General features: G+C 31.7%; 1 protein-coding gene across 3 annotated transcripts; it reads right to left on the bottom strand.

The window, feature by feature from the left end:
• Positions 1-2,766: 2,766 nt before the first annotated feature.
• LOC129805320 (sarcoplasmic calcium-binding protein, alpha chain) lies at positions 2,767-51,499 on the bottom strand. 3 transcript variants are annotated; one of them, XR_008752085.1, is made up of 7 exons: positions 51,016-51,499; positions 50,382-50,499; positions 35,215-35,381; positions 35,048-35,128; positions 26,313-26,465; positions 11,523-11,735; positions 2,767-4,004 (listed from the first exon to the last, which is right to left on the bottom strand). XR_008752085.1 is itself a non-coding variant. In XM_055853156.1 (6 exons), the coding sequence occupies exons 2-6, from the start codon at positions 50,431-50,433 to the stop codon at positions 11,613-11,615; spliced, it is 576 nt and encodes a 191-aa protein (XP_055709131.1). In that variant the 5' UTR covers positions 50,434-50,494; positions 51,016-51,256; the 3' UTR covers positions 10,912-11,612. The 3 variants fall into 3 exon arrangements, 1 of the variants encoding a protein (XP_055709131.1); XR_008752084.1 differs by having other exon boundaries at positions 50,382-50,494; positions 51,016-51,340; XM_055853156.1 differs by lacking the exon at positions 2,767-4,004 and having other exon boundaries at positions 10,912-11,735; positions 50,382-50,494; positions 51,016-51,256.
• Positions 51,500-60,948: the final 9,449 nt, after the last annotated feature.

The raw sequence follows: 60,948 nt of genomic DNA, 5'->3' as shown, positions 1-60,948 counted from the left end.
CAATAAGATTCCAATTTAACTGCTTCTACTCCACCAAGACACTTAAAATAGGGTTTTAAATGGAAAGTCCCACAAAATACAACAATTCTTTGATATAGTTGAAGTTCATCAAATGAACACTTGGGGCGCTCTGGTCGAAAAGACAAGTTCAGAAACAAACAACCTCGATTATCTCGGCTTCTGATTAATCGATGAGATCAAGTTCTACGGGAAAATTATAGAGAACATTCTGGTCTACATTTCACCCATACATCACTTTTCTGCCAGTCCATCCAAATCCTTGATATTTTTCAGGATAACTGAATGGCGTCCCACAACTTCAGCTTTAAATCGAATTTGCATGCATTCCGAGTTAGCTCACATTAAGAATCTCACCTACATAAGCCGGTTAGGATTATCTGTCCCTTTTACACCATGTTTCGTCTTGTAGAATAAGTTGTGAGTTAAACTAGCAGGAAATATTTGCATTTGTGATATCATGCAAATGAACCAGTTCCGATAAATTTTGTCCACCGAAATGTAAGTCTTAAAAAAAACTTCAAAAATCAAATTTCAATTTCTGAGTTTTGTAAAATTTTTAAATGAAAATTTCAGAAAATATGATTTGAAAGTGGTATTGATACATATGCCAAAGATCTTGAATTAAATAATTTTTTTTTATTATGCTAAAAAGATTGAGAGAATATTTAGTTTTTGTTTTTTAATTCTTTTTGGTCCACAACCCCTTAATTCACTTTATTCTCCGTGATTTTGTTAAATTTATTTCTTAAATTTATGCTTTAACATATATTTCTTGGAATTCTTATATATGCCAATTGAAACTCTTGAAATTCTAGTATTTCACTTATAGTATCATCTGTACATTTGAGTTCTTTATTTATTTAGATTAGATGAAATACTCTTCACTGACCGAAAATCAACAATAAAAATTTTTACAAAATTTCTATACGTCTTGTTGCAGCATTTAATATTGAATAGCTAACATATTGCTGTGTGCTTTAAAATTGATAATTATTTCTGGACGAAAAAGTTAAAATGAGTGTTTAATCATAATATCAAAACAGAAAAAATTGAGTTACAAAAAATTAAATTTGAAAAAACATAAATCCTTCTAATATAGGGGAGACTGGGGCAAAACTTGTCAAAAAGCATTTTTAATTCTTTCACGAGCTCTGAGAAAACTTAAACGTTTTATAATGAGCATATTCTTATAGGAAATTTACTGCTCTACAACATTGCACAAGACTATTTTCCTCTATCTCGAAAGAAGTGTGATTTTCGAATCATTTTCTAAAAGTCGATTTTGTGGAGATTCTGAAAATTGCTGGGGCAAATTCTGTCAGTCTTCGGATAATTTGTGACGTTTTAGCCTCGCAAACGTTAAAATTATCAAATAGGCATATTTTATAGGAAATTTATTCCTCTACAACTTTGTCGAAGATAATTTTTCTCTATCTTAATGAAAAATGTGCTTAAATTGAGCTAATCAGTATTGATATTTTCTGTAAGCCAATTATTCCAAAAATTGGGCTCAAAATTTCATTATTTTTTATTTCACATAATTCTTCCTCGAATCCCTTGAAACTTTGTAAGTTTAAGAAGGTTCATGAAGGCTAGGGTGGAATAACCGGCTATCGCCATGTTTAGGAAAAAATTAAATTCATTTAATCATAACTTTTGAATCCTTGTTACAAGATAAGTCAAATTTGACACAAAGTTACTTAGATGTATTGGCTCTAGATACGTGAAAACAATAATCCTAGAACATAACGCTGGACTACTTAAAAAACTGATTTTTATTAATAATGCAAAAATAACCATTTCGTCGCCACTTTTTACCACTTTTCGCCAGTTTTGTAAAATTTGTAACCACTTCTCGCCACCCACTTGAAAAGAACCACACTCGGTTATTTTAGGCAATGCTATGAAAAGAATACATTCACCATTTCTCTTTCCTTGTGATCACTTTATTATTACTCTCTTTAAATGATTTTTCTTCACTTTTATTTGAGAAATCAAATTATGGGGCTTTTGCAGAAAGTAAACAATGCAGAATTGACAACTGAGAATGTACGAAGTGAAGTTAGCGTCACCTATTGAAAAGATATGGCGACAGGTGGTAAAATCAATTCCAGAATATTACCACTTCTCGTCATGCCTCATTTTTATACAAAAATAATATAAAATTAAATAATAATTGACTAAATACAAATTTTATGTATTCCACAAGTGCAATTAAATATTCAATAGACAAATTATTTACCCAAATAGGTATTTTTGGCCTGATGAAAATTTGACGACACTTAGTACATTTGGTAAGAGATGTTGGATTCGATGCACTTGCTTAAAATATTGCTCTAAAAAGTGATCAAAATCGTGAATCCAAAACGAATAATTATTATTTTTCGATTCTATGCGTAGAAGCAGAAACAATACAAAAAAATTGCGACTCATTTATTTCATAAATTGCGAAAAATAGCGATTTCAATGTAAGTGGCGAGAAGTGGGGCACTGGCGAGAACTGGTGATTCAACCCTACCTTAATCTTAATTCAAATGTCCTGAAGATTTTATTTACCGTACACTTGTTGGAACTGCCTGCACCTTGACTTCAAAGGGTTGAAGGGATTATTCTGCGGAAGCGACTTATCGAGGACTAAGGAGTGTTCCAGGGATAAGGGTCACGCCACACGCTGCAATGGAAGGAAAAGGGACGCTTGTTTGTGCTGGGTCTCCCTCAAGGGGAGCATAAATAAAAGCCCACATATTTCTCAACCCATTTTATACAATTAATTTATTTCTTTTTTCTTGTTTCATATTAAAGAGACACATCATCATAAGTTTTTTTTTCTCTAATTTTTTTTTATTTTGGAGTTTGGTACGAAACATCTTATTTTTGCGAACAATGCCTCATATTCATATGAATTTTGGTAAGATTTATCTTTCTTAATTTTTTCTTGTCCTTAACAGTAATCCTTTTACATTTTTTTTCAGATATTATCTGTCTCTAAATTACACTTACTTTCCCATCATAATTTGGATTGTAACTTTAAATTAAAGGAATTGACATATTCGACAATGGAATCTTTTGGAGTTGTGCAGGAAGGGTCTCTTTCTTCGGGGACACTCAGCGGAGGAATTTTCGTTGTTCACTTAAATGGCTAAAAAAAAATAAAAGAAGAATTTCTCTATTTTCTGTTTCTTTTCTTCATTTTCTACTACTTCATTGGAAAATAAAACAAGATAAAACCCAGAAACGTAATATGGGGAAATATATGGGGATGTCGTCTGCTGGAAAGACGAAGAAGAAGCCTAAAATGTCCGTTGAAGAGGGGAAAAACGACAAAAAGCATTAAACTCCATCTTAACATTTACAATAATTGATACGTTTTTCATTATCTTAGTCCTTAAATTCTCATCTTTGCTGTTGTTGTAGCTTCTATCAGTTGTTCCATTAACCATTTAGTAGCACATTTATTAATTTCTTTAAATTTATTCCATCTATAATTTGTTCTTCACATAAATTTTTATTTCTTCTCTGTGATGTTAAAGTGTGGTGTGTGGTAATATTGCAAAAAAATGATCTTTCAGAGTTAATTGTTTTGCGTATTTTCTTCAATTACATTTATATTTTTTTCTGTTTCATCTAAAAAGTAATAATAATGCAATAAAATAACTCGACAATAACAGAACATCAAACATAGAACATAATATATATTTTTTATCTATTTTTTTTTCTTCATCTCTTTACAATTAACGTCAACATGTCAAGTAGTTTTTTTTTTAAATCTTGTTTCGGTTCTGGGAATCACATTTACCATTATACAATTAACATTTAATGTTATATTTATTGTAATTTTTTAATCATTATCTCTTTTTTCTTCACTTTAGTATTTAAACTTAATTAATTCTAACGACGTCGCCCCGATTCGATGGATGGTGTTCTTTTTTACGCTTTTTTTTAAATCTTTTATTTTTAGCTCAACATGACAAGGAATACCATATCTGCAAAAAAAAAAAGAAAAAAGCTATTAATACTCCAATGAAGTATTTGCTATTTTACTTCAAATTTCAAATTATTAAAATAGAGTTTATGTCTTTAAAATTTTGACGTATTAACTAAGTTTGATATTTAAAACCTTTTAAAGTCATATAACTAGTCGTAGCGAGAACTTCCGCAATGCGCAACAATTTTATTCGGAATGTTGGTGTAACGTTTCAAAAACTTTAAAAAATAAAACACAAAAGCATGTTCTCGTGATATGGCAAAATGTCTCAGCTCTGCGGAATGCTTGAACTCACAAAAACTCTCCGTAAATAATATCTAAGCAGTGTTTCAGGGCCATTGGCTTACTATCTATTTAAACTGATTATAATATTAAAGAAACCCATGACAAAATTGTAAACTGATAAGATAGTGACAATTTTTAAGTGATTTAACATTGAAAATCTCGATATTGAAAATTTTTATACCATAAGTATCTGGGCAAGTGATCCATTAAATTTTGAAAAAGCAATAAAATTGATTGTTATTTTGAATTTTGAGATCATCAGGAACTGGGCTAAACCTTAGGTCTGAAGCCGGTAGACTTATGGGAGGGGTCACCGAAGATCGAAAATCTGTACCTTTAAACTTTTAGCTTCCACACTGATCAAATATTATAGGACTCATAAATGTGGAGCTCAGAATGAAAATTGAACATATCTTACACAGAAAAAAATATTTTGTAAAATTGTTCGTAAATGTTTGTGAAATCCTGTTGCAGACTTACGAAATGCTCGTGAATCGTATAACCCACAAACAAGTTCGTAAAATTTTGTACTTTTTTCACAAACATTGTTCGTAAAATGATAATTTTACGAACATTTTTTGTAATTTTACAAACATTTGTTTGTAACATTTTGCCAGACAAACAAAAATTTACAAACAAATACGAACAAATGACAAAATTTTACGAACATTTTTTTGTGTGTTTACGAACATTTACGAACAAATGTTTGTAAGAGTACAAAAAAGTTCGTCAAATGATCATTTTACGAACAATGTTTGTGAAAAAAGTACAAAATTTTACGAACTTGTTCGTGGGTTATATGATTCACGAACATTTCGTAAGTCCTCCATAGGATTTCATAAAAATTTACGAACAATTTTACAAAATATTTTTTTCTGTGTAGGAGAAAGTGCCCATGCTTGATACTATAAAATGATTTCCAAGGTTTTTGATTTTTTTCTGATTACCACGCAAACCGAAGCGATTCTTCCACTATGACAAAAAAATGTTTCACTTATTAGGTTTATAATCCCACCTCAAATAGTTTCTGGAAATCCTTAGATTTTCCTCAAGAAGAAAATGGAAATTCAGTGGCGATTTTTATACAAGTTGGGTCCGGGGCCTTCCTGTATAATAATTGATTCGACAATTCGGAGGCCAATTTTCACTGCAAAAATTTCACCGGATACAAAAAATTGCACATCACTATTTAGACGGAACTCTAATGTATCTGCTTAAATCGTTTGTAAGACTGGCTATTAGTTTTAAAATCACTCTTATGCAATTTTTCTAAGCCATGTTTTTATGACATTAGGGCGCTAGCGAAACCATTTTTTCACTTTGAGTCCATGAAAATGTCACTCTGCAACCTTAAAATTCAGACAACAGGGTTGAAGGCTATGTCAATTGTCGATAAAATTGGAGGATTACAATAGGTGTAATTATGAAAGAATCACATCTAATGATAGAGTTGCCACATTTAAATTATCATTCATGGACCCTTCTTAAAATATAGGATGGACACAGGTAGAATTTATGAATTTGTCACCACCGACAAAAACAGTGTCCCAAGTAAAAATATTTATTACATAAATATTAATACTGATGAACCCTCTATGTGCCTATGATAGTAGTTTTCCTGAACAACGACATTAATTAAGAAATACTTATGAAATATCATGTATCGAAATTACAGTTTCGGACCCATTTTTGATTTTTGCTTCCTGAAACTAGGAGAAAAGAGCTGGGATCCTATTTTTTTTTTAGGAAATGTGAGGCTTAGGACCAGCTATTAAAATATATTGCTATCAGTCATAATTATTGATTAACACAGGAAAAAAATAGTTATTATCAAGCTTAGATCGTATCAAGCTTGGGCACTTTCCCCTATGGTTAAAGCATATGATTTCATTCTGAGGTATACAAATAAGAATATTCAAGCAAAATAAATCATTTTGGGGTACTTTATTTATGCACTATCGATTAGAACAAATGCAGCTGGGTTGGAAATTTCAAGATACAGTAAACTCTCTCTCAGTCGGGCACATGGGGCAAAATGTCATCCAAATTATCGAGAGATTTGGGCATCAAAATTATTATAAATTCCACAAAAAGCGCTGAAATTTAAAGAATCACGATAAAACAAAGAGAAATACAGCAAATTTGAACAAATTTGCTTTAAAATCAAACGTGAAAATCGTCAAAATTTGGCGCTCGATTGAAAAAGAGCCGATTAAGTGAGAGTCTACTGTATTTATACAAGAACTTTAAATTCGACGAAATCGATTTAGAAATAAGATCCCTAAAATTCGACTTCGGTCTCGAAAAATTAATATCGAAAAGCATTTATGTCATAGGTAGGTATTTATGGACAAAGAGTTTGCATGGACTATCTCCAAAAATACAAGAAAATAAAAAAAAGATGTAGCAAAGCATCTCATGCTTTGCGAAGTGCTTGAACACGTGACTGTATGAATGCGATGCTGTCTCTCAAAAGTACTTCCGCATCATTTAAGTATCATTTACCGTATTGAATTAATTTTCAGACAAAAAGTACTTATCGGCTCATAACCGGTTGACTACCGGTCTGGTACACAATTGATTTGAACAGATTTACAGTAGACTCTCTATCAATCGGGAATATGGGGCAAAATGTCATCCGGTTTAGCGATAGAATTGAGCGTCAAAGCCTTTGTAAATTCCACAAAAAGCGCTCAATTATAAAGAATCACGATAAAATAGGAAGAACTACAGCGAATTTGGGCATATTAGCTTCATAATTAAACGTGAAAATTGTTAACAAAATTTGTCGCCCGATTGAGAAAGAGCCGATTGAGCGAGAGTCTACTGTATAAATTACTCAAAATATTAGGACGAAATGTCCGGCAGGACAATCTCTAAAAATGCACCGAAGAAAAGAGGAGAATGGAAAAAAATGGATGAAAAAACATCTCTAGATAATGTTTTTAAAAAGGTCGTCGAATACCAAGTGTTAGTATTCTTACAGTTTGACATATTATAATATAATAATAATGCTGGCACAACATTCCATGAAGGAACAAGGCCTTCCCGCAAGGGGATTTCTAGACATGCATTATTATTTTTTCTTGAACGGGATGAGGTTGTCAGTCCCATGCCCGTGGAATCAAGTGCAGTGAAGCTCACTGTATGCAATCCGAACACCTTTAGGGAAAACTGGGGCACCACCAAACACGGGGTTCCACTAAACACTGCCATTTTTTAATCGGATATTCGACTTCAGAGGATAAGACCTATAGGAATTTATAGTCACTATAGGGATGCTTGTCCACTGAAGGAATGGTCGAGATAGTCCAAGTAGTTTAGAAATAAAAATTAGTGTTTGGTGGTACCCCGTGTTTGGTGGTGCCCCAGTTTCCCCTAACGCCAGAAAAATTCCTGGTAACCTAAAGTGGATTCAAACCCGGAACACTTGCATCATAGAGCGAGTGCTCTACCACTTGACCCATTGAGTGCCCTGTTCTATATTTTAGATTAATTAAATAAAGAGTTTGATCTATACAGAGAGAAAATAATCGAAAACAGTTTGACATCTAGCCTTGTGAAAAGTTCAACAAAAGCAGATTAAATATACTGATCTTTCTTTTTGTTCAAGCAGTAAAATATATACTTAAATAAAAACTATTTTTCTATGTAAACTGACAGCAAAGTAATAGTCAAAGTTTGATCCATGATTTTGATAGACGTAAAGCACCTAATAATAAGTTACCGACAGTTTGACACTGAATTCACATCAATTTTAATTGCTTTCAAAGTAGTAAAACTTTAATCATTCGACTAACATGGTAATAAAAACGTTCTAATGACGTCTTTATGGCATATCATGCTTATAGTCATTTGATTGTACTTGTTGTGTGATGTATTGCAATGCTGCACGTACCGAAATTGTTAAATTTTATTAGAAGTTTTAACCACACTTAACTAAACTAATGTCATGTAAACTCATTTTATTCTTGAAAAAAAAACATGATACGCGTTGAAATGTTCTGTAGTATTGGTCCGAGGTCGTAGCATTTAAAACGTTATTGCTAATAAAAGTTCGATTTTTTTTTTAAATTTTAAACCTTTTATAAAAACAAGCTACAACACCTTCCAAACCTCCAAATGGAACTTTTGTAGAATATTTTCAAAGCATTGCAATATTTTCCAGCGAATTCATCAATTTTGAATTTTTTTTAAAGGTCTTGAAATTTTCAACCCGCTGAATCTATCTAAATTGATATTAGCTCGGTAAATACCTGTAATTGGTCTATGTTATTACGATGTTTCTTCTTTAGTTGTCTGAAATTTTGTTCGCGCGCAAACGGCCAATCGATATAAGATATCGAGTTCTGGTCTTCAATGACCCCTTATAGATTGATGTATTATCTAGAAATGTGTTTTCTCATTTTTCTCCCCATGCCGCTTTTTAACATCCATAACATTGCATTTTTATTTATTTCGAAAATGAATCGTAGGCTCGAAGGAACACGTTTTCGACAGGGAACCCCTATTGACACTTTTGTCATATTGTTGAAATTTATTAAGTGTATCTAATAAAATTTAAGTAATAGGGTAAGTGTGCCAAATTCCAGCCAGCTTGCAATTCCGGCCACCTTTTTTGTTCCTCGAATTTCCATGAATTTTTAATTTTTACTTACTCTAAAGATTATACAATACAAAAGAATAACAAAAATTGTAGCTTTGACAAACCAGATGATATGAAAAAGACATTAGAAGAATTCCCGAAGTGCAAGGAACTATGAGAATGAAGGTGGCCGAAATAGGACACCAATGCAATGTCTATATTTTTATTCATTTTAAAATGTATTAAGAATGATTTTAGAGTAGATAAAGACGATAAACAGTCTACAAGGTTCCAAGCAACACGCCTTAAAAAGAAGGAATAAAAAAATCAATTTGTATTAAAAATGTTACATTTCAAACTTGAGACTTTGCCGTTTGCATGCTACTATGCCGAAATTTGGCACACTTACCCTATGACGTTTTTTCATTAATCTACGTTTTCCGATTAGAATATACGTTCAAATTTCGTATTCCAAATAGTACAAAGTAGGGTGTCAATAGGTCCTGACACGAGTTCTTAAAGTGTCAATAGGTGTTCCTTTCACCCTACAGTTTTTTTTTTAAATTTCTGTAATAATTTAAAAGGTTTAATAAGTGCTTAGCCGAGCTTTTCGCTCACGTTTTTAAGGAACAGTTTGATTGGGCCTTAAAGTTGCTTGAAAGTAGAAAATCAAAACATTAACAATTGCATCCTTTCAATTTTGGAATGGTTTTATGAAAATTTATGAACCGATTTAACGAATTAAGAACGATTGGAACACCGGTGTCACAAAAAAGATTTTCCTACTGACTTCTAAAGTTAAGGGGTTACATGGGTCTCTTAGGTAAAAAAAAATGATTTTTTTTATTTTATAGTAGAACATTTGAAAAATATTTTCTGAAATTTTCAAGTCAATCGGAGTAAAACTCTCGGAGCATTCCACCCGTGCGCGCATATTGTTATAAAACTTTAAACGCGTTTTTCTCAAAACACCGTTTTACAATGCGGTAGTCAAGATTACTCAGAGTCTACTGAACCGATCTTTCTGAAATTTTGCATAATTGTTTTGAGAAGTATTGTCTACTGTTTAAACGAAGGATTTGCACTTTCCTTAATCAGAATAATTTTTACAATACCAAATGTGTTGAAAAATAGGGTAAAATTGATCAAAAACTTTTGCCAAAAATCCAAATTTTGTTTTTTTTTTCAAAAATCCTTCGTTCATCCAGGGGTCCAACTAATCCTCTAACAGAGTATATTTGGTTTTTTGATATTTGTTGGACCTACTGGGAGAAATCCTGCCTACCGCAAGGTTTTGTTTTTGAGGAATGGTTCCGAAAGTCAGCTACCAACGGTCGAATTTTCAAAATTTTTCAATTCTTTTTTAAATTTTGTTCTAAAGTTGCTCTTTGATATCCCAAAAGTTGGAATTTCTAAAATATTTTCCACACAATAAATTATTATCAGAAAAAAGGCTTATTTTTTAACCTGAGAGACCCATGTAACCCCTTAAGTTTTGCTCTAAGAAGTTGGAAGAAGGGATTTTTTCTGATCACCAATTTTTGATCCTTTTATCCTAAAAGAGTTAAATCTTTAATTACTCAATGTAAATTCAAAAACAGTACGAAATGTTAATTCATCTAGAGCTTTCGTTCGTGATTCCGAGAATTCCGCCAAGCTGGGAAGTTTCGCCATCTCTTTATATTCAGCAGTCCATAAAATTAGGAGAAAATGGGGCACCGCCGAGCATGGGGTAGCACTGAACACTTATTTTTATTTATAAACGTTTTGGACTATGACGATTATTTTTTCAGTGGGTAAACATCCGTTTAGTAACTATGAATTCATACAAGTCTGTAAAAATTTATTTCTAATTGAAATTTTTGGATGGGGCGTAGCTTATTTTATCAAATGGAGATCACACTGAACACGAGTAAATTTACGAAAGTAGACTGGCTTTATTTGATCATGGTTCTACTCAGGGACTGAACTACATTTACTTTTCGATCAGAAAATTTCAAGACAACCTTCTAATTAATATTTCAGGAAGAACATATTTTATTATGTTTTTTTTTTATTTGTACACTTATACTCCTTTTATTTCTTTTCAATGCAATACGGACATGATACAGAAAAATTCAAAATAACCAACATAAAATTTGTTTTCTACAATTAAACAAATTATAGTTAAATTTAATTTTATTCTCAGTGAAGTAAGAAAAAGCACCTTTTTGCATATTTCTGTAATTGCTCCTGTCATGTTTAATTAAGACTCTTGTTAAAATATTGCATAGAATGCGCATTATTCAATGTACTATAAAAAGATATGCATTAAATTGCAAACTAATGTTGCTAAATGGATGCAGAAATAATCTCTTGCAGTGTCACAACTTTTCACACATCGTTAAAAGTTCGCAACAAAAACATATAAAACTTTTGATTGTTGGAGAACAAAAAGAAGGATTGAACTAAGAGAGGATTTTTTTTTCAATTAAAAAAAAATACATGAATAAATTTCCGTAAAAATATTTTGCACGGAAGTTTCAATTGAAATGTTGAACACAATTTGTTTGGCGGAAATTTGCATAACTGTGGTTATCTGATATTCCATACTAAGCCTTTTTCTTGACGCCTAGAAGGATATTTTTTTCATAATGTATAACTTACTTTTTTTTTGGGTGATTTTCTTTGTCGTCATTCATGAAGGTGAAACGCAAAGCTGATGAGGGAAAGACGTGGTGCCGGAGGTGTTCCTTCTTAGTTATTGAGTGGGCCAAACAGGGTGACTCCGGGGTTCTTCTCGTCCAAATTGCCGAGGTAGTGGCTGTAGAGTTCCTGATATCTGGACAACGTGAGTCCACCTCGTTTCCTATCATCATCCTATAGCAGAGAAACATTGTAGGAAAAGATGAAAATATTAAAATTTAATAGTCATAAAATGTTTGCCTGCCAGTGAAGGAGGTGTGATTTAATTAATGGGACAGGTGTCACAATATCAAATGCGGAATTTCATATTGCACTTTCTGACCTCTTTCTTATGTAAATAGTATTTAAAACATGGTACAACTTCCACCCAGAAAATCCTCTGCTATGCACAAAATTGAGTGCCAAAAATATATTATTTATATGAATATTTACAGTTTTCGCACCAGTATCAAGATATTCTAATGTTCCGCCAAAGCATCACATTCACTTGTGGCAGATTTACAAAAAGTTTACTTAACTCTTGTGCGACTTTTCTCAGGCCATATATATATATATATATATATGTATATCTTGTAGAAAATGGCATTTAATTGAGTTGACGATATATTTTCACATGATGTTGAACATGATCTTACTCTCGACATGTTCTTCATGAGTACCTAGAAAAAGCATGGGATAATTTTGATGAAATGTGTGATATTAAACGATACTGAAAGTTATTTATTTGAGCTTGCAATGTTTCATGAGAATTTATTAAATTTAAAGAGCATTAAAATTATGTTGAATATATTAAAAATTTATTACAAATCCGATTAAAATTATTTGACTGTTCAGGATATTTTTAAAATTGTCAAAAGATTGCAAAATCACATCTTGTCTATAAAAAATCTTTATTAAGCTGTCTACACATATGAGCATTTTTTAAAAAAATTCTTTAAAAAAAATTTTAAAAAATAAAAATGGGTCGGTTTTTTTTACAAAATTGCTTACATACTAGGCAAATTTCTGTAAAAAATCCATTTTTTTACAAAAGTTTTCACTAGTGTAGAGCCGATTCTTTTTAAAAACCTTTTTAGGGTTATTTTTTAAAGAATTTTTTTAAAAAATGCTCATAGTGTGTAGACAGCCTTAGTTTTTTTTTTTTTTGAGAGTTTTTGAGTCAAAAACTATTTTTTTTTATATGTCATGAAAATCTAACTGCTCATTGAGAATTAAGTTCCAGGTTTCAAAACTTATTAAACTTATAAAAAAATCGTGACTTTACTGACTCAAATACATCGGAGGATTATATAACTGCTTTTAAAACTCGAACATCAAAGAGAGAGTAACATTCTCTAGATTTTTAAGTTCTCAAAATTATATTTTCCACCATCTGGCATCCAATATTTCGACATTTATCTTCTTAAATCAGAAAGTTTTTGATAAGTATAATAAAATATTATTGCTTCACTTATTTTTTTGCGGTGTTCTTCGTTGTGATAGGAGCTAGAGTTCAAACGAATGTAGATAGCGACCTGGGTAAGGATTGTGTAAGTGAAGAGACCAATTCACTTGAATTTTAAATTGATTAAATGTGAGATTTTGACTGTGAATCCGTAATAATAAATAATAGGTATTTTAATTAGAAGAAAACGTGGAGTGTCAAGGAAGAGAAGCAGTTTAAAAAAAAATGATTTTTTAAGAGAACTTTAGGCTCAGACCCTAAACGGTGCAATTGTAAAATCTTGTCTGACCAGCTGAAATACTGGTCATCCAGTGACATACATGGTATGAAACTTCAATTTCTTAGTATTTAAATTAATTTTGGCAACTTAAACTTTCCTTGTTTTCTCTCTGAGATTATGCTTTGTGATGTTTGTGATACTGCCACTCTCAAATAGTAGACAGTCTTTGTCAGTATTACAGAAACATCTCAGAGAGTAAACAAGAAAAGTTTGAAGTTGCCAATATTTATTTTATTTATTTTATTTTATATAAATATTTATTTTATTTTAGACATCCAGAAAATGAAGTTCAGTGCTTCATATTCCATGTCCTGTGTATCAACATATTATAATGACAAAGCGTAAGGAGACAAGATCTGAGATCATTGAGGAAGACTTCAAATATGAGCCGAAAGCTCTGGAAAAATAAGAATTTTCTAAGCTGTCTCATTTCCCTGATGTTCAACAGTTTTACCATTGAAGTAAAAAAAATGAAAAAGTTAAGAACTACATAACAGAATGGATAATTTTTTGAGTTATTTTTGAGGTTGTTAATCATGAATTGAATCAAAAAGAAACTATATCGCTCCTTGGAAATTACAAGGGGCCAACTCATTTTCAGCCATTTTTCAGGATACAGCATGAAAGGTTCAACTTTGTGTATAAATAATTATCTCAATTCAATTACTGGCCAAAAACAATTTATTTCTTTTTCATTTGTATGAACATTAATATAAACATCAAAACTTTCATATATTTTTACTTTTCAAAATATGTTTTTTTATGAGCCAGTTCCTTGTCATTATGAATGATGCTCAAATTTTCATAAAATTAGAATGACAAGGGATCAACTTGCTTGAGTTAGTCCCTTTTGTCTCAAAAAAATTTGAACGATAAATCTATTTTGTGCCTCTTGACTTCAAACAAAATTGCTCAAGCGATCAAACAGTTTAAAATTCCGGTAAACTTTTCTAACAACGAAAATAAATTAAGGCGTCTACACATTGGGAGCAATTTTCGTCAAAAATTGCGTTTTTGACAGAAATTTGACGTTTCCCCCTACAACGCAGCTGGGAATTTCCTTCAAAAAAGCAATTTTTGACAAAAATTTCTCCCAATGTGTAGAGGTCACATCTGAAAATTTATTAAACTTTCTTTCTAAGTGCATTGAAATCTCAAAATCGCAAAGAAAATGAGTTGATCCCTTGTAACTTCCATATATTAATAAATACTGCGAAACTAATTATAGGGTGTAAGTAACATCTAAATCACGAGTCCAAGAATTCTTAAAATATCAGTACATTTTTCCTTCCATTTGGTCTTAAATTACATAATTTTCTAAGAAAAAAACTTCTTTTTGAAAATTTTGAATAAAATTGGAATTTCGAGTAAGTCAATTTGGAAGTTCTAACCTTAATCTAATAGTAATTTAGTAATAATGTAATTCTAGAGTACTTTGAAGACTATTTACTTTACTTTTTTGAGGTTAAAAAGAATTTTCCAAGCCCTTGAATTGGTTTTTCAAAAATTCCTTTTTCGAAGTTTACCCTAATTTATTTGAAAACATATAAAGGTTTTTTTTTCAAAATCACAGCTTTAATTTTTATAACTATATAATCGATATAACCTGATTCATAGATCATCTTAAAATTTTTCCTAATTTGCTTTAAAAGAATGACAAGACAATGTTATTTCGGTTAAAAGTCTATTATGAGTGCATAATTGGCTCTAATCAATTACGCATCAATTCTGACCACGACGAAAATTCTAAATCCGTATTAAATTAGAAATATTTTTTTCAAAGAGTTCGAATCAGCCCGCGAGCAGCTATTGATTACTGCCTCATTTTGACTTAATCTTTGTATTATCTTTTAACTTTGAAAAATGAAGGCCATGTTCCGTTATGGGTGGTGAACTAAAGGCAGTATAGTGATCTCTAGTCGTTTAGACTCTTGGTCTGATGATTACCGCATGGATAGACGAATTGTTTAATTTTAAAAATCAATTAGAAAACAGATAGTGAAATTATGAGGTATCAAACATTTAAAAAAAAAATTTGTAGAGTTTAAGCTATTAAATTATAAATGATTATGGTTGAATGACATTCCCTAAACAAAAAATTATCCTAAAAAAAACTACGATGGCTAATATAAATCTTAAACTCTTTTAATATTTTGGAATTTTGATATTAAAGCTAACAAATATAGAACAGTAAGGTTAAGAACATCCTATCAAAAAGTTGAAATTTAAATCCCCCCCCCCTAAACTTTCAGCCAGAAAACATACTGAGCATCACATATCAATTTCCTTTAGAAACGTGTAAATTTATTTACAATGGCAATCAATAAAGGAAATACACATCCTATTCCTATACCTCCTCAAAAATACATCCCTGCCATTTTGAGAGATCCGTCTTGGGCTAAAGCTCTCAATAAAGTTGTATCTCTGTGATATTTTGTACTCTGAAAATATTAAGTAAAATTTTGCTCAAACTTTTACCCCTCAAAAAAAAGGGAGAAAGGAAAGCAAAAACTCTTGGGATTGTTTGTCATGGGAAATTTCTTGGAAAAATTTCCCATTCTCTAGTCTTTTAGCACCACAATCCCTCAAACTTTTCACGCCACCCGATTTTAGAGATGCTGAAAATTTTATTGCTCGAATTCAAAGGATGAACAATTAATATAATTCTTTAGTTTTTTTTAATAAAAGCATTTAGTTCTGTACCAACCTGCCAGGTGGTTGTATTTCAAAATATTGAATTTTAATTTCTAAAGACATTTGTTTCCGTATTAGGGCGTTTGTATCATTTAGAAGTTAAATTACTAAACATTATTAAATATACTGATTTCTCTGTTGAGTTCGAGCAGTAAAATATTGACTTTGGTCTTTGATGATGCTCTTTACACCTACTAGAGGAACTTCATTAGGTCCATTGTACAACAGATTTTAATAATAGATCTTTTAAATTTTAATAAAGTCCCCAAGAGTACAACTACAGTCACCCTTTATGCTAGCAGGTATAGATGTCGGTACTTCAGGTGTGACATCTTGAGATATTATCGTCAATCTTTTGCTAATCATCACACTCAAAGTGTATTTAGGTCGCGCAGAAGTTAGCCCTCCAATGCCTAAAGTCAATTAAGCTGCGTGTTTTAGAATAAACAAGTTAACAGGACAGTCGAGGAGGATCAGTCGCGGGTTAATCAAAAAATAAACCCTCTGATTAAGTTAATTACCTTCAATATAACATTTATTGGTATGTATCTCTTTAAGTTTACAGTTTCCGTATCATCTAAAAATATGACTTTCAGGTTATAATGAAAAAAATCTCTCTTTTTTCTCAAATTTAGCTATATGTCACCGATTCGATCAGCAATTGCCGCAAAGAAATCGGTCAGTAACTGAGAAATTCTCATAATTAACGAGGAACTATATAGTTTAAGCGAGTTAATTTAGATAATAAGTAAGTTACGACAATTGAATCCAAGCGACGCTATTTTATTGACTTTTGTTATTTATTTTATTACTTTTTCAAGGTCAAAAAGTGTACACAGTAGGGCCACCGGTGATCTAATTAAATAGTCAAAAAACGAAATTTTTTTAAGTCACCGGTGACCCTACTCGTCCTAAAATGCTTAAGATATGTAGGATTGGAAGAATAAAGAATTTAAAATTTTTATTTGAAATGCTAACATGCTAATACTTTAATGAAAGATCGGTACATGAAGCTTTTCAATACAAAATGGCAAAACCGTTTCCGAACCGTTTCTTTTTTTTTTCTTCAAAATTCAAATTCAATAAAGGCAATATGATGTTTAAGAAGAAATACTAAGATACAGTCGGTTAAATCATAAACTGTCTTATTTAATAATCATCTGTAAATGCCGTGTATTGAATTACCAAATAATAACAAAAAATCTATTAAATAATGCAAAAAGAATGCCAAAAATTTCATGTACCTTATCAAAAGAAAAATATTTCTCAAAAGAACACAATAAGAATTTATAACACGATTGCTAACGCAAACGACGAGCTTTCATTTCAAATCAGATTTGTTGCACAATCACATTCAAAATATATTCTTTGATATAAATATAATGAGATGATTGATATGTATAATAGCTGTGATTCTCGTAATATCAAGGAGTAATTGAATTCCTTTTATTTCGAGCATTCTGCGAATTTCCCTTTGCCATTGTTAATGTATACAGTGAGTTTATAAAAGTTGAACTCTATTACAATTCCCCAACCACCATGAACCTCTATAAATATGCATCAAGAGCATTAAATTGAAATTGTCTTCAGCTGTTGCCACTTGGCCGAGAAGAGCACTTGCTGCAAGTGCAGTAATCAACACTCAAGGGTAAAGCTCTCTTGTACTCCCCGAAAATTTGCTGAGAGACAAGAGAAATGCGCCCACGAGACAATGGGATCAGGGACAAATTCCCTGCTTTGTGTCACCAAAGAACTTCACAAATGAACAGGCAACAAGTGAGACTGAAATCTCCCTTTACAATTTGTACCATTCAACATTTATTCCCACGCATAGGTAATAGAAAAGATGTATTTTCTTCTGAAAAGTCTACAAAATCACATTGATCTTCCTTTAAGGGTAGAACTCCAGAGATTTAACCTTAAAAGATTTTTTTTTCGCCAAGATTTCTTCAAATCTTTAGCAACAAATAAAATCCCACCGAAAAGTTCGTCATACAATTTTCCCAAACAATTTACAGGGGAGACAATCTGCAAAGTTATGCAAATTTTCACTGGATATAATAATTTCAAATATAGCTCAAAACTCATCCACTTTTTAATGCTCCATTGGGAATGTTGAGGAATTATTATACACATATTTTCAAGATGCCACAAGAAAATTGAAAACTATGAGTTCAATTTTCGCTCTAAATAGAATTTTATTAAATTAAAAAACTTTTTTTTTCTTTCAAATGAATAGCCACAAATAATATAGAACAGATATGGAAAATACTTTCTGTAGTTTGTTTGAAAGGTTTGCTTTCAAGAGCAGATGTCTTCATCTCTGGCAAGTCTAGCAAGATTAATTAAATTTCTCAGGACGCTGCATATCATAAATATTATCATCTAGCATGTATTACAATTTAACTGTAATATTGTACGTTGTTTACCTCAAATTAATATTTAAAGTTAAATTTTGTTAGACATTAAAAAATTAGTTAAAGATTCTTTCTAAATGCTAAATATTTAATTGAATTTTGTCTTTAAAGAAAGAAAAGAATAATGCTCCTTTGTGAAATAATGAGGTTTAGGACCTAATAAGCAAGGCTTAGACATAGGCTTTTATTTTCTTTTCTTATTCTTTATTAAATTTAATGTAAAATTGATAATTTATTTTTAAAAGAAAACCTAGTAAAATATCTATCGATTAATTTATTATTGAAAATTTTCCAATGGAGGTCCATATCAAATTTAGAATAACTTAAAATACATAACAGAAAACGAAAAATTATTACATGTCCAATTTTGAAATTTTTGGGTTGAATTGATTTTTAGTTATTTAAAATGTTGTAAAGTACCGTCGTTGCGGGTGACTGCACTCGGGGGGTGACTTTGCACTCTGCTGTTTGTGAGACTTTGAACAATTCTAGCACTTATTGATAGTGTTCGCCGATCCGGTCTACCATGTCAAAGCATATAGGGATATGTTAAGTACCAAGTGAGGTACAATGATCCTCAAAAGGATTCTTGTAGTTTAAGTAATAGTCAATGAAATCCTAGTATAGGTATTTTGTCAAAAAACGACTCCGCGAAAAAGTTATCTGAAGATGCAATTCCAAAATCGATTTCAGAGAAGTAAATTGCCCAAATCTATTCTAAATTTATCTGGCTAGAATAATCCACTTCGATTTTATTCATTATTTTTAGTAAATTCCTTTTTTTCACTATAGTCTTCCTAAGAACGCATAATTTATATTATAAAATTGCATATAATGGACTTTCTTAAGCTTTATTATAGAAGTATTTGGCCAAAAATTATCCAATTTTTTATAACTTAATATAAAATGACCGAGATCTACAAGATGGTGTGGTCGCCATCTTGATTTGACGATTCTGTCCGCCATTTTGAATAACTGTCAAAACAAAAAACTTATCCGATTGAGCTGAAATTTTAGTATGTTCTGGCTGATGTGAAGACCTTTTCAGAACATATATAAAATCCGACCTAGGTCAAGCGATTGTCTGGATACTGGGGCTCTAAGTTCAAAATTTTGACATTTTCATTAATACAGAACTACGGAGAGCTTCTTTTATCGAAACCATCACAAAAAAGGCAGTATTATCGTTAGGCGATGAGATCTAAATAACAAACAAAAAGAAAAGTAATGTTTTTCTTTATAACAGCATATTATTTGAGGATCTGAAAAAATTTTGCAAAGATAAAAAACTACAAAAAAATAAATAAACGCACTTTTCATTTTTTTTTTAATTATGTAAGAGTAAATAAATATTTAAAATAAAAGCCTCAACCATTTCTAATGGTTACTGAGTCATTTCGTTTAGGTTTTAAAATTCAGGATTAGAAAATAAAGATCGCCAAAATATGAATATTTCAAATTTTTAAACTTTGAGCCTCTGTATCAAGGTAAATACTTGACGTAGACCGGAACATAGATACGTTCTGAAAAGGTCTTGATATCAGCTACAACATACTAAAATTTCAACCCAATCGAACCTGTTTTAGATTTTGACAGTTATTCAAAATGGCGGACAGAAACGTGAAATCAAGATGGCGATCATGTCATCTTGTAGATCTCGTGCATCTTACCCTTAGAACAGAAGAATTTCATAGTCGTATATTATCAGACATTGTTGATTTCTTAGTATTTATTAAAAAGTGCAAAGTCACCCGCACCTTATCCCAAGTGCAAGCCTTTTTTCTTGATTTTTTTAAACATAGTAAAATTTTATAAAATTTATGCTAGTGGCACAAAATCCATTCATTAACAACTGAATACAAACAATTTTACTCAAATACCCCCCTCCCTTCACTTTAACTATCCACTTTTAGAGGGCAAAGTTGAAAAACAGCGTAAAAACGTGCAAAGTCACCCGCAACGACGGTACAGCGAGTATTGTCCATCGCATCATTTACACTAATTTGACCTGAAAATGTGTCAACAACTATTATTTCCCAATAAGCAATTTATATTACACCTTGTGAGTAATTAATCATTTAACGTAATGCAGTTTATTTGCCAATTTATCAACTTCATTGAATTTCCATCAAGCATCATAACGAGTAAAATTCGAGCGTGACAATATTTAATAGTAGTAATCACTTAATAACCTTATGGTCAAAATCAATTCAAAAACCATTCTATCCAAATATAAAAAGTAGCTCTACGAAAAATTACTTTTTATATATTTTTTGTTAGAGAAAAAGTGTCACACGAAAAGGATTTAATTTAGGCGTGAGGCCACGTAATAGAATTTTGAAGATTATAGTATATGTGTAAAACGACCATTTGTATGGAAATTACTACCTAAACTTTTCGCTACATCCTCTAACCTTAATAATTACTTCTAACTCTGGAGTATAAAAAACCATTTATTTTTCTCCTACTTGTATTTTCAAAAACGGTGACAAAATAACCCATGCTTTGCAGACTGCTCGTATATGTGATTTAGATACTATTCCTCAAAAGTAAAATTTCACGTTACAGGGAGTTCCGGCTTGAGAGAAAACGGACTGAAAGAATTTGACAAGAATTGCCTACTATTGGGAGCTCATTTATAAAATAATTTTTGAAATGCCCCTAAATGTATGCCAATTTTTTTCACGCGGTAAATTTGAAATACATTTCTTATGAACCGTTAATGCTGAAAATTTGGCGCCGAAAATTTCTTGCATACATCATGGCGTTTCCAGAACTTATCCCAAAGATATCTCCTGCAGATATGCAATTTTACTGTGTCACTGAAGTTAATTCACGGGCTTTTTGTTGCTCTACGAGTTGGATCTCTTACTATCGTTTTGTCTATCAACTCGTAAAGCAACAAGTAATATCAAAAATAAGAGTTAAAAATTACTAAAATAGTTAATACCCCCGGGAATTTAGAGCAAATGTGGCGATGTGTAGTTTTTAATCAGACGTTAGACGTTTTTCAAATATTTAAAAGTTTTTACATTGATATACTGAAGAAGACCTACGCCAAGAGTCGAAAGCTCTGGAAAAAAAACCAATGCTTTTAATTTGAAAGAGAAATATTTATCGCACGACTACTGGAAGCATTGCGGAGAGCTAAAAAGTTTCCGTCAGACTCCAGAAGAATTTTAAAAAAAAATTAATTAAATTCCTCTCAGTTTCCTTCTAACTAAGGTGTTTCTCGGCTTAAGTCGAGAAACGGATTAGTCAGAAATTAATGGAAATTTAATCTGATTATTATTTTGATTATAATTACGTTAAGCCGTCTCTCGGCTTAAGTCTAGTCTTAAGTAAGTGTGTCTAAGGTATAAGAATGATGAAATTAAATTTTAAGTATAAGTTTATAACTCTTCATAATCGATTTGTATTGATTTATTTGGGATTCCCAAACTTTTTGAATGAGTATATACTTGCCGAAAGTATCCGAAAGTGAAAATAACATCTCTCGACGTGTTTTGAAATATTCCAAAATACATGATAATTGAAGAAAAATTATGTTCACTCGAAGACCCCAAGTCGATATTTCTAACTGCTTAGCCTTCAGGTTTCCCTTTCAGCTGAACGGATTGATAAAACGAACAAACCCTTGACATTGTTTCTCAGAAATCGTTTGATTTAGATATGTGAATATTTTCGGTTCCCGGGAGATGTAAGATGGAAATTTTGTGGGAACAAAAAAAAACCAATGGATTATATATATTGCTCTCCCTGTGGAATTCGAGCAATAAAAAATTGTAATTTATTTGCCTGCGGCACAATGATTCGAAGTCCTTCAACATAAAGGCTACGAAGGTGTTTTGGAGCAGTTTTTATATTTTTTTTCTATTCACCTCTTCTTTTTTTTTGCTTAAATTGACCTGGGCAGTGGTTCCTTTTTCCGGTTCTTTTATATATTTGGTCCACGTGTTTTCCTGAGGAAAATCACTTATATACTCATTTCTCTAACAATTTTATATATTTTATGTACAAAGCACCTGAAGGAGTTTATTTTCCATGTAAATCAGATGTGAATTATTTATAGTTGAAATTGAAGAAGACGGCAGGTAAATATGCGACTCGTTATGTTTCACGTAAGTTTATTGATTCGACTGGGGGAGTATGAAGAAAAAAAAGTAGGAAATTGCTCTCGAACGTGAACAGAGTTTAGTGAATTCCAGGTGAAAAAAAGAATTCGCCACAAAGCGGAAGGGAGTGGAGTAATCTCTTCGTTTGCTCGCATCAGAAAACTTTTACGTGCTTATTCCTCACGTGTTCGAGATGATACAGGGCAAAAGCTTCAAGTTAGATATCCCAACAATGAAAATCATCTAGGGATTTACCACAAGTACAGAGAACAGCATGAATTATTTATGTCAAAATTCTACTAAATAATTCTCTTTAGTTAATCATAAGCATGGGAAGTATTAACTGCAATTCTATTGTATGTTACATAGATCCCTTTCTTCATCACTATAAATCTCGTTCATGCTGTCGAATAAATTTTAACAATTTCTTTATCTCGTCAATATTTCTCTCATTAAATGGCAATTTCACGCTTTAGCAAAGGGCGGTAAGTCTTGGATCGAAATTGTGCAGAATTTCAAATGAGGGTGACAGAATTGAAAATCAACCCAAAAAATATTAAACTTACGGTGCAATGGGGTAATTTAGAATCGAATCTAAATTGAAATTTTGAGACTTCTTCACTCTTTCAAATGGGTAGAGAGAAAAAGAAGAACATGAAAGAACAGAGGCACAAGCCAGACACTCAAAAGTTCTTCTTCATGAAATTTTTCTTACACCCATTTGAAACACTTAGGAAATCTCACAATTATAATTTAAATTTGATTCCAAAATACCCCATTATACCCTATACAGGAAGTAGGTATGTACAGACAAAAGATTCATAACGATAAAAAATAATCATAAATCATTTCTTAAAATAAATTTAGTAAAATTCCATTTTACTATCATAACGACATCCAAATATGAAACAACTATACTCTAGGAAATTCTTAGAAGTTTCAGTTATAAGGTCAAGTCCTGATAAATGAACTTGTTGCTCCTAACAATAAAATTCAATGCTCAACGTTAAATGTCTTGGCAACACTTTTAGTGCATAATATTTGCACAATATTTCTTCACAAAATTGCACTTTATTCAATAAATTGATTTCTATGGCAAAACTTTTAAACAATATTCAAATTCCTGCACATTATACATGTTAAATTTGTCTGTTAATTCAATTAGTGCATTAATTTTACAACAAATGAAGTGGAAATTTGATTTTAACAATGGTTTTGAGCATTCTAAAAGCTTTGAAAGTTTTAAAAGGTTTGACGATGCATTTAATGACATTAATGGATAGCCCTTCTATGTTAAAATAGTTTAAAAAAGCATGCAACAATTTTATTGCTCTACAGAGAGTACAATATTATCATTTTTTTTGTATGTGATAGGGGGAGGGGGCTGCATTGAAAACGCTTTTTTTCGCATATTTTTAAAGGAAGCCGAACTTAAGTTCCGGATCTAAATTACTGTAGTCTCTCAAATCTGAATCTTTCAAATTCGAACGACCACGATTGGATTCAAAATGTCAATTGTGGGGTTATGTCAAAAAAAAATCGTACTCTAGATGAATAAATATCATATTTATGTGCTTCTTTCTAAATGTTTACATATATTATGATCATATAAAATTAAAAAGAAGTATGTTACCATTAAGACTTGTGAGAAAGTACGAGAATTTGATTCAAAGTACAATTTAATCTCACATAAAATTCGTTAGTTTTGAAAAAATTGTTCGAATTTGGGAGGTAAGAAATGTCAAAAATGTTCCCCGAGCGTTCGAATTTAAATGACATGTTATGAGACTAGGTACAGATTTCTTTAGGAATATGCGAAAAAAGAGCATTTTCATTGTAGCCCCAGCTCAATATAGTTCCACCTCCCCCTATGTTGTTAAAACTAGAAACTTATGAGTTGGAGTTAATGGTAAATATTATGCTAAAGAACCGTGGACTATAGTCCTTCAATATCATATTTGTGTTTGCAATTGCCTATTTAATTTTCTGAATATAAATAATCCACCTTGTAAAAATTTCTTGGAATTTACGAAAATTTTGTAAAGTTGTCTCAATTAATTTTTCGACCATATTCGAATTCGACAAAAGCCTTGAATTATTTTTTCTAAGGACGTTTTCAAGGTCAAAGGTTAAACAACTCCACAGAGCGTATTTCACAACCGATTGGAACTAGATGAGAAAACCTTAAATTTATTGGGAATATCTTTGAATTTCATACGGATATAAATCGGTAAACCGTTACGAAATACTTGAAGTCATGAACATAGCTTCCCCCATGTGTGGTAATCCTTTAAAGTTGAGACGGAAAAAATTAGGGATACGAAATATTTCATTCTTCTGTTTTTTTTTTTTGGAGAAAAACATATCTTTATATGAATCTATCTATATATAAATCTCATATGAAAAATTTCGCTTTTACCGTAAATTACCGTAAGTGCGGGTGACTTTGACACCCACCTGTTAGTAACCTTTTCTTTACTTCTAGAACATAAGGATGGTCTTTACCGGTCCAATCTACCATGTCTGATAGGTGAGAACCGTTCTTAACCCTTTAAGGACGATTGGGTCACCGGTGACCCAAACATAAACTGTGCCATAAACAGTTGTATTTGGCTCTAAAATGTCAGAATATTTCAGGATAAGAAAAACCGATTTTTTCTGACCCTCAATTTGTGACCTTCTCGTCCTTAAAGGGTTAAACATTAAAATTAAAGAAAAGCTCGAAAAGCTAATGAATAGGAAGAAGGCTAAGACACCCGCAATCATGAATTTGGGCATTTCACAAAAAAATTTTATTACATAGAAAAATATTTCGTAAAATTATATGTAATATCTATCTGACGGGGTTTTATATAGTTGCAGCTCTTCCGGTGTTCGCCAGACAATTCGTTTCTTTTTAAATGATCGTTTGACAAGATGATCGCTTGACAAGAATTGTTTGTTCTTTTACAAACATTTGTTTGCATATTTTTGTTTGTGTGGCCAAACTACACGAGCAAATGACAAAATTGTATACGAATATTTTTGCGTATTTACGAACATTTACGAACAAATGTTTGTAAAAGAACAAAAAATGTTCATCAAGTGGTCTGGTCATGTTACGAACAATGTTTGTGGAAAAACTACAAATTTTTACGAACTTTTTTGTGAACTAAACGTTTTACGATAATTTCGTAAGTCCTCAATATGAATTTACAAACATTTACGATTAATTTTATGATTTTTTTCTATATAGTGAAAATTAAATGATAATTTCAATCTTTTTAATTTCAAAAGCTTCTGTGCAATCTCGATTATTTGTTGTTATAATTTTTGATCATTTTGTTACATTGTATGAAGGTCTCATAATTTTTGATATTTTCAAAGAATCACTTAAAAGACATTTTAAATTCATCGTCGAGTAAATACTTTTGAAACTCGTCATTTTTAAAAAGGTCGTTTTTTTGAGGTATTTCTGCACTTTAACTTTTTCTCTGTTTTTGCTAACTAAGGCTGTTGTAGCTTATATCTATGCTATATTCTAGACTAAAATACTTAAAAAGAAGTTCTGCGATTGAAATGATCTTAGTTGCAGTCCTGCTAGTTTAAGGTCAGGAATGCAGTTTTCTTGAACATATTTACCTAATGATTTATGATTTTCTCTCTCAAATTATACGCTTAAGTGTAAATGCCTTTAAATGTACCGCATTGAGAAATTTTATAATAGAGTATATGATTGGTTAAAATTTTTTACTTGGATCACCGAAAAGTTCGTTTAATTAGAAAATCTAATTTTAATTTAATTATCAATTAGAAACTTACATTCAGGAGTCGGTTGAACCCTTCATCAACGACCTTGATATCGTCCACGGCGATCCTTGTAATGCAGTTGTAACGATATTCCTCCAAATTGATAATACCATCTGAATTTAAGTCAATCATTTTGAAGTTGGCTTCAATGAAGGCTTTCATGGCCTGAAAATAACCAAAGAACATCAGTATCTTAGCCACAAGATCCACTAATCAATGTGTCTCACAAATTTGGGGCAATCTTCATCAATTTGTCTCTTCCTTGCTAAAAGACCGCCGGAGAGAAGAAAAGTTTCAATGAAGCCTTATGTCTTTTTGGAAACTAATGGCAATAACTTTCTTAAGCACAATAGAAAGGTTCGATTCACCTTGGAGGATGTTGAATAGAGGAAGGGGTTTATTTTGTTCTGGGTAAACATAACCATCCCAATATTCGTGACTTGGCGGAAACTTTGGTGTGTATTTAATTTTGACTGAGTCTCTTTGCCGTGTTGTGAATAAATCATTTTGGAAAAACTCAACTCGGAAAGTTTTAGAAACGCACATTTTCTATCCCAGGAAAAACATCCAAGCTACATTCTCTTTTCTCTGGATTTTCCATTTGAGAGAGATTTCAGGAGGTTTGAGAAGATGAGAGGTTTAGAAGAGTGTGTATCACCAAATTCCTCTGTATGTATATAAAAGCAAGAAGAATAAAGCTTCGTGTGAGACTTCATTTCAACTTAGACTATTTACATTTCCTGACAAGATGAGGAGGCTTTAAATATATCACCTATGAGGGAACATCCGGGAGAATAAATAGAGTGGATAAATTGCATTTTCTCGCCATGCTTTTCCCCCTAAGCCATGTGAATATGATAGTCAACACACAATTGCCAGTGATAAACATCTCGCTTATGTTTCAATTTAACCTCTCGTCTCGCCAATATTTTATACCTCATCTCTCCTCCTACCAATCTGACTCTATTTTCCCAACTCTGGAAAAGCTGAAAAAGCAGCCAGTATAGTTAAATACCAGAAAAAAAACACTAGGTTAACCGGTGGATATCAAGAATCGTTACAGTTCTCATTCAATCACGTGAAATTTAAATGAAGTTTCGTATAATCATGCTTATATTCATTCACAGTAATTGTTCATCATATCTCTAAATAATCTACTAATTCACATACTATAATACCAAAAATTATACACACATGATTTTCAATCTATCTTTGAGCCAATTTCAATTTAATTAATAGCATCTCATTTCCTTGATGAAAATTTTACAATTATACCATTCCAATGTCATATTTTGTCTGGGCTAATTTGCAGAGTCATGAATAAACCTTCCGCAACGAAATCATATTTAGTTAATGGTAATATTATTTCTCATACTCAATGAAACCTCACAATTATACGTAAATTGTTCTGCATTTCACAGTTATTGCTAAGGAAATTAAATATAATATTTGAAATTTCATATTTAATACAAGGAATTTCTCTACAATTCTAAAATTAAGTGAACAAATCATCATGTTACGTAGGACGTCACTTGTATAGCATAAGAATTGAAAAATAAATCTATAAATTAATATCTTTATGCAAGGGCGTAGCCAGCATTTTTTATAATTAAAAGTGAGGCAAAATTTGAAATGGTGTCTGTTGATACTTGAGCTTTAGCTTTTCCTTGAAAAATCATCATAGATCCTATTTTAATCTAATTTTAATTGATTTAAAATAGTTGGGATACCTGATAAACTTTTTTATTAATTAATGTAATTAGCTTTCATTTTAAAACAAAAGATCAAAAATTAGCTTCAATATTTCCTTAAAACTAGCTTTGCAAGTTTTCTACTAACTTTCTCTATCTAAAAAAAAAACACCATAAATTGACTTCCATATCGATTTTTTGGCTGTAAAATTTTATTTTTAGAAACCAAAGATTTTTTTATATAAAGAAATCTCTGAAACATTTTGAAATAGGTTTTTTTGTATATTTAAAAATCCAACTTGAATGCATTCTCTTGAAGAATCTGGTAAATTTCTATGTTGAAAGTTTGCTAAATAACACAAAAAAAAATCCGTGAAGAAAATATTGAAAAAAATTGATCAAAAACGAATGAAAATTTGTTTTTAGGGTCCAAAAGCTTTGCTGCAAAGTTTCCTTTTTTAAATACAATATTAAATCGATTTTAATTTTCTTGAGAGGTTACATGGGTCAAAAATACTAAAAAACAAACAGAAAATTTTCTCTATTTCCTATTTTTAATAAAAAAAATTTAATTCAAGCTTTTAGAAATATCAAAGTACATATTTTAAATTATATTTTCTGAAATTTTTAAATCAAATATTTCAAAAAAAAAAACAAAAACAGCCGCTAGGATATAATTTTCGGCGACGCGACGTTTTTGAAAAAATTTTACGTTTCAATGGACTAGATTACCGAAAGTAGATTCAACAAAAAATATTTCCTGTTAACAGATGAGTTAAACTAATCCTTGATCGAAGGATTTTTGAAAAAAAAAATCGAATTCTTGGGCGCATTTATACAAAAATTATTATTTTAGAAGTATTTTATACTATAGGGGGAGGTGGGACTACTTTGAGCTGTGGGAGCTGTGGGGCTACATTGTTATACAATTTTTTCACATATTTCTAAAGTAAGCTAGATAGATAAGAAAATTGTGAATGTAAATAAAATAGTTGTAAAGACCAGCTTCATTTAAAAATAGGCGAAAAAATCATATATTAATGTAACCCCACAGCTCAAAGTAGTCCCACCCCACCTCCCCCTATTTCGTCTTGTAAAGTAAGTTGTGACCAAGGAAAAGTAAAATCATTCATTAAATGCCCAGTTTAACTCATCTTCTAACAGAAAATGTTTAGCTGTTTAGGAAACAATTATAAAATAATAATAAAATGAAGATAATTTATAAATAGTGAGCAATTTTATTGCTTTTCGAGAACTTACAAGTCGTTTATTTCTAATAAATTCAATCCTAGATTAAATTTTTCCAAAAAAATCATGATTTACAAGAAATTAGAGAAGTTAAGCCATACGGCTAAGCCTCAGGTCTGTAGATATGTTATGTATATATATATATATATATATATATATATATATATATATATATATATATATATATAAAATTGTTGTTTCGATCTCACTTAACTTTTTCAAGGCATTTCAGTCAATTTCAGTGCTTCAGTGCTTTAAGTCATATACTTAACCGGTGTTATAATTAATTCCTTGTCTTGGCCGAGCTCAAGACACATCGCCGAGTCTGTTACGCGTCATTGTTTTCTAATTCTGCACTACTGATAAGCTGGCATCCTGGTGCACACCATCGATCTATTATACACTGGATCAGCTTTGACCTCTCGAAGCCTCTAAAGGCTTTTCAAGATTGGTCGTCTTCATCCTTTTCATATGGTCAATTTAATTTTTTCTTATATGCGTCTTTCTTTATCCATTTTTGTTACTTTGATCGATAACAATCGGTGAACATATCGTAGGGTGACGGAATATTTTCTGCTTAGACCACTAATGTTCTAGCATTTCATGTACAATCTCCCGTTAGTTCTCTTTAACTGTTTTTATCAGCTTAATACTTGATGGCATCCATATTTGCTCGGATGACTACCCAAGTTAAATTATTTATGCTTCTCATGAGTTCAATCTACTGCTTCGGAACTCTAAAAAATGTAGCCATAACAATATCGAAAATGTAACCATTAGTGACATCTCCTATTCCACTTACAAATTATGGACATGTAGGTCCACTTTTTGAATAGGATCGCAATCTTGGAAATATTATTAACTCCTCATTTACATAGTCAGACCATTCAATCAGAGATCATGAAACCGAGTGGTGTGTTGTAAACTTGATATCAAAGCTGTCTTGCACAGAAATTGTAATGCTCTAGGCACATTGGAAACCATGAAAATTATGGTAATAGAAAAAAATCTTGAATTGATAGATGTTTACTATGGTAAAATAATTATTTAAATAGCAATGATAATTTTCAATAAACTGTGCAATCAGCTCTTAATAATAAAGATTTAATATGAAAAATAGCCATATATTTTTTAAAGAGTTAAAAAAATTCCTACCAATTGAGTCATATTTTTAATGTCTTTTTTCTCACACTTTCCCTTGTCGTGCTGTAAGTTAATTAAACATTCAATAGCACCCCCCCATCATGTATAAACAAAAAGATCGCGCAGACAAATTCCACTTTGCCAGAAGCCCAACAAAACAGTCACAATGTTTTGAAATTGTAACATTATATCGAAAGGGATGGAGATGTATGGCTGACATTGGAGGGTGGAGAACTATTAAAAATTAATCAGCGATTGTATATCGATTTTCGTGGGTACAAAATTACATACAATATAACTCCCTCTGCAGACAAATAACATTTTTTTTTCGTTGACAATTTTCAATAACAGGAAAGGAGGGAAATACTTAAAATTACACCATTTGCAATATATTGTTTGCTTTGCACGACCATATCACATCAGCAAAGGTATTCCATTATATACATTTCCCAATCAATAATTATATTTTCATTGTTGAAATGGTTGAAATGCACATCTGAATATCTACTTGGTGAATCTTTCATGCATACAAGTGGAAAATGTTTGTAATGGATCATTTTGCCCATTTATTTATTCAGCATCTATCAGGTATGTGCAGAAATATTGGAAGTGAACCACATATTTTATCTGAACTGTATCTATACTCGGGATGTTCAATGATGGACTTGGAATTGGCAAGCCACATAATATTGCGATATACATTAAAATAAAGAGAACTTTGAAATTAAATTGTCGATGATGAAGTTCATTCATGTGACGAACATCAAAAGCAATTTACACAAGGAGATGCTATAATAAAATCTCCGCAGAGAAATTACTTTACCGTTTTCACGTTTTACACACCCATCAGATATAACAGGCTTTAATTAGTATATTATATATAATGCATACATATATCTTATATGTATATATATATATATACATTGAATTGTATTTTTTATAATATACAACACAAATTCAGGGAATATGTTATCAATTGCGAGTTATTGAAAGTCTTTTGGAATATAGAAATGGAATTATATGTAACTCTGGCAACCATTATTATTATTATTACTTTATATGGAAGAACAGATGGTATCTATGCCATTTCAGATATAGTATATAGTAAAATTTCTTACTTAATTACTTAAGCAACGTTACGTTCATTTGAATAACAACGCTTCCTGCATAACTCTCCTCTTCAAAATGGTTCCGCAAAAAACGATCGTTAGCATATTACTCCTCTTTTGTTGCCTTCGATTATCTATTCCAAGCTTTTTGGATATATGAACCATGTAGACTATATATTCGAAATATATCTAAATTTTCTCGCTAAAGATAAAACGAATAATGTTTGTTAACTATATCATAATTCAAAAGTTATGTTCATATTCGTCAGAATTCAGAGGTTCTCTCTAGAAAAAAGTTCAAGTATTCTTCGTAGGATCAATCTATCAAAAATTACTAATTTTCTTTCTTTATTATATGTGATGATTGATTTCATTATGTCGCTGTATATTAGTGCCTCATCTCAATCCCGATTACGTTCGTTGGAAATGATGTGCTATATCTGAGGATCGTTTTGTTGATGATGGTGAACTCCTGAACTCCATACGTCACAGTCATAGCGCATTATTTTCTTCAAACTCCCCTGAATCATCTTTAGAATCTGAGCATCTTTAGAAAACCGTTATTTGCGTCTGAAGCTTTGGGTTCTTAAAACAGCACATTACCACCTCCGAAGAATAATAACTTTCTCTTTGATCATTTGTGTTGCTAGTACATTCTTAATCTGATGCGATCCTTCATCGCTTAGAATGAACTTAGTCCATTTATTTAAATTTATTTCTTTGTGCAAAGAGTGTAAGTCAAAATAAGTAATACCATTGCCAAAGAGTGGAAAAATTCCTGTCTCCATCAGGAATTCAACTGGGACTATAATTCTGATAATTCCATTTAATATTACTTTCGTACTTTTAATATTACAATTTTCGTAAACGTCTGAGCTTTCGTTTTTTTTTAATCAGCTGAGGCCAGGGTTTTCTCTCCTCTCTAACTTCAAGGATTGACTCTTTTATGACAACTTTTGCTCATAATTCCATTTCCATATCTATATTGTTCACTCTGTTGTTTTCTAAGCCATTCTCTTTCCATTGTTTTCTAGCCATTCTAAGTACCATAAGGTAACGTGTTATTTAGATTTTCGATAGGTAGATGCTAGTTTGTATTTGTTTAGCAAATCAGTCTTCAGAAAAGTTTAGCTGCGTTAGGCCGGCTTCAGACTGGAGGTTTAGCCCAGTTCTCGAAGGTCTCAAAAATCTAAATAACAAGCAATTTTATTGATTTTTCAAAATCTAATGGATCATTTGCCCTTAATATCCAATCCTAAACAACGATTTCCTAAAAAATAATGCCCGATAAGGAATTAGAAGAGTTAAGCCAGATGGCTAAGTCTTAGGACTGAAGCCCATATTACACTACTCCACCCTTCCTTAGAATGATCTCTCGTATTTGGATATTTTAAATTTAGCTTTTGAATGCAATTGAAGTCCGTTGTCATTGCAGTTCTCGTACCGACTACGCATTTCATTTCGTCCATGTGCCAAACATTGAGCTCCCTTCCGATTTTGATTGAAAACTTTAATCACCAAAAGAGTCTGCGTCTAGACTAGGTTTTAATCGAGACGCTCAGAGCAAGAGTGGTCTCCTTTGTATGCATTTCTCTTTTAAAATGGTCCACTTTTGCTCTTAGCGTTTCAATCAAGCCAGTAGAAAGTCATACAGCTTAACCTTTTAAGAACGATTGGGTCACCGGTGACCGCAGAGAAACTTTAAACTATTTCTTTCTCTAACTTTTAAACTATTTCTTTCTAATGTTTGTATACATAATATAAAAGCTCAAAAGTGACAAATTTTCAAATTACCGCATTGATGAATGATTTTTTTAATAATAATGATTTTCGGCCAATGAAATAGTTTTTAAGATTTTTTTTTCAATTTTTTTACCAATTTTTCTTAAGCAAAAACCTCTTGGCATTAGAAAAGTACAATAGTTATACACAATATTTTTCATCAGATTGAAAATATTATTCATCGGTATTGTCAGAAAAATTATTTAAATTTTTGGACTATTTTGGCCCTATGGATGGACAGGCATCCCCTATAGAGGTAAAAAATACACCGACACAGACTCTGTTGGATTTTCCAAGGCTTTCACTGATTTTGTTCATCTGTTTCATTTTCTTGTTGATTTTCGGTCAGGAAAAGCGTCTCGTTCTTAAAGGGTTAAGCAAGGACTAATATTTATCTTCTCTCTATCTCTTTATGGCGAACCTACCGCATATATTTTAGTGTCAGGATGGAATATTTAAAATTTAAACACAATTTGTATAAAAAGTAAATCTAAGTGGCTTGACCACTATAACATAAGAAACTGAAAGAAAAAATGCATAAGATGTACTCTTTTGATATAGAAATGGTTCTGAGTAGAAAAGTATTTTTTTTACTTTAGCTAATTTTCTAATAAAAGAGTATCGTCCTATCAAAGCTTTTTCTCTAATTTTTTTTCTTTTATTTCCTTTCTCTGAAACATTCTCATAACTTCCTGATGAATTAAACCCTTAAATGGGGTAATTAAAAATTTTATAGAATGGAAAGATAAATCCCAAGTGAATTTACTGTTTTTCTTCATTTACAACTTCAAAAAAAAATAAAATAAGAATTAAGACAAGGTTTCTGTGCGTAATTTCGTTCAGTTTTCCACCAACAGTTTTTTTTATTGACAGAAATTCATTGTCCAAGGAAGAAGATCCCTCTGTGTTTTGTGTTCCTGGTTAGTCCTATTCTAACGAGACATTTCACCATAAATTATCACTTCTTGACTCTTGAGTGGGTGAGCACGAGCAGTGTGAAAATTTACGCAAATAACTGAGGAAAGGGGACATTTTTTTATTGGATTGCCCTCTTTTTCTTTACTCTGCTAAATCCCACATTTCATTTATAATGATTGTTTCCTCGATTCTTCTTTTGGACATTTTCATATTTTAGGTAAAATCTTAAATGTGATAGTCACAAAACTTTATGCCTTCAGATCAGGCTTAGACTTTTTCAAAGTGTTTCATGGAACTTATGATCACTTACATACATTATATATCGCCTGTGTTTTAAGCTTTATATTAATAAAATTCCTACTTATAACAGTAGAATCAGAAACTAATACTCAGATTCTTTAGTATGGATTGCAATATAATCCGAGTTATTTGAAGTTCAAAATTATCCTAAATCAACTAAAAGTGAAAACTAACCTTAAACTTAAACTGAAATATGAAGCATTCCGCTACGTTTAAATTGATTCGTTTTGTGAAATACTTAATGCATAAAATAAAATTATAAAATATTTCAAATCTTCGTTTTTTAAATACCTGCCAGTTTTAAATTCCCATATTCCATCTTCTAATTTCACATTAAGAATCTTCCCCGCGATAAGTTAATCTAGGCTTATATCACTGACTTTGTGTATATTTTCTTTTGAAAGGGAGAGTTTGGGGTATAGTATTTGTCAGCCCTAAGGTAGTTTTCTTTTCTCTTTTCACGGCTAAATATTTATAAAAGAATATTTTCCAGCAAGGTGGACAAAGAAATTGCCACAGTAATTATCTGTTCTCTTTAAGGTAACTCATTGCTTACCTGTGGAAATCCATCGTAAGGCTTGCCTACGCATGTCTTCTGGACAGCACCTTTGAACTCTTCCGTGCTGATTTTTCCATCCTGCAATGGGTCAAAAAGTCAGAGAAAGGGCGCAAAAAAAAAGAATAAGATGAATAATTCATATGAAATTGACGATGGGATCTCACCTTGTCATCGTCAGCTAATTCTGAGATTTCATCCCACAGACTCTTCATGATGTGCCGGTATTCCCCGAGGCGGTTGTCGTTGACGTTTCCTTTCCCCTCAATCACGGCAGCTCTCACTGCCATGCACTCAAAGTCCTTGTCGTCCAAGAATCCATTGTTGTCGATATCTAGCAATTGAGTGGAAAACTTATGGTTTATCCGATACAATAATATCGTTTCTACAATCTTAAAATCCTTTTGCACATCACACCAATTTTTCCCTTTCATCCTTCTCCCTCCTCTTCTGCACCTAACTCCTAACAACTTTCCTTCTCTCCTACTGGAAAATCTATTCTAATAAAAATTGTCCCGCAATTTGCCAAGAAGGCAACCCTCAAGAGGAGCTTTATAGTGCTTGATAGGAAAATCCATGTAAAATTAAACAGATTTGAGACAGAGATTTGTACTTGCAAAATCTTATCTTCATGTAGAAATTTCTGCTGAGGAATTCAGTGACGCTGTGGTGATTTAAGACTGTTATTTTTTCGAAAATTTAAAGCTTAATTACATTTAAAAAATTGATTATCTGAACTATTGGTGCAAACCAACATTTTTTAATTCAATTCTTGTACAAAATATCCTGAACTAGAGTAAAGTGGTACAAGTTGGACAATGGTACAAGTTAGACAGGGCTTTTCTTTTCTTGATAAATTTAGTACTTAATTTTTATTTGTATATTTTTAATGCTTTAGTTTTATAATTTGGTTCCTTGTGCTTAAAAACAAATTTTGTACTGTATTTATCAAGAAAAAAAAACCATGTCTGACTTGTACCGGCAAATTGTCCAACTTGTAACACTAAGTCCAACTTGTATCACTTTACTCTAGTAGGGCAGTGAGTTATTTCTATTTCTATGCTATTTCTAATAAATTTACATATTTTCCAAAACTTCGAAACTTAAAATTTTCAAATGAAAGTCTTTAATCAATACTTTACAATTCTCTTTAACAACATCATAATAATTATGGAAAAACATCAATTTCTAATAAATTGCGTTTGATAGAGCATGGCATTAAATGATTTCACTACCCCTCGATCCACTATGACTTTTTCAGATATGAGAGATCAAGATGATCTTCTAGGAATATGAATTATTTTTTTTTATCAAGTTTCATAATTTTTTATTTTAATTTATCAGGGGTTCTTGTATAAAGATGATTGCATCAATTCATAAATTTTATCACCACTTAAATCTATACCCTACACTGAGAGAAATCCGAAAAAGTTAAAATAACTTTCCGGAAATGTTAATTTTACGCTGCAGTATTGATCCGAAAACGGTGTAAACCCTTTTTAGGCGTATTATAGGTAAAAGTTACCCTTCTTTCATGTTAATTTTATCCTTAAAAGGTGTAAAATTAACATTAAAAAATATTGAGATATTTTTGCACCCAAAAAGTGTTAAAGTTATGACGAAAAAAAGTTAATCGCAGCCTCTTTTTTTCTCAGTGTATTCACTGTTAAAATTTTAACTCCTATGATTTTCAATTGAATGATATCTGATTAAATCAGATAGGGTAAGTGTGCCAAATTCCGGCCAGCTTGCAATATCGGCCACCTTTTTTGTTCCTCGAATTTCCATGAATTTTTAGTTTTTACATACTCTAGAGATTATACAATGCAAAAGAATAACAAAAAATGTAGCTTTGACAAACGAGATGACGTGAAAAAGACATTGGAAGAATTCCGGATGGGCAAGGAACTATGAGAATGAAGGTGGCCGAAATAGGGCACCAAAGCTATGTCTTTATTTTTATTCATTTTAAAATGTATTAAGAACGATTTTAAAGTAAATAAAAAGGATAAACTGTCTACAAGGTTCTAAGCAACACTCCTAAAGAAGAAGGAATGAAAAAAAAATCAATTTCTATTAAAGATATTACATTTCAAATTTGAGACTTTGGCGCTTGCATGCAACTATGCCGAAATTTGGCACACTTACCCTATGTTTTTAGCCTACAGAAAATATGACGGGAATAAGTGTGCAGTATTTTCTTGTGATAATCCTTTAGCACTTCTACAGCTTATATGAAAAATCTTCAACACTTGCGTCACTTTCTCGCTTACTGTTCATAAGCTTTTCTTTAATTTTAGTACTTCTGCCTATTCGATCGGTAAAGACCATCCTAGAATTTAGAATCAGTCCAAATTACATATACTTAGAATTCATGATCAGGGATTGAAAATTATTTTCAAAAAATAAATATTCTTTATCTTATTCTCTCCCGCCAAATTTTGCAGTCTAAATCGTAATCTTCACTGGAGTATTAAGTTAATAAATTCATGGAAAACTTATGATTGTTTAATAGAGAGTGGTGTGAAAGTTCCACGAATTTCAATAGAAGAGAAGTGGAAAAAATAAAAATTAATTCTTCATAGAGGAATTTAAATTTTGAAACTACGTTTAAATAAAAAGTCTATTTTTTAAATAGAGTCATTCGTATTCTAAAGAGGTTTCTTAAGTTTAGAAAACACTGAATATGATGCAACTGATATTCTATTTTAATAATATATAATAATTTTGGTCATTTCCTCAATAAATAATTTGAAATACTAAATATACGCGATTTGGGCATCTTACGAGTCTCGTTTCTTGACCTTATCCTTAGACATGGGCTAAAAATATATAAAACTATCAAGGTTTTTATAGCTTCCGACAATAAAAGTAAACGTTGCTTTTTATCATGAAAGTAAAAATAGGAAATAGTGACAAGCTCTTCAAATATACTTAAAATAGAAAACAAAGGAATTATAGCCACTTTAAAGCACATAAAAAATATAGTGAACACGTAAACGAACACCAATTCCAATAGTTTACAATTTCTTTTTTTATTTAAATTAAATCTCTTTGATTTGTCCAAAATCCCAAAACTGATCATGAAATCTTTGCTATAGCAACACAAATATTTACTCTATATTTTGGGTTATTCTGTGCAATTATCAAAGAAATTGCACGTTTTTCGCCAAGCTAAATATATCCAATATGAGCTCAGAAATTAATCAAATACGCATTTCCCGGGAAATGTTACCTGTTAAACTTCCACATTTCTTCTGAAAAAGAATATCAAAAACATCAACTCTTTCTTGAATTCAATTAGGATGGAATTAATGCTTTTTAAACGTAATACTTTTGAGAAAGTTTTTTGAGGTAAATTTAATAGAATACAGATATGTTATCAACTTCATGATATATTTGAGCAGAAAATATTTTATATGATTGACAGTTTTTTTCGATCTAATTTATGTAATAATGAAAATGTTTGATTTCTAAAAGTTTGAGATTATAATTACAGTTTTCAAATTTTATCCCTAAAACTTTTATACAAAATGCATTAAAATTACAGCAAGTATAATCCAGGGGTGTAAATTATGAAAAGTGCCTAAGAACTCAATTTAAGTCTTTTATGACACTTTGAAAATGTGTTTACGATTAAGCTATAAAAAATACCTCGTATTTTTGGAATAATGACTGCTCTATTCTTATCTCAAACTATACTCTCGTGAGAAATATTACTACTACCAATGAAAGTTATTGTATTACCTTACAAAAACGATTAGTAAAATACTCATAGTATTCGTTCAATTTTGATTTCCAGAAACCAACTCAAAATTGGTTTAATTCAAAGTTGAATAGAAGGAGTGGAAAATAGTACTTTGCGAAATGCTCGAAATCATTACTTGGTGCTATATATCTTTGAAAGGCTTTCGCATCATTTATCAAAATCGGTTCAAAACTGCTTTGAATTAATTCATAAATTACTCAACAAAGATCACTTAAAATATCGTTGGTTGCATCGATCATTGTCGTATCTCAAAAGAAGTGAAGGCGCTTCTTCTGTGTCAGCATATCATGCTAGAAGCGACGTCTGTATCGTAGCTTGTATTAAATGCAGATACGACAACGGTCAATGCAACCGTCGATATCTTTGGAGTAATACAACTGATTTTTTCGGTTAAAAATTAATTATCGGTTTATAATCCGTTCATTATCTATTCAAAACTGATGAGAATCAGTTCAACCTCGTCAGAAATTTCAGGATCTTTTCAGCGATAAAACCCTTTACATTTTTTTAATTTATTATTCAGTTCATGCCCCTGTCGGAGTACAACAATTTGGGACTATATCAAAAAATGTATTGTTATTTTTATTTTTAATATAAACATAATTTAACATAAACTCCTTCGGTTGTTTTCTAAGAGTCATTTTGACCTTTGATCTTGAAAAATCGTTATTACGCATGCTTCAACGGTATTATCTTAGGGGGAAGTGAAGCACCTTTAAAATTGAGATTTTTTACCTATTTTTAAATAAAATTGAGCCTTATCGTAATAAAATTTAGTTGCAAAAACAGATTGAGAAGCTAAATTACATTATTATGATATTATTATTACATTACGAGTCTCATTTCCAGTTAAATGAGAAAAATCCCAATTTCAAAGGTGCCCCACTTTCAAAGGTGCGCCACTTCCTCCTAGGGACGAAATATCCGCCTAGGTTACATCTAAATTTAGGTTCCATCTAAAAAATCACACAACATATTTTCGATCAATCCCAAAATGCATGGTTTTGGATGGAATGGGGGAGGGTGGGGAAAAATTAGGGAATGTTAAAAGTCATTGGGTTGACTTATGGGGTTTTCGCCGAAATCCCTAAATCTCTATCTCTAACTGTTTAGCCTCTAAAACTGGTGGTCAAAAACTCGAAACTTCAGATTTCCAAAATTCTACCAATATATGATCTTTTAGGGATTAAGAAGTCGAAATATAATATATAACTCAAAATCGAGGGATTATACGCTTTCCCTGTTCAATTCGGTCAGTAAAAATTGAATTACATTTCGAAATATATTTCAATACTATTTTAAACAATTTCGAGTAGTGATTCAATTTTTCTCATGTGACTGAATACAACAAGAAGATTCCCGAAGAATAAATAAAATTGAAACATCACAACATGTGTAACACAAAATATCATTCGTTTGTGTTTTATAAAGAAATATAAACTAAGAAATTGCATACATTTTTAACATCATAGAAGAAATGTATGAAATTCTAGTGTTTCTTGCATGCGTTCTAGAGAAAAAAAAGTAATGTGTATATATTGAAGAAATTGACAATTTCTTGAAGAATTTCATCAAAATAGAAATTTTTGGCATAGTTCTGCAACCATGTGTGATTTTCTTAACATTGATATCTTTTCCTGGGGAATTTGTACAATTTTCCTCAATGACAATAAAAATTGCGATGAGCAATATGTGGGTAATACAATATCGAGATGGAATTATCATGGTATATTGAAGGAGCACTCGAAAGGAATAGAAATCTCGGTATTGACACGACATTTGAGTGGGTCACAAATAAATGTGATGAAGGGGTGTATGGAGAAAATTGTGGGTAGTGAAATGCTCGGATAATGGAGACATTTGCACAATCATCATGCGATGTTTGTGAATAAGAGATTGAGAATGGTGAAAATACGTTTTATGGAAATTATCCACTTGGATTCGTCCAAGAATTGATTTCTAACTGTCACCTTCAATATTTCTTCGCAAAAGATATCAAAATTCAGAAATCAAGTTTATCCCTTCAAGTCAATTTAAAAATATTTCCATACCTTTAAAATAAATTTTCGCAATAGAAAATATATTTCTGGTCTAATATGGATAAATAGAATTGGTAGGAGATATAAATCTCTCTTTTTTAAACTATTAAAAAAGCGAAAACATGAACAAGAAATATCCTAAAAAAAATAAAGTAATAAAACTATCCAAGAGAGTAAGCAGTTGGTGAAAAACGTAAATAAATACATAGGCGGAATAATTAGTCGAAATTATGGATAATTTAAACTTCAGGAGTTCTTTTTAAGGTCCTGTTCATTTTTTGACCCTCACGTTCTTAACCCTTTAAGGACGAAAAGGTTTAGAATTGGGGGTCAGAAAAATAATTTTTCAGCTTTTTTAGAGCGAAACATGACTTTAGAAGGCCGTAGGAAAAATTTAATTTTTGGGTCACCGGTGACCCAATCGTCCTTAAAGGGTTAAAGAGATAAAATACAATTCTTAAGTAACAATATTCCAAAAAAATATCAGGAACGAAATTACATTAGTTAATCAAAATGGATATAGCTTAGTAGATATAGCTTAGATCTAAAGCCTTTGTTAATCAAGTTTCAAATTAGTATACAATACCCTAGACACATTTACGATTTAAGCCGAGAGACAATAATTATAATTATAATTATGATTATAATGTAATTATAATCAAAATAAGTATTAGATTACATTGCCATCAGTTTCCGACTAATCCGTCTCTCGGCTTAAGCCGAGAAACGGCTTAGTTAGTTAGAAATTGATGGGATTTTAGTCAAATCATTTTTTTGATTATAATATACGCTAAGCCGTATCTCTAATTTCAAACTTGATTAACAAGGGTTTTAGATGTAAGCTATATAAATTTTGATTAAGTACTGTAATTTCTTTATTCTTATTTTTTTAGAAAACTTGTTACTTAAGAATTGTATTTTAATCCTTTAATAACGTGAAGATCAAAAAATTAGGGGTCAGAGAAAATCTTTTTTTTTTTGAATTTTTGGAGCAAAACACAACTTTAAAAGATGGTTGCAAGAAAACTTTTCTTGAGTCATCGGTGGCCCAATCGTTCTCAACTCTTTAAGGACGAAAGGGTCTAAAATTGGGAATCAGAAAAAATCACTTTTTCTGACTTCTTGGAACAAAAACTTTATTTAGGATTTAGAAGGTCGCACGAAAAAAAAATTTAGGACACTCTGTTTCCCTATCGTTCTTAAATGGTTAAGGGTTAAGGGTTAAGGATTAAACATTTGAAGACCAGTCGATCAACAGGGACCCATTTTTTTATTATCTGAAAGACTAAGAATTTTCTAATATAGACGAATTTTTTTTTTGTTTTTGGATCGAAGATGCGTGATAAATGTTTCATGAGCAAGGTATAATAACTTGTGTGTTGTATGCATAATATTCGAAAAAAGCAATTTTCGTCAAAAATTGTCTTTAAAAAAAATTGATGATTCTGCCTTCAATGATAAGGGGAATTTTCTTTAAAAAAAAACCATTTTTTTTAATTACTCCAAGTGTGTAAACGCATTAAGACATGTTAACGAAACAAAAGATACTGTGCGTGGGGTATTATGCATTACTCATAAAATAGGGGAAAGCGCTCTACTTTCGGACGATTTATGCTTCGCACAAAGCACTTTTTTCAATGTGTTATAAATGAATTTGGCCAATTATAATATTATATTTTAATATTATATTTTAATAATATTATAATATTAATATTTTAATATTTTAAGGTAATCCAATACCTCAAATTTTCATGGGTGAAATTCATAAGGAACATAGAGAAAAAATTGAATTGTCCGAAGCATGAGTCGTCCGAAGGTAGCGCGCTTTCTCCTTTTTTCCTATAAAATGCATAACAGTACTGAATGTGATGAAACATAATTTTATTTATAAAAAAAATTATTAAAATACGAAAATTATCTACTTTTACAATAACACCTTACATACCTATATATTACACAACAAATTGTTTGTCAATTATCTCAATTTGAGTCCACCTGAGGCTCTTCTTAATATCAGAATATTGCTTCCATTTATTTGAGCACCATATAATCAAGTTGATATGGGTAGGTAATCTATGCGTGTAAAAGTCAAAGTTCACGCTCTTTTCGCATCATTAGAGTAAACCACCACCCCATATTTATTCATTGTGTATGCAATAATTTATTAAGTAAAACTTGGCGAGTTCCACATTTTTCCCTGTCCTGATTATAAATCTCCTGATGAATTAATCACTCTCTGTGACACATTTGAATTGCTCAAAGAGCTTGGAATACGATAAACACTCATCTTCACTTGCCAATTTTCATTCCCTCATTGCCACTTGCGTCTCGTGGCGCCGAGAAACCAATGTAAGATAAATTCAATGATGTGTATTATTGTTAAATATTCAAAACAATCACAGAGGCAGAAGTTTAGTTTCTGTGATAAAAATTGGCTCATATACGTAACAGCGACTGCTGAAGGATATTGCTTGTATCCTATAGAGATCAGTTTGGTGTCAGTTTTGTATATAACTCAAATGAAGCAAACATGACATATTTTAGTCAGCACACAATGAAGTGACGCATTATCATTCTGATGCATCAACCTTAAAATTCCGGCATCATTATCACTTCATTCCTTTCAGTATTAGAATGAGAAAATTGTAAAACAAATTACATGGCACAAGGCAGATGACTTAATCAACGTTTATAGCCAAGGGGCAAATGTTTGACAAAGCCACACAATATTAATTTTGCAAATTTTCTTATGCTACATGCTTTGATATAGATGAAATACAATATTGCGGAAAATACCTTTAAATAACTAATAAATTTTGAATTTGATATGAAATTCCTTTGAAATATCCCCCTTCTATTGGTTAGTAAAATTCAAAAATTTAAGAAAAAACTTTTGAGAAAATATTTCTTAATATATTGAGGTAAACATGGATTATATTTAAAAAGACTTGGAACACCGAACAAGTTTAAGTTTTTAAGGATTATTGGGCCACTGGTGTCCCATAGATAAAATAATATTTTTCTGACTCTAAAGTTTCTTTTTCTAATGTCTGCAATATTTTCAAAATGTGAGGGTATAGGAATCTAGGATTTTTTTTTGGAAATTAGGCCCATTAGGCATGAAATAAATTTCAAATTGAATTTAATTGAATTGAATTGAAATTCTCGCGTTCCCATTTTTGAGAATTAATAGCGTCTTGGGACTATTGAAGTTACACTAACTACACATAATTTCATTGAAAAGAAAATTATCATGCATTGGTAGTAGCAAGAAGGGCTACCTTGAGCTGGGGAATATTTCTAAAAGGAAGCTGGACCTAGCCATAACTTAATTTAGATTTATAAGTCTTTTGTTTATTCAAATTACATTGCGTCAAAACCCGACTTTCTTCAGAAATTTGCAAAGATATGGCAATCTCAATGTAGCCTAAGTTCAATGTAATACCATCTCCCCTTACTATAAAGCTTGTAGAGGGCGTGTCCTATTTTTTTCATAGGAGTGTTATGGGAGAGGTTAGACGTTAGGTTAAATACAGGACGTTTCAAAAGTATTGTTTATCGATTTCATTTTTATTGTCGATTTTCGGTCCATAAAAAGTGTCTTAAATCACTCAAAGCATCAAATGCAGGATCTTGCCTTGGAGTGCCTTGAGGTCGAACTTGAACATGTTCCTAAAGTGGCGGAGGATCGACAGGCTTAGGTTGTTAATCTTGATGTTATGTGCCCGTGACCCCAATAGGGATAAGGCGTTGAAAATTATGATGAGTCATAATTATAATAGATAAGAATATCCGTAAAACCTCCCGTCTTGAAGCTTTTCAAGATTAAAATCTAAAGTAAGAGCTTGATTTGTCTGTATCTCGAAGCCGACTCTGAATATCATTTTTGGTTTTGAATATGTTTTGAAAATTGGAGCTTTCATTCATGTATACGTAGTAGTGAACGTCTAATTAGGGAAAAAAGCTCTGAACCTTTTATAAGCCATAAAGACTACATTTGCTGTAGATTACGTAACTTTTTCGTTGACCAAGAAATTAAGATACTAATTTAGATTGATTTTTCTACCCAAAAGCTTTTACATTCAAAGTCCTTATTTATTTACGAGATAATTTTGAAAGTTTACTCAAGCAAAACCTAATTAGGGACTCATAGAATTTCCACCAAAAGGGAAGGATTTTAAAAAGGCTATTTCAAAATTTTAAAGTTTTTTAACATTTACAATTTATCATTTTATTATAATACAATTGATTAATCAATGATTCTTCATTTTTTGATCATACTGTTTCACTGATAAAATTTATTGGTTATTGTACGACACACTTTCTAAAATAGGTCAGCTGTTATATTTTTCGTATTTATATCAGTAATTAAGGCATATAGACTATTAATTTATATTCAAATTTATAATCAAAATCACAATTTAATTAAAATAATAATGAGTACGGATAGAAAATCCCTATTTGTACAATCTTAAATGATTTATTTTGGGATACTTTTAAAATAAATTTCGTATCTGTTATCATTTACCTTGTAAGGGCCAAAGGGCAGGGTGGAAAAAAAATCATTTACCTTAGACAACTTTTGTCAAAATAAATCAAACTAGAGAGAATAATGTTCTAGAATGTTTGTAACAATATAATTCTGGATTTTTTTTCGATATTTGAAAAAGTCTGCAATGAGCTGAGGAAATATTAATTTTTGTAATATAATTTAAGACAACTCTTATAATTAGTCAAGGATTTTCGAAATCTTTGAAAAATATTTACTAGTTGCGAGAGCTAGCATTTAAAAGTTTTTCCTGCGAATTTATTATCAAAAAAAAAACTTCCTTGTTGCCTTTATAAAATTATAAAATTAGTTTTCGAAGATGTACAATTTTTATTTAACTAAATTCCACCTTTCTTAATAATTTTAGCTACATTGTTTTCCCATATTCACGTCAGAGATGCAGAAATTTGATTAGGTCCCAAATCGAACCACCTCATGAGAGCTTTTCCGTCGAAATGTGATCTGCCCGGCTGCCAACTCTCAATTCGTTCACCATCAAGTGTGAAAATTCAGCAAACATACAAATGTGTTGGGTGGTTTTGCTGACACAATTAATTAATGATTATTTTGTACAGTAATTTTGTGTACCAAATTCGTAAGTGTGCAATTTTATAAATACATTAAGCTCAAATGCACAGGAGAGTATAATCGACCTTTGCCATTTATCTTCACTACGTTCACTACCAAAGGCACTTCTTTTCTTTTTATTGACCCTCTAAGATGGGATGAAAAGTTTCTAAAAATTTTTGGAAATTATGAAATTGTCAAGATATTTTTTCCCCATACTTAATGTATCTTATAATCTATACTTATAATTTAAGGATTAAGGTTTATATTTACCAAAAAGAAATAGGCCAATAAAAAGATCCTTCGTGAAAAAACTTTCTTCAATATCTCATTAAATTATGGAAATTAGGATTCATTTTCCATCCTCTTACCACCTTATTTTACATTAAAAAATTTATCCCAAATTAAAAGCCAGGAATTGACGATGGTGAAAAAGTATGGGAAAAATGCCAATCTTCAGCTTTTCAAAAACCAGCAAAATTCTATAAGGAATATTAAGCTGAGACACAAAAAAAAACTTTTCCTGTAATAAGTACTCTCTGTCACCAGGCATCTCCATCACTAAAATAATGGTCCACTTATGTGGGAAAATTGTGCCGATTTTGCAGAGAAAATCCACACCCACTTGATCTTTCCAGCCTCAAAAACCCTAAAAAGCTCCTCTTCTCGTCAAATATCTTCGCAATTGTATCTCTTTTCGTGCTTGAAAATAAAAAAAAGGGAAAAGTAAGGATGTTTGAATGGCAAGAGGGGGGTTTACACAGTCGAATGATATTGAATTATTTCATTTTATTTTTCTTTCCACACCAAATGACTTAATTGAGGCACCCAAAGTTAAAGAGGAGGAATGATTTTGAAAGAATATATACGTAGACTTTCACTAAAAGCACCAATTAAATTACCTCAGTTGAGGACATGAATAAAAATTTAATTACATCTCAGCTGTAAACATTTCTGTGCCTTAAGAACTCTGTTAGGACTTTTAAGTCTTGAGTGACTCTTTACGATTACTTGTGTAGGCATTTTCTTCCATTCTCCATAAAATATCTTCCTGCATTTGCTTTTTCCTTTTACTTATATGTATACACATTAATTTAATTCATTCCATTATATTATTTGTTCTGCATTCAAAATTCTCTTGGAAAAGAATTTTATACTTTTTGGCTGAATTTTTTGTATCGTTGAAAAAAAACCAAAATTAGATCACGAAATTTCTTAAATCGACAACATAGGCATGGTCATGTTGCACCGTACAATTTATTAAAAAATATAAAAATGAATTCAAAATATTTTGTAAAAAAAAATATGTACTTTTCCATTATTATTATTTTTTTTTTTTTTGTAAATTCTTCCACATGAATGTTATACAGGAAAGATGGGATTTAAGGCTAGCTATTACAATATATAGCCATATGTGAGATTCATAAAGGAATATGAGAGAAATATGAAGGGTTTGAAGGTAGCGTATGTGCGAACGATCAAAGCCTCCCCCTATATTGCTCTACTGCGAATAAAATGCAGCAAAATATTTTCCATCCCACACGGGAAGATCTAAGCTTACTCATGAGATTTCTATACATGCATTATGTTTTCACATACAAGGATGGATTTGTTAGTTCCAATTCTTGTTGAATTAATTTCACTGAATCTCCCTGAACGCAATTCAAATACCTTTAACGTCAGAAAATACCTATAAAATTAAATTGTATTTAGAGTGGCTTTGCCTCTCTGAAAGGTTAGCCATTATTGTATTTTTGTGATTTTGAACCTTAACGTACTTTAAAAATCTTTAAATGTTAAACAAACTTCTTGTTATGCCCATGAGATGTTACGGTTAACAAAACAAAAAGTCACAACAACAAAAAGATTTTTTTAGCTTTTCCATATGGGAATTTTAGAAAATTTTTTACTATTATTTGAAAAAAAAGGCTTATCATAATTTATCAAAAGTTGTTATTTTATTTTAAAATTGGGTTTTATAAAATCGATCTTGTTTGAAATTCTATAATTTGCAAGGATATTTTTATTTTCGAAAAAATCAGTTCTTACGAACAATATATTTTGTTTCAATTTTTAGTCACATGTAGTATGATATAATGTTATTGTTTCTTTAGTAACAGTAATGAGTTCGTAAAAACATCCCTTGTTATAACTTCCTGCTCTTGAAATCCTAAGGGCCTAAGTGTTAGTGATAATATAATAAGAAAGTAAAACCAGAGATATTGCGTATTACGGACGGCCGGATGGCAGCCGAACCCGAAATTGCCGGCTTATGATTTTCGGCATCAGGGATGTTCAAAACATATACCCTGTGAATTTCAGCTCGATCGGAGCCCTTTGAGAAAATCCGAGGATTACAAAGGTGTGATTAGAAGGAATCACACATAAAAAAATTGTTCTTTCGGTGGTAAACTTAATTACTTTTCACCAAAATTTGATGAGAACCATTGTTTGTTTACAAAATGCATTCAATTACCGAATGATTTGAATCTATAACCTTATAATCTAGCATTGATTTCTTCTCTGTTAAGGAAATTTTCTAAAAATAAAATTGTTTTTACTATAGATGGTTTAAAAAATTTAAATTGATTGACGATAAATTTAAACGACAGGACTATTCCAACTGTTTTTTTTTAATTTTCTTTAATCAGGTTATAATGTGAAATTAAAAAAAGTATTAATTTAATGAATTAAATATAATAAATTTTCTCAATAAAAAAAAAACAGATCGCAGCTCGTTTTCTTTACTTCACTATTCATCGACAGTTTGTGTTTTTCCAAAATCTTAGAATAAAAAAAGCTTCAGTAAAAATGTTATTCTAAAGCAAATACAGAAAAGGACTACTTTACTGATATTTTAATTAATTCATTCAACTTTAAATTTCCATAAATTCATGTTATGTTAGGAAGAATTATTTGGCATTAGTCTCATGTTCTGAAGCCTTATATCTAATGAAAAATCACATTATAAGAAATTTCGCCTGTTCCGATCTGCCCTAGTTCCCTGTAATCTATTAGAAACTATTTCCTCTGAATGCATCCGTTACACTGATTATAAACCACAAGATGTGAATGTGACAAGAACACATTACTAAGATTATCTTGTTGTGGTCATAACTATAGTGACAAGATAGAATTCCTAAGCATCAGAGAAGTTGAAGATTAATTTAGAAGAGGCATTCTACTCAGCTTTTTTTCATCCTTATACTGGCTGTATCTGAATAAATTCTGATACAACGTAAAAGGAAGAATTTAGAAACAAGGTTAAACAAATAGTAATGAAATATTTAAGTAAATGAAGTGATTAAATTGATAAGTTCGTTCCTTTGGTAATACCATCAATTTTCCAACGATTCAATATTGCTTGTTTTTGCTTAGTCTCTGAAGTACAATCAAACGCTTTTCTCCCACCCTCATACATCAATTTCTATTTTGTATCCGAATTTGAGTTCTTTCATCCCTCGCACTTTTTTTTTATTCCTTTCTTTTTTTTCTGACAATTCACCCATTCAAATCCCACCCAATCTGGCCGATAGGGAGAAGAGGGTGTGCAATAAGAATATTGAGAATGGGAATTTTGTGCCAGATCAACTGAAGCAAGATAAACACTGGTGAGCATTTTGGAGAAAGGGGATGGGAATAAGAAAAAAGCACCAAAGAGCTTTTGAGATTAAATCAAATAATATAAATTACAAGATAATTTCGACACATTTGGATATTTTCTCATAAGCATGAAGGGAAAAAAAAATAAATTTTAGGGGACTTTTTCCTGATTTTCTCTGGAAAGCTTTTTTTTTCATCTCCGTGATTTCTATAGGTATTCTATTTGTACACTCAATAGGGGATGTACATTATCTTTCCAGGCACACACACAAAACATACACCACACAAATATCTATAATTTTCTGCAGGGTGGTAGTCTTTTGTGTATCCTGTAATGAAAATTTCCCAACTTTCTCTGCTCTCACTGTACTGTGTGGAGAGGGATATGAAAACAGTATGAGAAGGGCGAGTGGATGTTTTCGATGCCCTAAATGTGATTTATCCACCATTTGATGGATTTATGATAAATTAGAACCATGAAATTTAAATTTTCCCACTCACATCACACCAAAAGGGAGAATATCACTTTTTCGGACACATTCAATTATCTCCCTTGATTTTTTTTTATTTTGATTAATTTCACCCACAGGGGATTCTCTTTAGCCCATATTGATTAACTGACTCGGGGAGACTATATTTAAAAAAAAAGAAGATTCTACTATCCCTATTTAATCTGCAAAATTTATCTTAGTCACTCAATTAATTTATACCATCTTTGTGTTTATCTTCTATTTTCCACAAAATTTTTTATCCACCTGACTCGGTGCAATTTATAGAAGATAGAATCATTCTGCTAGAGGTACTCACCATACATGTATCGGACGACAAAATCCACTCGGTTATCCCATGAGTAAGCCATTCTTGATTTTTCTGTGTCTCCTTGACTAGGTTGCTGCTAAGATAGTGCTCCTAATTTAATACTGAACTTCCAGGTGTGCACAATATTTGAGAAGTAACGCGTGTTTTCACACCAGACGATGTCACCGAAAAAAGATAGAGAAGAGAGAAATATTTAATTTATTTAATTGTCCTCTGTTAAGCAGAGTTTAGTTTATTGCTTGTGTGAATAACAAAATGTCTCAGAAGTTGAAAAAAGAACAACAAAAAAATCGTTGCCTCCCAATAAAGTGACTCCGTGGGCACAAATCAGCAATAAATGTATCTCATTATCCTCTTAAAGAATTGAAGTCATTTTTTTTAACTGAATTTTCTCACAATTTAATTATACTTTAGTGCCTTTCTTTATTTTTCGATCACTTGGCCATTTCAATATCGTAATTTCGCAATATAAGAACTTCATTTTTCTCGATCAGAACATTTTTTTTTTGCAAAAAAGTAAATTTCAATAAAAACTCCACCAAAAAAAATCCCAATAAAACAGTTCAATAAAAAAAAGAATAATTCACTATTTAAATATTTTAGAGAAATAATTGATCAGTACCTTTAGATCGTGGGTTGAATTGTGTGAGAACTTTATTCAATTGTGATTTTGATCGGTGTATAATTAGAATTTAGTGAGACAACAACCCATTCACATTTCACACTCAGGGAGCCCCGAACTGATTTGCTGACTCTGTTTCGAGGAGGACCGTCAGATCACGACTAACTAACTGGCAATCATCAGGCGCGAAATGTAGCTGGCCGCTTCCAAGTCCCCAGGAAGTATCCCGCTCGCCCGTTTAACTTCGGCGTGGCGTCAACATCAAAAAGTGGGCTTTCGCCACTTGTTGCGTGTCACGAACGCATGAGCTAACCAAAAACCCGAATAGTCGATGGTCTTAGCTTCGGCGCACTCACATTCAGAATACATTCAAGAAAGAGAAAGAGAGAGAGAGAGAGAGTGGCATCCCAACGCGCCAGAATATCAACCCATGGCAATTGTGCCAGAGACATGGTTTACACCAGATCTCTCAGCACCAACTCCCTCGGTATTCAATAATTTCTATGGGATGCTTTCTCTGGCTAATCTTAGCCATACACACGGGCTGTTGTGCGGATGCCATCCTCCCGCCACAAAATGTTTGAAAACTTACGACAGAGAGTGATGAATCTCTCGCACATCCCAGTTAATGACCTGTTGATTTTACCACCCTCTAAAAAGCCCTCATCCATCCCCCCCAACTACAACCTTACTCTTTGACATATAACTCCCCTGAGAGAGACAGTATTTGGCAACCAGAATTCCCTAAATGCCACAAAACACCCGCCGGAACCCTGTTTGTACCAACATTTTCATCATTCTCAAGAACTTTCGCACGTTATATATATAACATCAAACCCGGCGTCTCCACTTCAACCGACCGAGACTCCATCGAACTCATTTTTTATTCTCACCTGAATTTTATAGGTAAAATTCACACACACGCATTTTTTTTTTATTACTCCAATCACCCACAGAATCACCAACAATCGCCCAACATCATCGATCACCAATTTCCCAACAATGTTTGTTTTAATTTTCCAAGTTTTTAGCACCGATACGCGGTGCGGATTGATTTTTTCATGAACTCAGCTGAAAAAGGTGGTGAAATTTTTTGGAGAGAAAGAAAAACAATTTTAATTAATACTCCTAGATGAGGTACATGAAAAAAAACAAACGTTATTTAAATGAAGTGACGATACTCAAATAATAATGAAAAATAGTAGGAATTATGGAAATAACACCACAAATTTATTAAACGTTAATACATTGTTAGATCTTGCATCAAAAATGGACATGCTAAAAGCATTGAGCGCTGCTGCTTTATTGAATTTTTCCTTTTTTCCATGGACTTACGTATGTTATTTTTACCTAAATAGGTGCTATACCAAAAAAAAATGTAGTTTTGAGCCTGATCAAATGTTAGATATTCAAATAGTGTTTTTGCTACGAACCTCTTTAATGTATTGTTCAATAAGTTTCCACCGCGAAATTGAATTTTAAACCAAAGAGATTCAAAGGGAACAGTTGATTTTAGTCAAATTGGATTTCCTATTCTATTGAATTCCATTTGAAAGAGTATTACACAATTTTTTATCCTGAATTTTACCACATTTAAAATTTCAAGTACATTTTTACTGATTAATTACAACATATAGTTTTACTATAGAAACCATTTCTTTGATTTGGGTTGTAAACTGAATAAAATTGAATGTACAAAATGACCAAAATGCCCCAGTACATAAAACAAAAAACTATAAAATAGTATTGTATTTTTCAAAGAAATTTCAGTTAAATAATCAAATACAGGCGGTCCTGGGCTTAAGAACATCGGGTATAAAGAGATAGGGTAAGGGTTCATAATTTTGGACAGGTTGCTTATAAATATCAATGCAATGTACTGAGTTTGAAGTGCGATATTTTCAATACTAAGTGGCTTTTTTGTTACTCCCTTTTCGGAAGGGTTGTTTATAAACTTGGTAAGGCTTTATTGTCATTGTTTTTACTAAAATTAGTCTTAATATATTTAAAAATAAATGAATATGTAGAGGTGAATTTGATTCGAATTTTAGACAACTTGGTTGTTAATTTGGGCAACTTGACTGTATATCTTCATATGTATTCCAGGACAGGTAATTCTCCTCAATTGGATGCCCATTATTCTCCATTTCAAGAACTAATCTTACCAAGTTCTCTTCCTGTTCATGTAAGGGAACCGTAGAATATCACTAAAAGCCCGGAAACTTTCCATATCATTCATTAAAGTGAGTTGACTTCGATACTCCAAGTACGCTCGGATTTGTGCATTCCGATAGAGAGATATCGACAAGCGGTTTTCGGCAAAGGTTAAATTTAGGGTGGACGACATCAGATCCATCCCCCCATCCCCCTTTCCGCCATTTTGGAATACCCCCAAATTTTGTTTTCTTAATAGCTCAGCTCCTATGGCATGGATCGGGCTCAAATTTTAGTATGTTATAACTGGACCGAAAAACTTTCGATGAAAATAATTTAAGCTGCCCCAGCCCCCCTGACCCGAGATAAAAGAAGTCAAAAATTGAATTTTCAAATGGCCATATCTCCAGTTCTAATTGTCAGAATTTGAAAAATTTTTGTGATTTAGAAAGCTCTCATTAAATGCTACAAATATTTGAACATCGAGTTTTCATCCGATTTAATCGAAGGTCCGATTAAGCGAAAAATCGATTTTCTAAATTTCAATGTTGAATAACTCGGAACTTGCATTTTTAATTTTGATGAAATTTCAGTATCTTGTAGCTGAGGTCAAGAACTTTCCAACGGTGGGTCGCACTTTGCCCTAGCTCTACCCTGACCCAAGCTATAAAGAAAAATGACCTGACCGGATCATATCTTCAGTATTTATGAAACGATTTCGATGAAATTTTGTATCTGAGATCAAGACCTTTCTGATGATAGGTCGCAACCGTCCCTACACCACCCCACTATACCCTGACCCGTACTATATCGAAATTGACCGGATTCTATCTCTAATGTTTATTAAACGATCTCAATGAACTTTTTTTTTTTTCTTTTGTTGGCCTTCCCCACTTAAGACTATTTAAAATAGAAAATGACCAGTGATAAGCCCAAATAAGCTTATGGTAGCTGAGATTCTTTACAGGCGGCCTCGAAATGCGTGCAATTTGGGGTGCTTGCAACTCGGAATATGTAAAAATTCGATTGTGAGTTGAATTTTGGGGGTAAAGAATCGCGTCGAGCCAATTTTATTCATTTCGACCGACAAAAACAGTTTACTCGACGCGATTCTTCACCCCCAAAATTTAACTCACAATTGAATTTTCACGCATTCTGAGTTGCAAGCACCCCGAGTTGCACGCATTTCGAGGTCGCCTGTAAAGCATTTCAGCTACCATAAGCTTATCTGGAATTATCACTGGTTTTTTATTATTGATTTCCAGTCAGTGAAAATCGTCTCGTCTTTAACCCATTCAGTCAATGTACCAGAAATACTTGAGATAGAATGTTCATATTTTATGATTAGTTTCCTACAGATTAATAGATGCATTTTTTGAAAAGAAAAAAAATTATCTGTTATGGGGTCGCGAAGATTCGCCCTCAAACACACGTCTTAACGGTCACTGAATTTAAATTCTGTGCATTAATTCATTACAAACTCTATTGCTTTACATAGAGTAACTATCCAAGAAAACAAATTGGCAAACAGAATTCAAATCAGGAAAGAGGAAAGAGGCTAATTTTAATAAATTCGACGGGATGTCGAATTTTCCGTCCGCCATTTTGAGCAAAAATTTTGCATGACCTTTCGCGAAGCAAGAAAACAATAACAAAATGTATTTTCACCTCTGTCGGACTATTTTTCCCAAGTAATTGAACAACTAAAGTTACTATAACAATCCATTCCCGACAGCAATTCGAATATCAGTTGCCCAGGAATAAATCATCTAAAATCACTCAATTTGCGTATGATATATAATACCATGGTAAGGAATGGGTTAAAGTGTACTAATGGGAAATTCAAGACGATCCCAATTCGCTATCTATAACCATTTAACCTCTAGATCTCATAACAACTAAGCAGCGAAAATAGGCAAACAGCAAGGCAGATCGTAAAATTCGAAACCTCAGAAAGCCCATATTTACACAAAAACAGATTCTTTAAATAATCACGAGAATATGAGTTCCAATAATGGTAAATACTTCTTTCAAGTGAATAACGCATTTTTTAAAGAAATAAAGCAATATGAGGCACCACTTTGTTGAAAATTTGAGGAGATATAATGATACGTGATCCAGAAAATTGAAGTGGAATTTAAGGAGATATCGTGAAAGGATCCATTTGATGGTACAAAAGACAGCAAACGAGTATGATGATTTTCCTTACAGGAAAGTAATTCATCTTTGCAATGTGACTGTTTTCATGGAGAAATCCCATTTGAAGTATATCCTTCTGGATTTGTGCAAATGGTATTTTCATGGGCAGGAGGAGGGAGCACAGAGAAAAGTATGCAACTCCCTAGTTGAAATTGTGCTACGGTGTTAAATTAATCTGTGATGCATTGAGAACGGTATGTGTGTCTTTTCTTATTTGTTTTAATTAAACACCAGTGGTGAGTTGCCATTAATTAGCAAGGGGAGAATTGTGCAGAGAATGAAGGGACTGCCAATAAGATTCGATTCCTGCCGCGATTGAGGTACACACCATGGAGTGATTTTCGCACAAAAGATGTGACACCTTAACCTGACCCAGTTCCTAGGGAGGACACAGTATATGCAGAAACACACAACCACTGTCGTCAGCATTTCCGGGAGGAGGTGTAAAAGGGCCACAAGACACCACCACACCTCGTCTCAGGAAAAAATGTATCAATTTTCGCTTCGAATCCGATGGCAATATAGTTATATGTTTGTTTGTCTACGCCAGGGGTTTTTCTATTTTTAATTAGCAGCTATACTTTACTGTGCGCCTAAACGGTATGTCTGCCGATGGGATCCATTAATCTCAACACCGACCGATGAGGATCTGCAACATTGCGACGACAACCAGATGATCGACGTCGATATAAACACCATCATCCTTGCCCCCTATGCATAAATCAAAATCCATATCGCGGGCCATCTGGTCGTGCGGACATCGGAGGTGACTCTCTCACTCTAAATAATAATATTTTGTAGTGCACTTGAAAGAAATAATTATTTGCAGCACGCACATCATTGGTGTGAATGGGCTAGAGGCTGAGAGGAAACAAATGGCTCTTGAGCTCTAAAGCAAAAGCTAGATTTTATAAAACCCTCATGTCTCGCCAACATGACTATTTTTGATCTCTCTCGGCACACAATTAAAGTTTTTCGGTCAACTAATTGACTGCTCAAATGCAATTTTTCATTGTGACCACTTGTGTTCAAGTTCAACTTTAATTCTGCACCAAATTGACCCACTAGCATGAGCAAGGAAAACCATCGCGAATGCATTTCTCGTGAAAAAAAAATAACACCCAAGTCAATCACAATTGAATTGGAGTGTAGAATTTGCATGGGAAGAGATTTATACTGATAATTAGCCAGTTTCATCTCCTTTCATTCAGTTAATCCAACGTAAATTTATGAACAGGATAATACACTCCATTGCATTCTGCCCCATTAGATCAGGAAGGTAATTGGTAAATTTCATGCACATTTAGACCGATTCTGACCTTTCACAATGATTGCAATATTTCTACATTAAGTGGATACACAGTACGGTGCAATGATTTTGAATCGCAAGATTTATAAGCTCTTCTCGTATTTAACAAAAAAAAAAGTATAATGTGAAAAAAATTATTGAAAAATAGAAGTGATTTACATTCAGGATCAAACAGCAAACTCTTCACAAAATACTCAAACTTATAGGAATTTTGGAATAATCAATGCTTTGAAATTTAGGTATGCGCATTATTTGTCCGAGTTATTAAACTTCGTTAATGATTCAATATGGGTAAAGTATATAATACCGTCGTTTGGGGTGGCTTTGCGCTTTTTTCTCGCCATTTTTCAACTATATACCCTTTAAAAGTACGTTAAATTAAAAGAGGGAGGTGAATGGGTAAAATTATATGTATTCAGTGTTAGTCAATGGATTTTTTTGCCATTAGCTTTTATTAAAAAAAAATCAAGAAAAAAGTTTTGCAATTTGGATAAGGTACGGGTGACCTTGCATTTTTTTTAACAAATACTAAAAAACCAACAATTCATAATTGTAAACGACAATGAAGATCTTCACATACAATGGTAAGATGAACGATAATCTACAAGATAATTTGGACTAAAATTAATAGAGGCTTTTATTATATATATTCATTTACCCTAACAAAATTATAAAAATAAAAGAAATGTTCATTTATTTTTTTTATCTTTACAACAGTTTTTCAGATATTCAAATAATACGCTGCTTTTAAGCACTTCTCTTTACTTTTTATTTTCTTTGTTTGTTAAACCTCATCACCTGCAAATATATTTTCGAAAATAGTGTATATGTGGTAAATGCGTCTTGTGTTCTTGCTATTTTAAATTAGAATTAAAATAATTAATTTAAAACTACAAAATTGCCTTGGAACCCCTTTCGTGAATCCACTTCTCACGTATTTTTGAAGCTTACCGTCGTTGCGGGTGACTTTGCACTCGGGGGGTGACTTTGCACTCTGCTGTTCGTGAGAGTTTGAATAATTCTAGCACTTTTTGATAGTCTTCGCCGATCCGGTCTACCATGTCAAAGTATATAGGGATATGCTAAGTACCAAGTAAGGTACAATGATCCTCAAAAGGATTCTTGTAGTTTCAGTAATAGTCAATGAAATCCTAGTATAGGTATTTTGTCAAAAAACGACTCCGCGAAAAAGTTATCTGAAGATGCAATTCCAAAATCGATTTCAGAGAAGTAAATTGCCCAAATCCATTCTAAATTTATCTGGCTAGAATAATCCACTTCGATTTTGTTAATTATTTTTAGTAAATTCCTTTTTTTCACTATAGTCTTTCTAAAAACGCATGATTTATATTATAAAATTACATATAATGGACTTTCTTCAGCTTTATTATAGAAGTATTTGGCCAAAAATTATCCAATTTTTTTTTATAACTTAAGATAAAATGACCGAGATCTACAAGATGGTGTGGTCGCCATCTTGATTTGACGATTCTGTCCACCATTTTGAATAACTGTCAAAACAAAAAACTTATCCGATTGAGCTGAAATTTTAGTATGTTCTGGCTGATGTCAAGACCTTTTCAGAACAAATATAAAATCCGACCTAGGTCAAGCGATTGTCTGGGTACTGGGGCTCTAAGTTCAAAATTTTGACATTTTCATTAATACAGAACTACGGAGAGCTTCTTTTATTGAAACCATCACAAAAAAGGCAGTATTATCGTTAGGCGATGAGATCTAAATAACAAACAAAACGAAAAGTAATGTTTTTCTTTATAACAGCATATTATTTGAAGATCTGAAAAACTTTTGCAAAGATGAAAAAATAAATAAATGAACTTTTCATTTTTTTTTTAATTATGTAAGAGTAAATAAATATATAAAATAAAAGCCTCAACCATTTCTAATGGTTAATGAGGCATTTCGTTTAGGTTTTAAAATTCAGGATTAGAAAATAAAGATTGCCAAAATATGAATATTTCAAATTTTTAAACTTTGAGCCTCTGTATCAAGGTAAATACTTGACGTAGACCAGAACATAGATACGTTCTGAAAAGGACTTGATATCAGCTACAACATACTAAAATTTCAACTCAATCGAACCTGTTTTAGATTTTGACAGTTATTCAAAATGGCGGACAGAAACGTCAAATCAAGATGGCGATCATGTCATCTTGTAGATCTTGTGCATCTTACCCTTAGATGTGAAGATCTTCATTGTCGTTTATTATCAGAAATTGTTGATTTTTTAGTATTTATTAAAAAGTGCAAAGTCACCCGCACCTTATCCCAAGTGCAAGCCTTTTTTCTTAATTTTTTTTAACATGGTAAAATTTTATAAAATTAATACTAGTGGCACAAAATCCATTCATTAACAACTGAATACAAATAATTTTACCCATTCACCCCCCTCCCTTCACTTCAACTATCCATTTTTAGAGGGTAAAGTTGAAAAACAGCGAAAAAACGTGCAAAGTCACCCACAACGACGGTACAAAAAATATTGAAACCCATCTCTGATTCATATTATTGTCTAGATAGCTTTAATTATCGCGTGCGGTAATCTTAACTATAGCGATTATGGGATAGATGATAAAAACACATTTCATTCTCTCTATAAATAAATAAAAAATAAATTTAATATGGAATTTGAAATTGACATTATTTGTTAAATTGACTTATTCTCATACATCCTTTGTCACTGCCATGAGACGATGATGCGGAAAGAGGTTCTAAAAATTTCTACAATGGATATTGACTTTAATTGAATTAAAATTCCGCACAGTGTGTATCACAGAGTTAAGGTAATATTCAGTTAAAAATACAAAGACAGTTCGTTCTGTAAAGTGTCAGCATCGGATGATGTGGAGTAAATGTGGGTCAGAGTTGTGTGATCTTCTGCAAAGATACCCGGAAGTGGTTCAACTAATTAATGCGCTTTATTGTTGCTAAAAGGTCCGGAAGGACACAATAAAGTTTCCATTAGAAAGGATGCATTGTGCTCTCATCCAGAAATTGTCAGTGTTCATTATTTTCTAAAGGAACTTCGTCAGTATATAAGTTTTACAATAATTTTCTATATAAAAACCTTCGAGAGAAGTGATTTATCTCTATATTCTGAAGAATTGAAAGCACCAGATGGATTGACTACATTACACTAAAGGTGCATCAATAAATTGATAAATTGATATTAAAAGTGAAGGAGTAAATGGAATCACCTAACTCAACAGTGCATTGCGTTATTACTTATTCCTACAAATTAACCATACATAATAAATATTTCCAACATATAGAATCAATAATATAATCATTTTATCAAGTATGTTTGCAATTCATTTTTAACTTCTCAATTGTGTTTTTTTTTAAAGCATATTTAGGTAGAGGAAAGAAAATCACTCTTTTGACAACAATTATTTCCATTTTAGAATTAGTTTTAATGCAAGTCAAGTATTATAACAATTAAAAGATTATTCCTTTAAAAAAAAAAATTAATAGTATTGAAGGATCATCTATTGGATATGGAACATTTTCTATCAGTTTCGTCAAAATATTGAAATTTATTTAATATATCAAATAACTTTTGCAAATAATATGACGAGTTATCTTTATTCTTTTAATATAAAAAGGTACTTTTCAAATTTCATATCCAATAGTTAGTCCTGAAAGAGCGCCAATATAAGTCATGGCACAAATTCTTAACTGTTTGAAGACAAGGAAGTCAAAATAGAGGGTAAAAAATCAGTCTTTTAGCCGTATTTAGTGGAAAGCATAATTATATGTCGTAGGATTTTTTTTTGGTTACCGGTGACTCCACCTTAACTCTTTCCGGACCGCAGCATATGCTGCAAGCCAATTTCACAATTTTTAATCAAAAATATCTAATCTCAGAAATTAATTGAGGTCCTACAAAAAATATCTTAACATTTGGATATCCTTATAGTTTGTAATCATCCACAAGAATCGGATTTTTATCAGTTCTGAATAATTAAAAAAAACATTATTTTTCACAGAACATTCATATGCTTCTTTGGGTACTACAGTCCCAAAAGAGACGAAAGAGTTAAGGGATTTAAGCGCCAAAATAGATGTTTTTTTTTTACTTTTTGCACTTAGAACTTGAATTATATTATTGTAATAATTTGCTATTTGCTTCATTATTATAATAAGGTTTATAGCATTGTATGAATTCTAAGATGGTTTTAATAAATTAGCTTTAACTCTTTCGTCTCTTTTGGGACTGTAGTACCCAAAGAAGCATATGCATCTTCTAT

Source organism: Phlebotomus papatasi, chromosome 3 (assembly GCF_024763615.1).
Source record: "Phlebotomus papatasi isolate M1 chromosome 3, Ppap_2.1, whole genome shotgun sequence".
NCBI classification, from domain to species: Eukaryota; Metazoa; Arthropoda; class Insecta; order Diptera; family Psychodidae; genus Phlebotomus; species Phlebotomus papatasi.
The sequence above is the reverse complement of the archived record's forward strand: the minus strand, read 5'-3'. Positions and strand labels throughout refer to the sequence as shown.

Excerpts from the sequence above, each read along its gene's own strand:
- LOC129805320 (XM_055853156.1), bottom strand. The coding sequence starts at position 50,433 with ATGGCTTACTCATGGGATAACCGAGTGGATTTTGTCGTCCGATACATG. Across the intron at positions 35,382-50,381 it reads TGTCGTCCGATACATGTATG|ATATCGACAACAATGGATTC; the intron begins GTGAGTACCTCT and ends CTCAATTGCTAG. Across the intron at positions 26,466-35,047 it reads CTTACGATGGATTTCCACAG|GCCATGAAAGCCTTCATTGA; the intron begins GTAAGCAATGAG and ends GGTTATTTTCAG.